Source organism: Setaria viridis, chromosome 8, assembly GCF_005286985.2.
Source record: "Setaria viridis chromosome 8, Setaria_viridis_v4.0, whole genome shotgun sequence".
NCBI lineage: Eukaryota > Viridiplantae > Streptophyta > Magnoliopsida > Poales > Poaceae > Setaria > Setaria viridis.
In genome coordinates this window covers 31331572-31401247 of record NC_048270.2, presented here as the reverse complement: position 1 = coordinate 31401247, position 69676 = coordinate 31331572, and the positions used below count along the sequence as shown (strand labels likewise).

At 51.0% G+C, this 69676-nt stretch overlaps 5 protein-coding genes across 6 annotated transcripts in view; 2 read left to right on the top strand and 3 right to left on the bottom strand.

Annotated features, from left to right (window-relative positions):
* Positions 1-4390, bottom strand: part of LOC117866913 (putative disease resistance protein RGA3) — a 6652-nt gene extending 2262 nt beyond the window's left edge. Inside the window, exons 1-3 of one of the 2 annotated variants that reach the window (XM_034751208.2) lie at positions 4282-4390; positions 3070-4174; positions 1-377 (exon numbers count right to left, since the gene is read on the bottom strand). The exon at positions 1-377 is cut by the window's left edge and continues 1730 nt beyond it. In XM_034751208.2, the coding sequence (XP_034607099.1) occupies positions 1-377; positions 3070-4155 (1463 nt within the window). In that variant the 5' untranslated portion in view covers positions 4156-4174; positions 4282-4390. The remainder of the gene's footprint in view (positions 378-3069; positions 4175-4281) is intronic. The other variant, XM_034751209.2, reaches the window with a different exon arrangement.
* A 28575-nt stretch (positions 4391-32965) lies between these two features.
* LOC117866440 (protein LIFEGUARD 2) lies at positions 32966-35873 on the top strand. The gene is made up of 4 exons (XM_034750648.2): positions 32966-33377; positions 33507-33620; positions 35074-35231; positions 35353-35873. The coding sequence occupies exons 1-4, from the start codon at positions 33050-33052 to the stop codon at positions 35548-35550; spliced, it is 798 nt and encodes a 265-aa protein (XP_034606539.1). The 5' UTR covers positions 32966-33049; the 3' UTR covers positions 35551-35873.
* Positions 35874-35982: 109 nt separating this feature from the next.
* LOC117866441 (uncharacterized) lies at positions 35983-38208 on the bottom strand. Its single transcript, XM_034750649.2, has 4 exons — positions 37508-38208; positions 36707-36808; positions 36497-36625; positions 35983-36342 (listed from the first exon to the last, which is right to left on the bottom strand). Exons 1-4 carry the CDS (start codon positions 37737-37739, stop codon positions 36155-36157), a joined length of 651 nt encoding a protein of 216 aa, XP_034606540.1. The 5' UTR covers positions 37740-38208; the 3' UTR covers positions 35983-36154.
* A 10047-nt stretch (positions 38209-48255) lies between these two features.
* Positions 48256-53567, top strand: LOC117866173 (serpin-Z2A). Its single transcript, XM_072290301.1, has 2 exons — positions 48256-48688; positions 52648-53567. The coding sequence occupies exons 1-2, from the start codon at positions 48256-48258 to the stop codon at positions 53490-53492; spliced, it is 1278 nt and encodes a 425-aa protein (XP_072146402.1). The 3' UTR covers positions 53493-53567.
* A 2313-nt stretch (positions 53568-55880) lies between these two features.
* LOC117834500 (F-box/LRR-repeat protein 25) lies at positions 55881-57264 on the bottom strand. The gene is made up of 2 exons (XM_072290300.1): positions 56543-57264; positions 55881-55920 (listed from the first exon to the last, which is right to left on the bottom strand). The coding sequence occupies exons 1-2, from the start codon at positions 57262-57264 to the stop codon at positions 55881-55883; spliced, it is 762 nt and encodes a 253-aa protein (XP_072146401.1).
* Positions 57265-69676: the final 12412 nt, after the last annotated feature.

The following is a 69676-nucleotide window of genomic DNA, read 5'->3' as shown; positions in this document are numbered from 1 at the left end:
TGGTAGTACTCGGCTGCTATTTCTTCTAGTTGGTCATCATGTGAACTACTTCTGTCCGCATGAGGTTGGATGAATCCCTCACTAATCCACATGGGAATAACATGACGCATCTCAATATATGTACCTTTTGGGAAAAGTGAACAGTAAAGGAAGCACTGCTTCTGTTGGGAAGACAAATCCTCATAACTCAAATAGATTCGGCTGTCCAGCTCCTTGGGCAATCCAGCAACTGACCATGCATGATGGTTCAAAACAGCCTCCCACGCACGCTCACTTCTGGACCTCGTGCTTAGCAATCCTCCCATCACTTTGACAGCCAGCGGTAAGCCATCACACTTTCTGACAATTTTCATCCCGACATCTCTTAGGTAATCACTCTGTCAACAGTCCAGAAAAATGAATTCCGTGCTTGTGTGAGTGCATTTTTATTTAAATTAACATGAAGTTTAATTGCAAGATCCCATAGGTACGATTTTTAATTAACGACTAATATGAATTCTTTTCACTCTCTACTCAGGAAGAATAATTGGATGGCCAATATGCTAAGGTTCTTTTTGGCATTGGATGTCTTTCAAAAGCGGGTCCATTGCATGATTCGTTTGTTTTTAGTAGTAGCTTCGCTCTACTTGTGCCGGCCTATCTCACAAGGGTGATGGGCGAGTGGACGTGGTATTCTGCTTTTGTCAAAACCAGTAGCTTTCAATTCCATTAGCCAATTTTAGAAACCAATAGCATTCTGCTTTCCTTAATAATTACATGCAATTTAAGGAAATAAAAATTGTTTGTGCTATAATCTCTAGGATGCCTTTGTACTTCAGGATGGTGGGAGTATGTTATAAATAATGTAATTCAACCCCTAAATTTTGGTCTATATTGACCGCCTCTTTAATTATTAAAAAAATCTAAAGTAAACCCCTATGTCTACATCTAAACCACCTGCATCTGCCATTATGAAGAAAATAACCAAAGTACTCCCCATATACGTTTATTTTTAATAAATTACTCATGTTCAAAGTAATTTTTAATAAATTACTCATGTCTTCCATTATTGATAGTATTCAAAGCAACGCAATGTATATGTGCATAGAGCATGCCATTATGCAGACCATGTAAACACATGCATGTCGGAAGCAGCGAGCATAATAATATATAGAAAAAACATGTAGAATAATCAGAACAAATAATGCAATGGTTTTAGAGTATTTAGATGGGTATTATGTTATATATATAATATATATATGTTATATATAGAGAATCAATCACTAAGCTAGAAACGATGTGTTCTCACACATGGAAATTAATGTGCTGGTGGGTAGGATTCGCACCCGCTAGAACAAAGATGCCAAAGGCCAGCCCGCAAGCACCCGCCAGATCAAATGGGGGTGCATCTGTGTTGACGGACGGTTAGGTGGCCCACCAACACACATGCTGCTCAAATATGCTCGCGGATAGCTTTTTTCCTAGCCAACCTTCCATTTGGAGCCAGCTCAAGAGGAGCTCGGGAAAAGCTCCAAAAACACCAAATACAAGGGTGTTTATTATATTTTGCAAGGTGATTTGTAAGTTTTCATGGTTTCATGTAATTTTAAACATGGTTATTAAGGTAATTAGCATAAGACTTAGGTTGGGATTAGTGCAAGCTTAGGCCTATTAGCGCATTGCTTTAGTGATTAGCCTTGTGCACATCAAGAATTGTAAACCCGGGGCTTGTAAGTCTTGTGAGACCCTCCAACCATATTTTGTGGAGTGGCTGCCGGTGCATGTGAAAGGAAGGAGAGGTCCTTTGCCAAAGCTCTACCAAGTGATAAAGGCCGACGAGGAGAATCCAAGAGAGGCTAAGTGGAGATCCACTTGCACGTGGGGAAGGCCCACATCGGGTTTCCCATGGAGTTACTTGACGGAGGAGCTTATACACCGTGTGGGCAATCCCTTGAGAGGGGCTCCAACAACAAGGACTAGTGGAAACCTTTACTTTTCGATACCTTGGTAAAAATTATTGTGTCACCATGCAGGAAGTTTGCATTCTCTACCCCTTTACCTTCCACATTTTTTATTGCACTTTACTTTCTATGTTTAACTTTGCTAGAACTGCCATGTCTAGTTTATAGGATTGGAATCTATAGTACAAAACTCTTTTGTGGTTGAGATAGCAACACATATAAAAACCTAGTGCACATCTAGATAGAAATTGAAATATATTTTTACATGTGCTTGGAGCCTTAGTTTTTAGAACACCCAATTCACACCCCTTCCCCCTCCTTAGCATTAGGGTGTCATGGCCCCTTCAATAAGCACCAGCCAGTACAAAAAGCATTGTGCTGGCAACTACTGTAACCATACTACCATCAGAACATCTGTGGTGGTTGACTAAAGACACCCCCGCCAGCACAGAACCATCTATGCTGGTGGGCAAGCACCTGCCAGCGGCAAATAGGCATTTGGGTTGGTAGAAGGTTGCTGCATGTGCGAAATCCGCCAGCACAAACCTCTTTTTGCTGCCAACATAAAACTTTTCTAGCTGTAGTGAATTTTGTTTAGTTATGGCCCCCCAAATCCATCAAATTTTTAATACTTATGACTCTTTAGAATGAACGTACAACTATTAAAATTACTAACCTATGCAGGAGAATGGATTGCTAAATAGTTTTCTAAATCTTAATAATGATTTCTTCAAAATTATTAATAGATTTAGAGAGACGGATGTTTCATGACCACATCGAATTTAGCACACAGACAATGTTTAGGAATTTGGTATTTCATTTTATTTGAACCAGTCACATTCTAATAGTCCATGAACGGAAGACTCCTCTGGTTCCAAATAAAAGATTCTCAAGAGCAGTTGTGTATTCCTCACTTAATCAAATTCTAGTTTGAGAAAAAAGCATAGTGTAATGTGAGTGTGGTGCGTGCGTCCTTTTATAAGAAGGATTTAAGTGTATTTAATAGTACAGACAAAAGTACGTGGGGTACTACTGAATTAGTAAAACAGTATGCTTAACTGACTGTTCACTTGATTGCAAAGAATAAAACAGTATGTTTAACAGTAGTAAAACAGTATGTTTAACTAACCTGATTAGGAGATGGCGGCAGCTGTTTGGTGAGCAGGGACCAAGCGTCCTCTTCATTCAGTGGGCTGACATGGTGTTGGTAGAAGGAGGCTCCCATCCGTTGGGCCAGGTCTTCTAATCTTGTAGTGATTAGGACCCAGTTCCCCTGTTGTTTCTTGCTTGCATTTCTGATTGGGACACTAAGAACATGACTCCATGCTTGGTCACTCCACACATCGTCCATGACGAGGAGAAACCTGCCCGTGGACAAGGTGTCGGTGAGCGTCTGCGTGAGGAGCGTCTTGTCTTGAGTCCTTCCATAGACTCCACCAGCATGCTCGATTGCTGTCTTGAGCAGCTCAATCTCGTCGAAGTGCTGGGTGATGCTGAGCCATACCTTCACTTTGAAGTGCTCTTGGAAGGTTACCTCGTTGAAGATCTTCTGGGCAAGGGTGGTCTTTCCCATGCCACCTATGCCCACGATGGACACCACCTTGATATCGTGGAGGCCACTGGTGATAAGTAACTGTGCAAGCTCTCTTGTATCTTGCTCGATCTTCTCCCCAACAATGGCTGACTCATTGAACTCAGATGTCGTCTTCTGCATAGACCTTTCAGCATCAGTTAGCATCCTCGGCTCCTGGTTGGAACCGAGGTTGATAATGAAGTTTAAACTGGGTGCCTCCTTGTGGATGCCATCCAGTCGCTGATTCAGCTCCTTGATGCGGCTGCCTATCTCGTGGGCGGACACGGGATTGCGCAGGCAGAAGAGCAACGGCTGGAAGCAACCCGTTGACACCTTCTTCTTCACAATGCTGCCGTCTTCAGTAGACCCCCTCTGCTTGTCTGCCGCCTCGAGTTGGCACAGGTCTATGATGTCGGTGGCGTCGTACATGGCGTCCTTGAGCTTCCTCACCCATCTCTGCACACTCTTGTCAGTGATGCGCCTCCTCTCAGCGTCCGCGACAAAGACTTGGATGCCTTCCATGTTGCCTTCCAGCCGGGTGATCTCGCTGGAGACTCCTAGGAGCATGGACACCTCCTCTTCAGCCATGTCCGTGATGAGCTTCAGAACGTAGGGTACCATGGCATCCAAGACGGCCGCCATGGCTGGAGCTTAGTGCCTGCTAGTAGTAGCAAACCATGCATCCATAAGCACAGATTAGGTACGTTATTAGCTACTATTCGTACTCTTACTCCTACATCAATCGAAATGTGGAAGGAGTGTGCTCACCTCAACGTAGCGTAGGCGTCGGTAGAAGAATGCAGTGACGAGAAATGCGCCTGCGATGGAGGGCGAGTGCAGTGGGAAGCTAGGAAGCCACTCCCTCCCTATATAGGAGTAGATCCAGGAGTAGCAAGTTGCCGTTGTGTGTTAGTATGTAGAAGATTAATAATCAAATGATAGTAGTGCTACAATTTTAATTAGCTCGCGTTGTTTAGGTCTAGAGAGGAGCTAGCTGCAAACTCCATAGCTTAATATAATTTTATTCTCTCATTATTGTTAATTGCGGCCGGTCTTTTGACAGTCGTCCTAGATCTCGAGTGGCGTACGAATCAGAATTATACATAGATCTCGAGTGGCGTACGAGTCAGAATCATACATATGTTTTACTTGTCCAATGATTATTGTCTTTTGTAGTGTATTTATTTGCACGTGTGTCTTATCCCAGCACGCAGAAAAAGTCACATGCACGCATAATGTACTAGGCCCTATTTAGTTACTCTTGCTAAAGTTTAGCAGCTAAAATTTGCTAAACTTTAGTTGCTAAATTTTAGCAAAAGCTGTTTGGATACTCTTGCTAAAAGGCATTTAATGAGCTGTAAAAAGACCTATCTACCCTTATTAAAGGTACGCAGGAGAGGGGAGACAAGCAATAAATGAGGGGTATAGGTTGTCCAGCCCACCTTTTACCAAGTTTTAGCAACCAAAAACTTGCTAAAGTGCTAAACTTTAGCAACTCAACTTTAGCAAGTTTTAGCAAGGGTGTTTGGCAGTTTAGCAGCTAAAAGTTGCTAAATTTTAGCAACTTTAGCAAGTTTTAGCAAGGGTGTTTGGCAGTTTAGCAGCTAAAAGTGCTAAATTTTAGCAACTTTAGCAAGTTTTAGCAAGAGTGTTTGGCAATTTAGCAGCTAAAAATTGCTAAATTTTAGCAACTAAAGTTTAGCAAGGTGGAAACAAACATCCCCTAATTGCTAAAGTAGCTAGAATTAATAATCGAGAATAATCGAGAGGGAGCGTACAAGACAACGCCGTAGACAGTCTCTGCACAACGCCGTAGATCTCGAGCGGCGTCACGTGCAATTCGTACCACCATGTTCTTAGTATACAGGTCGGAGCATGCTCGGACATCCAGCTGGCGGAGGCTGACGAGTTTGAGGACAAGCTAGCTAAGCTAAGAAAATATGAGCTCCCGCCCATGATCTAGCAATCACAGCACTACTTCACAGCCAACAGCTAGTTGTTCTACTCTTGTAGATTAACAAACGAATTATCTTCCACAAGTATAGGAAACGAGAAGAGCTGAAAACAAGGAAAACAAATATTTGAAATCAGTGGCTGAAAACAAGCAAAAAATCTCTCTAAATCAGTGATTGGAGTAGTGTCTGTCTGCTTGTCAGACGAGCTGGCCGGGTGAATCACACTGCTGAGCGCACACAAAAGCTTTCCTCCCTGCTGAGCGCACAAATATTTAATGTCATCAGTGATTGATGCATCAATATTACTGCAGCTGTATAACTAATCGTAGTACAAGCAAAAGTTGTTAATTTGAAATCAACTTTGGGAACAGAGAAAGAATGCAAATTGTTTCTATCCAGCCGTCCAGTACTCCCAACTCCATGCAATTTGTTTCTAGAGAAACTATTCAATAAATCACCGGGCATAAGTTTTATGTTGGACATTAAGCTCCAAAACCAAGCAAGCGTAAGATGAGAGATTCTCGAACTAGTGGCCGGGTGTATACGGATGACCAATAAACACAGCGAGACTCTCAAGAAACAATCCGAGTGAAATTTTCAAAAAAACACCTCACGGACAATAAACAGCTCAGCATAGCTTATAATTTTAATTTCTCATTGTTTACTGCGGCCGGTCTTTTGACAGTCTCGAGACAGTCGTCGTAGATCTCGGGACTGGCCTCTTGATACTGTGGCGAGCCCTGATGGAAAAACAGCGCAGCTTGCAGTTCTTAATGTAGAGTCTCTCGAGACAAGGCATGGCGGTTATACTCGCACTCCTACCACTCACAAGGCATGGCTACTAGTTTAGTTAATAATGTCCTAAGTGACTTTTGCCTTTGCAGAATAGCCCATTCAATTCTACTGCTGATACGGTCTGTCCTACGGAGAGGCGACGAATGAACAAGTAGCTGCCTGTTTGTCGTCGACCACAGATTCTCTCTTGCCATGTACTCAGCATATGCAAAGGAGCGGACCCATCGTGCATCTCCGGTTATCCAGTTGCTCAGGCAGTCCAGCTACTGACTATGCAGGACTTGTCAAAAACAGCATTCCACTCACTTCTGCTATACATTTCAAGTGTATATAACATACAAGGGCAACGGTAAACTATAACAGACAAGGGCGAGGGGGCCTGCCCAGCGAGGGGGAGGCCCGGCTGGTGGCTTCTCACAGTGGTTCACTCGTCAGCACAGTATTATCTGTGCTGGCGGGCGAGCACCCAGTAGCATAGACCTTCATTTGTGCTAGCTCAAAATAGACCTCCCACTAGCAATGGTGTTCTACAAATCATTTCAGGTCACTACGCTAAAATCGATTTGTACTAGCATGGGAAAATTACTGTGCTAGCAGATATGATTGGCACCCGTCAGCAGTGCCGACATGAAAGCACCTGCCAGCACAGGTAAGCACCCGGCAGCATAGTGAAGTGAAGTCAGGTTGAATTAATTAAAGCCATATGGTATGCAGAATGACTTGACCAATGAGCAACGTACTTTAATGGTTGAATTAATTGAAATGAGCTGGTATGTAGTACTTTGTTCTCCATTGTTCTCCATTAACTAGTAGATACGCAAGTCGAGAAGAGAAAAAACTGAGCAACGTACTTTAATGGTTGAATTAATTGAAACGAGCTAGTATGCAGTAGTTTGTTCTCCATTAACTAGTAGATACGCAAGTCGAGAAGAGAAAGACCTGTCATGCACAACTTAGGTCCTGTTTGGAGAGGGGGTGCTAAACTTTAGCACCCCACTTTTTAAGCACCTTTTAGCACTTGGGCTCCTAAACAGGGATGCTAAAAGGGGTGTGCTAAAGTTTAGCACCCCCATTTTCTTTAGCATACCCAAAGGGTGCTAAAAGATGCTAATGGGTGCTAAAAGTGGTCCCAAGTCCATTTTTTCCCCTGCTGCCCCCCTCTTTCTCCTCTCCACTTTCCCCAAGCCAATCATAAATGAGGGCAATGTAGTCATTTCTCACCTAATGTGCTAAACTTTAGCACTGTATCCAAACAACCCCAAGTGCTAAACTCTAGCACTCCATTTGAGTGTGCTAAACTTTAGCACTGTGCTAAAGTTTAGCATTGTGTATCCAAACGGGGTCTTAATTGTTACGATGCCATGCATATATGTACTGTTGGATTTAGGCGCACGTGTGATCCAATTTAAAAATTTCAAAGCATGCACAACTTTTTAGTACCATATTAATAAGTCAAAGGAGAGGTTGCTTTAATTAAATATAGGAGTTTCCTCTCTAAACAAAATAGGTGCAAATGAGAGAGAAGGAGATCATTGCTACACGCACGGACAGCCCGCGCGTATTTTCGTGTGCAAAATCACGTGACTTGTGACGAGCGTGACGCGTACGTGTACAACAGGCTATTATTAGTACGAATCTATTTTTTTATGTTTTTATGCCAAGCTTAATTGAGTTTCAAAGATGTATTTTTTGAGTACAAACTTTCTCAGACGATCTCGAATGAATACGAACTTTATACCAAAGTTGTAGATTTAGATTAGATAATCTTATAGTCGACAACTTTTCCATATAAAATCGTTTAGCCGCCCAAAAATTCGTCATAAGGTTATCAAAGAAAAACATTCCACCACGTCAGCAATCCGTATCTCAAAACTCAAGCTCTCCCATTAACCCGAACCTCCTCTCCCTGCATCCATCCACTCCTATCCCTTCCCTCTCCCTCTCTACTTTTCCATTCGTCTCACTTCATCTTCCAAGGGCCAAGGGGCAGGGCGGTGCAGGCGGCCGTGGGGAGCTCGTCGCGGGCGACAACATCGGTCGGGCCAAGCGCGGAGCAACAGGGTGACGCAGCAGCATGTTCAAGTGCAGCAGCAGCCGGGCCAAGCGCGGAGCAGCGAGGCGACGCAGCAGCGGCCGGGCCAAAGCGCGGAACAACGAAGCTGCGGGGTGACGTAGTAGCAGCAGCTAGCGCTCGGGCCAAGCGTGGAGCAAGTGGGGCGATGACGACGACGATGCGACACCAGCTAGCGCTCGAGCGCAACAGCGGCCATGCCAAATACGAAGCAGCAAGGAGACGCAGCAGCAGCTAGCGCTCGACGTGAAGCGGCGCCGGCGTACGAGCGACGCGAATACGGCGGCGTACAGGCGTACGACGACTTACTAACCTTTTTTTCATTATTAAAAATCACTGTGCTGACGGGCTACCTAACCACCTGCCAGCACAATAAGCTCACTGTGGTGGTGGGTGCTTTGGCGGTTGCTCCGCCCGCCAACATAGAGCCCATATACCTGCCACCAGAAATCATTTCTGACGTAGTGGGTGTTGTGTTCTGCGTGAGTGTAGTTTGGTATGCCCAATGAATGATTTGTCCTTTGTTGTGTATTTATTTGGACGCGCATCTTGTCCTATGCCCAATAAATGATTTGTCCTTTGTTACGTATTGCTAAGGTAGAATTAATAATCCATGGAGCATACAAGACAACGGGGAATCGGTACACTATAACAAACTGACGCGTCAGTGCTTTGTATACAGTCTCACACCGTCGTAGATCTCTAGCGCCGTTAATAGCTCGCGTTGTTTTAATTTTTACTCCATAGCTTATAATTTTAATTTCTCATTGTCTATTTCGGCCGGTCTTTTGACAGTCTCGGGACTGGCCTCTTGGTGCTGGCGAGCCCCGGTGGAAAACAGCGCAGCTTGCAGTTCTTTATATGCAGAGTCTCTCTGGAGCCGGTGGAAATCAGCTGCCCTTTCACGTTCTAATAGATCTCAAACGGAAATTGCAGTAGCATATCATTCGTTTCCTTGGCCAGCACTAGCAGAAGCTTGGTCCGAGTCCGACGGTATTGTGAATTTGTGATGGAACGAGAGGCCACCGCGTGTCACTACTCGCCAGCGACTGGTTGACCTCACCGCGTGCAGGAGGTCTTGTGATAAACAAACACTCCTCGGCTTCGAAGTCGCCGACCTGCTCCAGATGGATGTCGCGGACAAGCCGAGCCAGAGTCACCATGAAGTTGTGACCGCGCGTCGTAGACCGCCCTGACGCAGGGAGGGACTCGCCCAAGTCGCCCGTGCGTGGGCTTCGTTGGGCACGCGGCCTTGACGTGCACGAGCTAGCAGCGCGCGCAGCCCAGCGCCCGGCAACGGCACGGCACGTTTTCCTCGCGCGTTCTAGTCCTACACCGTACCATACCGCGGCCAGAGTTCGTCGGCGGCGGCGCCATGGGCTTGTGGCAGCCGACAAGAACGACGGCGAGGGGGAAAACTGCTAGCTTAGCTCGCGGTGATGAGCTAGGATGAGGGCCTGCTCGTGCGCCACGCCGCGGCGCGCGGCGGGACGGGACACGCGGTACGGTGCACAGCGGCGGATTATCCATCAGTGATTCAGTTCCCAGATCGCGGCTCACGTCAGGAACTCACGATGACGCGCCCACGCATTAATTCCCCGGCACGTCCGTCGTGCAGGGTCCTAATGATGGACGTACGCCACGCTCGGCGACGTTGGTTGATGCTACTCGATCCGCGTGTCTCGGTCGCCGACACCATCAGCATCGCAGGCGGCGCCCATGCCCACTGCCTGCAGCAACGCGCGCTCGCGGCGGCCTAGAGAGCGCCACGCAGGAACACGCCCGGGTCTACCAGCGCCTTGGCGCCGCGCGCTCGTCGTCGTCGCGGATCAGGTCGATCGTCCATCGGTGGAACGAAACGACGACGACGACGCCGGCCGGTCTCTTCCCTGGCGATTGCGGAATACGGCGAGTTCGCTCGAATCGATGTTGCGGGCAGGCGACCCAACCCAAAACCCCACACGCCGCTACTGGCCAATCGCCCATCGCCGTTCCTCCGCTAGCTGCCGGCAAGCACACGAGCTAAATCGACAAATCCTCTCTGCTGAGTCTTGCAGATGGTTTTTCGTACTTAGCCCCTGCTAGAAACTCTGGTATCTCATCAGTGACGAATGCAGGCAGAGTGGCACACCATGTTCCAATTCCTGGTGCTCCAATCTTTGGAAACATGCTAAACAATTGTGAGAAATCTGGTACCACGTTGATGGCAGACAACCGGTATGTTAACTGAATTCTCAGAACTTGATCTGTACAACCAACGCATTGAATGAATCTGCAGAGTTATTCGGGAATATCAAGTGCATGAGTCAAACAGATCTGTTACTGATAGCAATAGCTGATCTAGCACTGCAATTTCTAGCTTAAAATCTCTATGATGAAAGCTCTTTCTTTTATCTGGGTTTTCCTGCTGGTTACTTGAACCTTTTTCCTAGATCATTGTCCCGTTGCTCTGCCACCATTTCAAGTTTATTTGACAGTCTAGCGCTACTGTAGCCACCTTGAGGTTGTGATTGGTGCTTCAGCACAGGAAGCATAGGTATATAATGGAGTTAGGCCAAATATATCTCTATCAGGAAAGAAAGAAAGACAGCTTTGACCTGTTGGTTAAAGACTGTCTATAATTCTGCTTGTCATAGGGAAAGGAAAACTCCGTCTTTAGCTCCAACATCTTCTCCTGAGCGTCTTCAGCATCTGCTGAGACAAGACCTAAGCTAGGTGCATTGGAATGACTTTTTGAGCTTGATTCAAGTTCATCTAGATATTACTGTTGTTTCAATTATTTCTCTTATGTTCATTGTTGCATTTTGAAGAGCGTTGAAACTCGTAACGGTCGTTAATATTTTTGTGGCAGCAGAAGCACTTGACCGTTTTTATGTTTGTAATAAATGTCATACTGTGCCTGTGCGTGCTCTTGTTTCCTGTGTAACAACGTCGAGCACGGAGTACCGCTTCAGGACCATGCTGCGTTCACTGTTCAGCATGCATTGCACAAAAAAAACACCAAGTGAGACCTTAGGTGCTGTTTGCTTTGCTCAAATGTAAAGGAAACCATTCCTAAAAAAATAAAGAAAACCCGTACAGCACGTTGTAATCAGCGTAATCTGCTCCTACTCCAAGCATTCTTCTCACTATGGCTCTGAAGAAAAAAATGGTACCGTTGCATGCTCAAACAAAAAAAAAAGCTTCCACTCGTCGTTCCTTCCATTCCTACTGTATTCTGAATCTGATAGAGTTGTCATTTGGTTTTACATTGTTTCAACCAACCATGCGGGGACAACACAAATCCATGAGCCCCCAATTCCCTCCGAACCAAAGATATCAATTTAATTATATTTTCATTATATTTTTTAAATCATAGATATCAATTTCCTCATAAAAAGTAAATATATTTTAAGAGTAAATAGCACCCACCATACAACAACTTATCACTGCACGTGGGTGCAGATTGGTCCAACAACTTATAAAATGTTCAATCTAGTGTAATAACTTGATAGGTGGGTGCAAAATGGTCCAATAATTGCGATTCAATGAGACGAGCGCGAGCAGGGAGCGGAGCAGCAGAGATGACGCCGGACCGGAGTTCACAGCAGAGTGGGGGGGGGGGGGGGGGGGGGGGGGGGGGGAGCGCGAGTCCGCACCATTGAAGACCCGCTCCGGCCTCTATGCTGCTGGAAAAAAAACGCCCGAGTCCTGGGACTTTGCTTGCAAACTCTCGGAGCCGCTGGATCGGATATGGACGCTGGATATGGAGTGGAAAGGCACGTCGTGACTTTACAGAGCAAAGTCACTGAATCTCACTCCCGGGGGGGGGGGGGGGGGGGGGGGGCGCAACGAGGGTGCTGACTCGGGAGGAAGCTTGGGCTTGGGGAGGGGGGACAAGGGAGAGACATCGCCTCCCGCCGCTCAATAATATCTCGAGATGTCATCCATCCATCGCTGGATGCCTCCCCAGATCGGAACCCCTGATCACCCGAATCGAGTTGATTTCCTCGTACCAGCGGCCGGCGGATCGGAGCGATGCCAGCCGTCGTGGACTGCGGCGACGACGAGCTCGCCGGCTTGGCGGTCGTCGCCTTCTCCTTGGTGCACCTGCGGGACCTGGTCACCGAGGGCCTGTGGCGCGACGCCATCGGCTACCTCTCGGGCTTCCTGCCGCTGGACGACGACGACGACGAGCGCCGCCTGAGCGTCCAGGCCAAGGTCCTGCACCGCTTCCTCGTCGTCCACATGGACCTGGCCTACATCCTCGCCGGCACCAAGCAAGGGGACGAGCTCGCCGCCTACTTCCGCAGGTACCACAACCATGACAGGAACGTCTGCCGTGGCTCCGATCCCTCAGGATCCGCTGCCTCGTACTCACCGCGCTGCACGCGACGCAGCGTTTCAGGTGTGTAGATGTGATTCCTGTGCAGAGTCTTTCGTTTGATCTCAGGTCTGCAATTTGAATATGCGTTTGATATTCTTGTTCCAATGTTCCTCAGATCAAATTGTGCAATCCCATTGCCCTGAATGTAATAAACAATCACTTGTAATAGGGCCTCCCTAGACTGGGAACTTGTTAGGGAAGAGGCCGCCGAGATTGTCAACGACTTGGTTCACAGGATCCCGGAGCGGAAAGGCATGGTGCGACTACCACCCGGCCCATTGAAGCCGCACAACGTACTTCCGATCCGCTCATGGTACGATAAACTGAACTGGGAAAAAAAAATCCCCAATCTCCTCGTACGTGGTATAAACATGTTCGCCTTTATCTGTTCTGCAGGTCTAAGGAATCTCTTCAAGCCGCTCTAAGGAATCTCCTCGTGGTATGATATCGGATATTCTTCGCTTTACAACATCTTGTCATAACGGTCGCATATGAGCCACAGTTACTGATGTGTGCTTTTCAATGGCAGAAAACGCGAAGAAAATGACCTGGGTAGCAGATATTGTTGGTAAATGCTAACCTTTGCTCTCTAACATTTCAAACTTGCATATGCATTGACCTTTCACCACCTCTGTGTGTGCTCAACTCCCTGTTGACTAGTGTTTGGTAGCTTGAACACACCTGCTTGTTATCATTGTATTCCAGCTTACATAATATAATGACATTGCTAAAACAGATCTGATATGCTTCTGCAATTAATTTCTTTGTGTACGATTTGACTGCTGTGGCTAAAACAGATCTGATGTCTCTATTGTCACTTTACCAGCAAGTATCCTGTGTCATTTACTGACTAATGCACACATTTGACCTTCAGATGACAGTTTGAAAGCTGGTCAGCCTGCAAAGCTCCATCAGGAGCGTCCACTTCAGACAATGCAAGTGTAAAGCAAGGTAAATTCATATTTCTTGCATCCACCAAACCTAGTTTAGAAAGTTGTCATCCTCTGAAACTCAATATTATCTACAGTTTGCTTGGGATAAAGCTATCATCCTCCGAAACTCAGTTTGCTTGGGATTTTGTTATCTGTTGATTCCTGTTAGGTAGTGTTTACATAATAAAGTTATGCAAGCAATTATAAAAATCATTTCCTTTGTTTTAACAAGGGAATTTTTTTTCGGTGATGGTGGTTCCTAATGCCAATGCATTGCAAAATTAGATCAACTAATTAAAGCTTTTTTCCCTTTGTTCACCGTGCATCACTCCATCTTTGTTACACCCAGTTCTTTGCTATGCTGGACCAATTTTAATATTGTTCCTATTGCTTTTTAATTATTATTGTTTTTAACTTTAATAACTTAGCAAAGTTTATGTTTAAGGATTTTCCATGCATTATCTGGTTCCTGCACACATTGTTTACCTAGTCTGTGGAATTATATCTGATCTAAGTTGGAGATGTTATTCTGTATGTTTTTCCTCAGTGCACTACTTAGCATGTGTTTTGTTTTGGGACCAAGTGGAATAGGTTGGGTCCATCCCACTTTTCTAGGTTAGGTTCAACCCATCTCTTGTTTGGTTTGGAGGGATGGGTCCATTCCAGTTTTTTATTTGATTGGAGGGGTTGAGAGGGTTAGGATGGATGTCATTTTAACACCGTTAGCTACAGTAATTGTGAAGCCCACTTGTCAATAGTGGGGCCCACTTGTCATTCTTTCGTATTATTTTTTCTTCTCCTACCTTATCTTCTTCCTCATTCTCCACCCGAGCCTCCACTCGCCTCTGCTCCATCCTTCCCCGCTGGCCCCGCCTCATCCTTCCCTGCCGGCCCCTCCTCTGCTCCATGCCAGCGGCGCCATCCGCCCCCGCCAGAATCCCCGCACCGCCACCCCCGCGCCGCCACCCCCGCCGTCCCAGCAGTGGAGCTCACCTGGGCGGAGCCCGCGCTGCCCTGGCTGGTCGCGGCGCTCCCCTAGGTGGCCGGCGCCGCACCATCCTCCTCCTCTCCCCTACACCCCTAACGGAGGAAACGACGAGCCAACAGAGAAGAACTGGGTTGGCGTGGTCCGACCAATTTGGAGGAAATTAACCAACATACATATAGGAGGAATATTCCCTCCTGGGTTCGACCCAACCTAGATGTATTTTTAACCAAACGCAGGTTGATGTAGGTCGAACCCGTCCAACCCAGTTCGACCCCCAAACCAAACACACCTTTAGCTACTTACGTCCTATATCTAACTGCTCAAGTCTTTGCATGTGTTTGTAGTAATCCAATCTCACAGGACACGTTTGGTAAGTTGACTCATCATTCAGTTTTTATGGCCTCCCAGTGAGAAGAGAGCAGTTAATTTAGTTGAACACACTGAGATAATTTCCAAAACACTATCGGCCTCTATAAATTTGATTATCTCCTGAATTTACTTGTTGTTAGAGGACACTAAATGTTCAGTCGAAAATCTTTTTCAAACCTAGGACAAGCCTCTATCTGCATATATATAACTGTTAAATCGACCCTTACTTAGGGGCTCCATGCCATTATAAAGTTCAAGACATGCAGTGCACAAAGCACCATCGATAATAATATTTGATCTACTTTTCATATTTTTGCTACGGAGCAGTCTAAGGCAACTGCTCCCAAAAATGCAATATTTCCATTTGTTGATTCAAGGAGCAGTGCACCTTGATATAATGTACTCATTCCGTTCCAAAATGTAGGTCGTTTTGGGTTTTCTAGATGCATAGAATTTGTTATGAACCTAAATATAGGGTTATGTCTAGATACAAAACAAAATCTATGTCTAAAAAAGTCAGAACGACCTATATTTTGAGACGGAGGGAGTAGTGCTCAACTTGGTGGTCCTTAATTAGTTTTAATTCTTGCGGTTGATGCTTATTAAGATTAGTGTTAATTGCCATATAATACTATGGTAATTTGTGTTAGAGATAGTTAGGCTAGCTACGCTGTTCTGTTTTTGTGTGCTTGTGGAGTGGAAATGCCAAGCTGTTTCCTGCCATGAATATCCAACTACGATATGGTTTTCTGTTGGAGGACAAACTAATAAATTGGATGACTGCCATTTGTTTTTACTGAACATTGTGCTCCTTCCTGATGGTGTAGCAGTATTTTTAATTGCTTGTCGGTATCTGTTTTGATCCAGTAGCAATTATTAGTCCCAAGTTTATCCTGGTACTTAATTTTGGGGGTTTTGCTCAATTCATTTTGGAACATGTAACCGCAAACAGAGGGCATTTACTTCTGAATTATGCCATGTTTGTTAATCATATACATACCCGGCCGTTCAGAAACCTTGTTTTTTTCCCCCCCTTGGACAACACTAACGGTTGAAACGCATACTGCAGGTGCCGGCGATCGAAACCTAGGCTGAGAGGAGATCCGTGTAGCGCGAAATCTGAGCGCCGATCGAGCTGAGAAAAATCGATTGCCCACGCCTACCAGTGCTGTTGGATGATGGCCTGCATGCTGTGTTCATGTTAAGCTCATCTGGTCTGGTCCTACTTGTACAAGCGCTACATACATGTTATATGTATGAGGCCTGGCTATAGAATTAACTTGCAGTGTTATGTTACCGTGCAATCTGTTTTGTCGATCGGGAGTACCAGCTGCATATTCTGTGCTACCTTACGAGATTATTAATCTGTTTAAAAGTACCTAGAAAAGCTAAACCATTTTACTAAAAAAAAGTTAAAACCACGAAGGGGGTACTAGCTGTGGGTCGGTGGAGGTCCCGAGGAGGCCGTCTGACCGTGCAAATGTGGACAAGAGGTGCCGTGTGTGGCTTCCACTCCTCAGGCCGAGAATGGAAAGTTGGTGTTGGACGAATAAGGACCGGTGCCCATCATCCGCGCTTCGAATGGAAGGTTAACGTGACGTGTGTCCACGGACTATATGCGAGAGTAAGCCTGGAATGATTGGAGCCATGCATACCACAAACCATAGAACAAGACACGAAGCGCACCCATCATATCTTAATTCCTCGATCGATACGTCCATAGCCAGCATTCTACCCTCGCACATTATTGCAAGATCACAAGCGACGAAACGCGCTAGTACTAGTACTTGTAGATGGCAGTAGCTGGTTCGGCCTTCGCAAAAACTGAAAAAAAAAAAATTCTCCCCAGCCAAGGCTACGCGGTTGTCTGAACATCAGGATTCGAGATCAGCTTTCATAAAAAGACGTTGTGAGGAGTCTTAAGTTAAAAAAAAATTTAAACGAAGTAGTAGGAGAGCTGCTGATTGTATTAAAAAGAAGATAGAGTCCTAACTAGGCAGTACAACAACGACAACAACCAACCAAACAGAGCAACTAAAAAAAATTAGTAGGCAAATGCTATAAATTGTGTTTGGATTGGATGGACATGTTTGGTCATATGCTCCGATAGCAGTGGCACAAAATCCCAGCTGCCGAGAGAAACAATCGTAGCATATGCATGCTTATTTTGACAAATTAAAAACCCCTAGAGGTACTGTTGGGGGGAAATATTAACGCTCCCCTAAAACACCACTTAAGGAAGAAGACACGGAGGCCCGGGCCCACCTAGGTGTAATCAAAGTCCCGCCTCGCCCGACCAAGGCGTCAGGATCGAGAACGTCCGACCCCCCTCCTCAAAGTTTCCGCCTCGTCCGACCCCAAGTGAAGGGGTCGGGCGCGCTGGGGCCCCCAGGGGAGGCGCCCCCCTCGGATACGGTCCCGATGGGCAAGACAGACAAAATCCTGTGGGTCCCCCCGTCGGCCTCGCCATAAATGCGCCGCAGGTCTGGCGGAGGGCAGGGCGACCGCGCCCCCCACGCAACCCAACACAAGTACCCGTGCACGACCGCTCTGTGCAGGCTACAGTGCCGGCGGCCGGCTCCCATTCGCCGCAGGGTACTCATGGCCTGCGCCGGCCGGAGCACAGGGGAGAGCGGCCTGTCCTCGGGCCCCGCGCACCCCCGGGTCCCGCGTGCCCAGCAGCACGGATGTGACGCTCTCCCTCTCAGCAGCCATTGCCTGAGTATCCGCATCCACCGTCCTCCCTAACGGACGCTGGGATAACGACGGAACGCCCTCATCATGATCTGACGCCTACGAGCATCGAAGAAGCTATCTGCAGGGAGCAACAACACTTGGCACACGGCGATCTCCCCCTCCGGCATGCGCGCCGGCGCGTGTCCAGGGCCGGCAGAGGCGTCGGACGCCTAGGATCTTGCTCCTCCTTCCTGCCGTGCTTTTTACCATACTACGCTTTACTCTTTACAGTCCTCTTTACTCGATTCCAACTGTAACTCCGGCCACCCCCTTGCGATATAAAAGGAGGAACCCGAGGCTGGAGAGGGGATCGGCTTCCTCTCCCACAAGCGATAGCACACAACAACTCTCCCTGAGAACGCAAGCACCAAAGAGACTTGGGACCAGTCCCTCTCTCGTCAACCTGTAACCCCTACTACAGAACCCCCGCGTGGGCAACACGAACATCCTCGATACTAGACGTAGGGCTTCCTTTGCCCGAACCAGTCTAAACCCGTGTCTCCCATGCAACCACCTGAGGCTTACGCGCATAAAAGAAATTTACTAGTCTAAGTCTTGATCCGTTGATCTTGACAACGACAGTTGGCGCGCCAGGTAGGGGACCTTTGCGCGTACATCTCCAGCCTCAGATGGCCAATTGCGATAGCAGCTTTGCTCCGGGCTCACTGATCCGTTTTGGGAGCCTGGACTTCCTGGCCACCGGGGAAGGGATCGAGCTGATCCCTGTCCTCATCTTGCCCGCTCGTCCTACTGCCCTCGGCCCCACCGCCAGGACGGCGGTGAGCGGTCGGTCGCCTACCAGAAGGACCTCACCAGAGGGACAGCCCTGTGGGCTACGCAACGCCACGGGGGCTTACGGTCGCCTCCTAGCGCGGTCCTTGACCACGCCGCCCGCGAGCAACGAGCTCGTGGACGTGGCGAGGACAATCACCGATGCTGGCTCCAGTAACGGGAGTCCCCGCCCCTCGCGCGAGTGCCTTATGGTGGACACGCACTCCGAGGGGTCCAACGGCGATGGTGCCGAGGGGAGACAACGGGTTCCCCCCTCGCGCGCCGCAGCTACAACTGCAGCCTTACCTAGGGCCCCAGAGTGCTCTCAGCAACCAGAAGCGCACGCGGGCGCTCGCCAAGAGATAGAGCACCCCCACCACGAGGGGGGAGCGCGGCAACGGGCGCGCACGTCTAGGAACGCATCTGTGCGGACAGAGAACGTCCGCCGCTCTTTGCCCGCGCTAGCCAAAACGTCGCCGCCGCGGCGGTATTGCTCCGACAGCTCCCCGAGCCAGCGACGCCCGAGGAGCAACGGGCATGCCAAGAGATGCGCAACCTGCTCGAGTGTGCTGCCGTCCAGCAGGCGGAAAGTTCAGCGTCTCGGCGACGCGGGCAGAACGCCAGCCGGGCGACGCAGGGCACGCCCCCGGAACGGCGGGGGGAATCTGTCCATCAACCCCCTCCGGGGGCGAATCAGGCCGCGTCCGCCCGACGAACCCCGCCGCCCGCGGTAGGAGAGGCTCGGTCCGTCCACCAGCGCGTCGGTCTCATCCGCGACGCCCGCGACACCCTGAACGCGCGGAGGCGCTCCCGCGCGGACAGGGGGGACGGGGCCGATCGAGGCTACCACGTTCACCGTGGCGGGCGCTACGATAGCGGGGAAGACCGCAGCCCGAGCCCCGGAGCAGCAGGGCCTCGGGCCTTCTCCGCGCGCATCCTAAATGCGCCCTTTCCGCCGCGCTTCAGGCAACCCACGAGTGTAGCCAAATACTCGGGGGAGACAAATCCTGGAGTATAGCTCAGCGATTACCGGCTTGTATGTCAAGCTGGCGGGACGGACGATGACCTGTTTATCATCCGCAACCTACCCCTTTTTCTGGCAGACTCCACGCGAGCCTGGCTAGAACATATCCCTTCAGAACGCATTCGCAACTGGAACGACCTGAAAGAGGTTTTCGTAGGAAACTTCCAAGGGACGTACACGCGCCCCGGCAACTCCTAGGATCTCCGGAGCTGCCGCCAGGGGGCGGACGAGTCCCTCCGGGATTACATCTGGCGCTTCTCCAGAAAGCGCACCGAGCTCTCCAACGTCGCCGACGCCGACGTCATAGGAGCCTTCCTAGCAGGGACCTCTTGCCGGCCCCTCGTCCACGAGCTAGGGCACCGAGGCCCGCGAACCACGGAAGAGCTCCTCAACATCGCCACTAGCTACGCCTCTGGCGAAGAGGCTGTCGGAGCGATCTTCGATCGTTCCAAAGGCAAGGCGAAACGGGAGGAGGACGCCGACGAAGGCACCTCCAACCGCCAGCAGAAGAAGAAGGGCAAGCAGCGGCGCGAGGCCCCCCTCGTGGCCACGGTCGAGCGCAAGCGGGGGCAGCCGCCCCCCGAAGGCGCTCCCGGCTTCTTCGACAAGCTGCTCGAGGGACCGTGCCGGAACCACGAGTTCCCCGTCAAGCACGCCTACAAAGACTGTAACCTCATAAAGAGGTACTTTGTGGGCAATCCGGTGAAAGGTGACCGGAAGCGGAAGCCCGACGAGGAAAAGAAGGGCGACGAAGAGAAGGAAAACGGCTTTCCTAAGGTCGACGGCTGCTTCATGATCTTCGGGGGCTCCGCAGCGTACGACACCAAGCGCCAGCAAAAGCTAGAGCGCCGGGAGGTCTACGCGGCCGAGCCTGCGACTCCGGCTTTCCTCGATTGGTCCGGACCGGCCATCACCTTCGATAGGTCCAACCACCCGGGACGCGTCCGACATCCAGGGCGTTACCCACTCGTCGTCGACCCCATCGTCGGTACGACGCGCCTCACCAAGGTACTCATGGATGGGGGCAGCGGCCTCAACCTCCTCTACGCCGAGACTCTCGACGCTATGGGGATCGATCGCTCCCGCCTCCGTCCCAGCATGGCACCCTTCCATGGCGTCGTGCCAGGGAAGCAGGCGACGCCTCTTGGGCAGATCGACCTGCCCGTCACGTTCGGGACCCCTTCCAACTATAGGAAGGAGGTCCTCACCTTCGAGGAGGTAGGGTTTCGCGGAACCTACCATGCCATCTTGGGACGGCCGTGCTACGCGAAGTTCATGGAAATCCCCAACTACACCTACCTCAAGCTCAAGCTGCCGGGGCCCAATGGGGTCATCACCGTTGGCACAACCTTCCAGAAGGCATATGAGTGCGACGTGGAGTGTTGCGAGTATGCCGCGGCCATCACCGTCACCAGCGACATGGCGGTCCAGCTTGCCGAGGTGATCGAAGATCAGCCTGACGCCAAGCAGTCGAGCACCTCCTTTGAGCCCACCGAAGGTATCAAAGAAGTTCCCCTCGATCCCGGTTGTTCCAACGATGGGGTTGTGCGGATCAGCGCAGCCCTATCCCCCAAATAGGAAAGCGCGCTCGTCGACTTCCTCCGCGCGAACAGCGACGTCTTCGTGTGGAAGCCCTCGGATATGCCGGGCATCCCGAGAGAAGTCGCCGAGCATTCCTTGAACATCAGGGCTGGCTCCAAACCAGTGAAGCAAGGCTTGCGCCGTTTCGACGAAGAAAGGCGCAGGGCCATTGGTGAAGAGCTCCAGAAGCTCCTGGCGGCCGGGTTCATCAAGGAAGTGCGCCACCCCGAGTGGCTAGCCAATCCTGTCCTTGTACCGAAAAAGAATGGGAAATGGAGGATGTGTGTCGATTATACCGGTCTCAACAAAGCGTGTCCAAAGGATCCGTTTTCTTTGCCACGAATAGATCAAATAGTCGACTCAACCGCCGGGTGCGAAACCCTCAGCTTCCTCGACGCATATTCCGGCTACCACCAGATCGCGATGAAAGAGGCCGACCAGCTCGCTACCTCCTTCATCACCCCCTTTGGTCCCTACTGCTACGTTAAGATGCCGTTCGGCCTCAAAAACGCGGGGGCTACCTTCCAGCGATGCATGCTGAAGTGCTTCGGGGATCTCATTGGGCGGACCGTTGAGGCCTACGTCGACGACATCGTGGTTAAATCCAGAAAGGGCGACCAGCTCGTTCCCGATCTGGAGCTAGCCTTCGAAAGGCTGAGGGATAAGCGTATTAAGCTTAATCCCGAGAAATGTGTGTTCGGTGTCCCAAGAGGCATGCTGTTAGGCTTCATCGTCTCTGTGCGCGGCATCGAGGCAAACCCAGAGAAGATAGCGGCCATCAGCGACATAGGGCCGATCCGAAACATAAAGGGAGTACAGCGCGTCATGGGATGCTTAGCATCCCTAAGCCGCTTCATCTCGCGCCTCGGCGAGCGAGGTCTTCCCCTCTATCGGCTCCTGAAGAAATCCGACCGCTTCGAATGGACCAGCGAGGCCCAGGAGGCACTTGACCGACTCAAGGATCTCCTAACGAAGGCCCCAATACTAGTCCCGCCCGCCGACGGCGAGACCCTTCTGCTCTACGTCGCGGCGACCACCCAAGTGGTCAGCGCGGCCCTAGTAGTGGAGCGGGAGGAGGAGGGGCACGCTCTTAAGGTACAACGCCCGGTGTACTTCATCAGCGAAGTCTTGTCCGAGTCCAAGACACGATATCCACAGATCCAGAAGCTCGTCTACGCCGTCCTTATCACGAAGAGGAAGCTGCGTCACTACTTCACCTCCCACTCGGTAACGGTCGTTTCATCATTCCCGCTTGGTGAAGTAATCCGGAACCCAAATGCAACAAGGAGGATCGCGAAGTGGGTGCTTGAGCTTATGGACCAGGGTATCACCTACGTCCCCCGCACCGCTATTAAGTCGCAGGTACTTGCCGACTTCGTGGCCGAGTGGACGGAGGTACAAGCACCGTCGGCACCAGAGGAGCAGGAGTACTGGACGTTGTACTTCGACGGGTCACTGATGAGGGCCTGCGCCGGAGCAGGCCTCGTCTTCGTCTCTCCGTTGGGCGTGCGCATCAGGTACATGATCCGCCTCCATTTTCCTGCATCCAACAATGTCGCTGAGTATGAGGCCCTACTCAACGGGCTCCGCATTGCCATTGAGCTGGGAATCCGTCGGCTAGACGTCCGGGGCGATTCTCAGTTGGTCGTCGAGCAAGTCATGAAGGAGTGGAGCTGCCATGACCCTAAAATGGCCGCCTACTGCAACGAGGTCCGTAAGCTCGAGGACAAGTTCGATGGGTTGGAGCTCAACCACGTCGCAAGGCGCTTCAACGAAGCCGCTGACGAGCTAGCGAAGGCGGCGTCTGGCCGGATGCCCGTCCCCGACAGCGTTTTCGTTAGCGACCAGCTGAAGCCTTCAATCCGTTATCTGGAGCCAGCAGGGGTCGGCGAGGCATGCCCAGCCCTGGGGTCGGGACCCGAGCCGGGGGAGGTCGGCAGCGCGCCACCTGTCCCGGACCCGAGCACCGATCCCGAGGGAATCAACGCTGCCTTACCCGACCCGGCCCTGGAAGCCAAGCCATCCGACCCCGTGGTTATGGAAATCGCGGCGGGCCCCGCGGCGGGGGCCGACCCCCCGACCGACTGGAGAGCCCCGTACCTCGACTACCTTGTCCGCGACACGCTCCCAGCAGACAAAACAGAAGCCCGCAGGATCGCGCGCCGTGCGAAATCTTTCACCATCATCGACCAGGAGCTCTACAAGAGAAGTCACACTGGGATCCTCCAGCGCTGCATCCCGATCGAGCAGGGAAAGGCGCTGATCCAGGATATCCACGTCGGGGCTTGTGGTCACCACGCTGCGCCAAGGACGCTTGTTGGCAACGCCTTCCGACAAGGTTTTTACTGGCCAACCGCGGTCGCGGATGCTACCCAGGTAGTCCGCACCTGTGAAGGATGCCAGTTCTTTGCCCACCAAACTCACCTGCCCGCGCAGGCGTTGCAAACCATCCCCATCACGTGGCCGTTCGCGGTCTGGGGGCTGGATCTCGTCGGACCCTTCAAAAGGGCGCCCGGGGGCTTCCCCCATCTGCTCGTCGCTGTCGACAAGTTCTCCAAATGGATCGAAGCAAGGCCAGTGGCGCAAATCAGGTCCGAGCAAGCGGTACAGTTCTTCACCGACATCATCCACCGGTTCGGGATACCAAATTCCATCATCACCGACAACGGCACGCAGTTCCCCGGGAAGAGATTTCTCCAGTTCCGCGACGACCACCACATTCGAGTGGATTGGGCGGCAGTGGCGCACCCCCGCACGAACGGGCAAGTCGAGCGAGCCAACGGCATGATACTCCAGGGTCTCAAGCCACGGATCTTCGACCGCCTTAAAAAGTTCAGCGGACGGTGGGTTGCGGAGCTCCCAGCAGTCCTCTGGAGCTTGAGGACGACCCCCAGCCGGGCGACAGAGTTCACCCCGTTCTTCATGGTCTACGGGTCAGAGGCCATCTTGCCCACCGACCTAGAGTACGGGTCGCCGAGGGTCAAAGCATACGACGAACAGGGAAACCAGGCGTCGCTCGAGGACGCACAAGATCAACTCGACGAGGCACGAGATGTAGCCCTACTCCACTCGGCTAAATACCAGCAGGCCCTACGGCGTTACCACAGCCGCAGGATACAAGGCTGCGCCTTCAACGTCGGTGATTTAGTGCTCCGCCTCGTCCAAGATAACAGGGGTCGGCACAAGTTGACTCCCCCATGGGAAGGCCCGTTCATCGTCGCACAAGTGCTACGGCCAGGCACCTACAAGCTGGCAACTCCCGACGGGCAAATCTTCAGCAACGCCTGGAACATAGAACAGCTAAGGCGCTTTTACCCATAGCTTTTATTTCCAAGTTATGCATAATCTTGCCGTCTTTTCCGTTCTTTCGTCCAAGCTCAGGGGCATCCGACCCTGGCCTCGTCCCAGGGTCGCATACCCCTCGGGGGCTACCAGTTTTGTTCTTCTGCGAAAAAATAAACCCTGAACCACCTTGGCTCAGGTCTTTTCGTTTAAGCTCAGGGGCATCCGACCCTGGCCTCGTCCCAGGGTCGCATATCCCTCGGGGGCTACCAGTTTTGTTCTTCTGCGAAAAAAGAAGGCCTTCTCCTTTAAGCTCAGGGGTATCCGACCCTGGCCTTGCTCCAGGACCGCATACCCCTCGGGGGCTATCAGGGGTCCCGACCCCAGCCGCTGGGCGCCACCTAAAAAGAAAACGGTTTTTTCTTTTCTCAGTCTGAACACTCCCTTTCGAAAACCTTTGGATGCAAAAAAGATAAGGATGCGTGAACGGTGCTCAGGCAAGTTGCAATCGGACCGCGAAAAAACATACGCCCCAGCGGCTACGGCACCTTCGCTCATTAAAACTTACTGACGCACCCGGCAACGCATCCTAAAGCTTTCGAGCCCAAAAGAATAACAAAGGGAATCGGGTTCTTTTGTGCAAACAAAGAGTCATAAGAACAGGCCCGTATGGCCAATGCAAAACGAGTTCAAAGGACTGACATAAGTACAAACTTTTTGGGCGCGAGCTCGGTACAGCTAATTCGCAGAGGGGTCGGCAGGAGCGGCGGCTTCAGGGTCGGCAGGAGCGGCGGCTTCAGGGTCGGCAGGAGGGACGGCTTCATCCTCCAGGAGCTTCGCGAGGGCCTCCGCCGGCACGGTCACCCCGGCATTGATCTCGTCCAGCTCGGCTTCGGTGTAGCCGGCGTAGTACCCTTCACTCATCCCGGCAAAGTTAATACCGGAATAGTGAGAGCCGAAGACCCCGAAGGCTCGCCGGACGCCAAGGCGAAGCGCGTCCACAGCGATCTCGCGACAGCGACGGCGCACCTTGAGGACACGAGCCGGCAGAGAGCTCGACCCCTCCTCCGGAGCTACACCAAAGTCGTCGCAGATGACGCGGACCGCATCTCGCAGGGCGCCGTGCTCGCCGCGCTCCTCGTCGAGCAGAGCCCGCAACTTGGTGATCTCACCTGCAGGAGCCACCCAGAAAACCCCACCAAGTCAAAGAACAGAACACAAACGACACAGGAACACGGGAACGGAAAAAACCTCACCGTCGGCCTGGGTCTTCAATTCACGCTCCCGGTTGGCGCTTTGGGACACGGCGGACTGAAGCCCCTGCACCTGCAAGCGGAGTTGATCGTTCTCCGTGCGAAGGGCTCCACGCTCCCCCCTCAGCTGCGCCAGCTCCTCGGCGTCCCGGCGGGCCCTCTCAGCAGCAACTTTAAGCCCCTCGGCGTCGTGGCAGGCCCTTTCCGCGAAAGCCTGGAACTCCTCAAGGTCGAGGCGGGCCTTCTCGGCGACGGCTTGGAGCCTGGCCTCCGCACGCCGCGACCCCTCCAGCGCTGCCCGCTCACGCTCTTGCAGGTCGCGGATGATCCCCTAGGCGGTGTTGACCTGCAAAGACAGGTCCCTGGTCCGCTCCCTTTCGGCGCCAAGCTGCAGGGACAGGTCCCTGGTGCGCTCCCTTTCGATGTTGAAACGCTCCCAGAGACCCTGCTGCCGCCGGAGGAAATCAGATTTCCCCCGGCTGCCCTCTTGGAGAGCCTGCAAAGCAATACGCCGTTTAAGGCAAAAAAGGCAAAAAGGAGGCACTCATCACCAAGCAGTAGAAATAACATACCTGGCTGCCAGGGACCACGGTGTTGGCCAGAACTCCCAGCGCCGAAGTCAGAGCCGCCTAAACCTGGGCGACGCTGCCCTGCATCGCCTGCCACCTATGCCACTCGGCGGCGGCGGCCAGCGCGAAGAGGTGCCTCGGCGGGTCATCACGGGATGACCAGCGGAGGACGGACCCTCTCCACGCCCTCGGGACGGAGGAAGCCGAGGTTGAGACAGGGGCTGACCCAAACGTCGCTGTCGATGACGGCACCACGACGCTAGAGGCCGCCGGATCCGCCGACGGTCCTGGCGCCTGCACGCTCGTCGCCGCCAAGGCCGCCAACGGTACCCCTGTGGGCACCTCCACCTCAGCCGCCAGAGTCACTCCCGCGGGGGTGACCGGGGCGGAGGCCCCTGCCTCCGTCACCGCTGCCTCTGCTGCCGCCGCGCCTCCGGGAGCAGGCGCCCCCTCCGCCTCTGATCCCGCCACGGCAGCGGGGGTATCCGCCCTGCGTCCCGTCGCCGCCGCCTTCTCCGCCTCGTCGGCGTCGAGGTCGATCACCTCCCCGGCCTGAGGGCCCTGGGGGATCACGCCCTGAGCTGAAGGGGCGATCGGAGGGGCCGAAGGCGGAGTGGAGTCCGCTCCCCCTCCCGCGGCTGACGCCGCCGCCGCTCTGCAAGCCACCTCCGCGAGGGGATCCGCGACAGCACCAGGAACCCCGCCGCTCGCCGCGGGCGGAGCCGCGGCCCGCCCCCCGGAGGAGGTCGACATCCGCAGCGCCTTCTTGGGCGCCAGCTGCAGGGTGAGGCCACGGGGAGAAGTGCTGCACATCGATGGCCAGGCGTTAGCCGAAACAAATGAAAAAAGAGGAGAAGAATGACACATAGGGAAAACCAACTTACGCCCTCAAAGCGCAGGGGCGGCGCGCGCGCTTCGACTCGGAGCCGGACGCCGACCCCGGGGCATCTGGCAGCGGCCGCTTGTCGCCACCTCGCTGCTCTCCGCCAGCGGGCACGGCGGTGGAGGCAGGCTCCACGGACCCCCGAGGAGCGCCCCGAGCGGACTCCTGGGGAGCGCCCCACGCCGGACCCAAGGCGGCGGCGGGGGCAGGCTCTGAAGACCCCCGAGGGGCGCTCCGTGTCGACATCGGGGGGGCATCCCTTGCCGACCCCGGGGGAGCGTCCCGCGCCCGCTCCTGGGGGACGCCCTGTGCCGACCCCGGGGGAGCGGCCCGCGCCCGCTCCTGGGAGACGCCCTGAGCCGACCCCGGGGGGGCGTCCCGCGCCCGTTCCTGGGGGACGCCCTGCGCCGACCCCTGGGTGGCGTCCCGCACCTGCTCCCGGGGGACGCCCTGCGCCGACCCCTGAGGGGCGGTCCGCGCCAGCTCCTGGGGCGCGCGCTGTGTTGGCCCCTGAGGCACAGCCCCAGGGCCCGGGGGAGCCGAAGCCCGGGCGGACGCTTCCGCCGCTTCACCCCCCGCGGCCGTCTGCGGGGGCGCATCACGAATCACCAAAGCCCCCGATCGGGGGGGAACCAGCTCTTCCTCCTCTTCTTCTTCCTCATCTTCATCCTGTTCATCTTCATCGTCGTCGTCGTTGTCGTCGTCAGACACGACCACCCCCCTCCGCCGCCGCTGGAACTCCTTGGCGGCCTTCTTCCGCCTCCTCGCCGTCTCCTTGTCCTTGCGGCGCTTCTGCGCCTCGGCCTGGAGACGGTTGCGAGCCCTCCGCTCGGCATCTTCCGGCACCGGCGGAAGGGAGTCCGCGACCCGGGTCAGTGAGCCCTGCAAACATAAAGCAGATCCGCGTCAGAACAACAAACAGCAGGACACAAGGAAAGGAAGATGACGCACCAACTCCTTACCAGGTCTATGAAGCCCGGCTCCGGGCGCATCGGCGGGTGGCCGGGAATTGGGTACTCGACGTCCCTGTCCTCCAGCGCCTCCCGGAGCCGTTGCCGGATCTCGGAGGCGGCAAGCGCGCCCGTCGCCAAGGCGGTACCCTCGGTCAGCGCGTCGGGGGTCATGGCGCCAAGCGGCCGGGCCCGGAGCATCAGCGGCGCCACCCGCCGGGCGTGGTACGCGCCGATGACCCCGGCGCCGGTGAGCCCACTCCTCTTGAGCTGCTCGATGGCCTGCAGCAAGTCAGAGAACCGCTTCTTCTCCTTCTCCACCGGCCCGTACGCCCATACCTCGGGCGCCGCGTCGATGGTGCGGCCGGTGAAAGCCGGCAGGGGGGAGTCCGGGTAGTTCTTCACGTAGAACCACTGATTGTGCCACCCCTTTGTGGGACACCGAGGTCTTCACCGTCATGTACTCCTTGGAGCGAGTGTGACGGAGATGGATCCCGGCGCACCCGATCGGCACCGGAGGCGACCGCTGCTGGCTCCCGGCCTTCCCCGTCTTCTGGTACAGGCTCACTGTGAAAAAGTACTTCCACAGCGCGAAGTGGGGCTCGATGCCCAGGAATCCCTCGCACAGCGCGACGAACGCCGCGATGTGCTGGATCCCGTTGGGGTTGAGGTGCTGGAGCTCAAGCCCGTAGTGGTGGAGGAGTCCGCGGAAGAAGCGGCTCGGAGGAGAAGCGAATCCCCGCTCATGGAAGTGAGCGAAGGAGACGACGTAACCGGCGGGAGGCGACAGAACCTGCTCCGGCCCTGGCAGCTCCCACTCGCCCGCCTCCGTCCTCTCGCAGAGGAGCCCCTTCCGTACCAGGCCCTCGGCGTGAGAGGAGGTGAAGTGAGAAACTCCCCAGGAAGCCATCGCCGGGGGAAGGAGGAGATCGACGGAGATGGAAGAAGAGCGCGCGGCTTGGAGCGAAGGAAACGAGGAGAGCGTGGATGAACTGAGTAGGAGGCAAGAAGGCTCGAATGCGAGAGGAGAGAGGAACCGGCGCGGTGGGCTCCTACTTTTATAAGAAGGGTACCGGGGAAGCCAAATCGACGCCCCGGCCGCCATAAATGCGGCGCCAGGTACGCCCCTGTCACACCCGTTTCCTTTTCGAAAACCGTGCGCACGATCGGCCGCGAAAACATCCTATCTTCCTCGATTCGTGGGACGGTGCTTCCATAACTCCACTTCCCGGGTAACGCGCCCACGACGCCCCCCACGTTCGGCCCAGGCGCAACAACCGCTCCGCTCCGGCCTAAGGCCCACAGGGAGGTAAGAAAGGGATACGGGGCTGAAAATGCCCCTACGGCCCATTACGGTCCAGAGGTTCGAAAGCTGGCCCAACACGGGTTCGACAGCTGCCTCAGGACATCCCCCGAGCAAGGGGTGAGAAGGGACGGGTCCGCTAGCGGCCAATACCCAGGCGAGCGAAAGCCAAGGGCGCCCCAACCTCACGTTCGAGTCCCGCCCGATATAAAGTTCATGGTTTTTCCACGGGGAAAGGCAACGAGACCCCAGATCCGGTCGAACGGGTCTGGGAACTATATGAACTGGCCGGCGGGAAATTGGAGTACGCCACCAGCTTGGCCCGAGCCGGACCCCCCCGAACGGGGACCGGGACTCCACTCGAACTTACCCGTTTGCAGCTCAAAAGAGCACCACGGTTCGTCCAACGCGGATAACGTGGCCCGGCTCAAACCCTCCGTCCTAGCGAACGGACGCTTGAGGGGCAGCGATCAAAAAGTCGACCTAGCCTCCCGATCGGTTTCCTGCAACGAGCAGAAGCTCGGGGGCTAGTCTCGCAACCAACTACCACACGTGTGGTCACAAATCAAAGGTTTCCCCCAGCCAGGCTGAAATAAAGCAAGCGCACCACAACACAGAACCTGCGGCAAAACAGCAAAAGAAGCCTCCGGAGGAGCACTCCTGCTCCACCACAGGCTCGGGGGCTACTGTTGGGGGGAAATATTAACGCTCCCCTAAAACACCACTTAAGGAAGAAGACACGGAGGCCCGGGCCCACCTAGGCGTCTGGCCCAACCAAGGTGCCAGGATCGAGAACGTCCGACCCCCCTCCGCAAAGTTTCCACCTTGCCCGACTGCGACCCCGGGGTCGGGGGCGCCCGACCCCTCGCCACGGAGTTCTGCCTCGTCCGACCCCAAGTGAAGGGGTCGGGCGCGCTGGGGCCCCCAGGGGAGGCGCCCCCCTCGGATACGGTCCCGATGGGCAAGACAGACAAAATCCTGTGGGTCCCCCCGTCGGCCTCGCCATAAATGCGCCGCAGGTCTGGCGGAGGGCAGGGCGACCGCGCCCCCCACGCAACCCAACACAAGTACCCGTGCACGACCGCTCTGTGCAGGCTACAGTGCCGGCGGCCGGCTCCCATTCGCCGCAGGGTACTCATGGCCTGCGCCGGCCGGAGCACAGGGGAGAGCGGCTTGTCCTCGGGCCCCGCGCACCCCCGGGTCCCGCGTGCCCAGCAGCACGGATGTGACGCTCTCCCTCTCAGCAGCCATTGCCTGAGTATCCGCATCCACCGTCCTCCCTAACGGACGCTGGGATAACGACGGAACGCCCTCATCATGATCTGACGCCTACGAGCATCGAAGAAGCTATCTGCAGGGAGCAACAACACTTGGCACACGGCGATCTCCCCCTCCGGCATGCGCGCCGGCGCGTGTCCAGGGCCGGCAGAGGCGTCGGACACCTAGGATCTTGCTCCTCCTTCCTGCCGTGCTTTTTACCATACTACGCTTTACTCTTTACAGTCCTCTTTACTCGATTCCAACTGTAACTCCGGCCACCCCCTTGCGATATAAAAGGAGGAACCCGAGGCTGGAGAGGGGATCGGCTTCCTCTCCCACAAGCGATAGCACACAACAACTCTCCCTGAGAACGCGAGCACCAAAGAGACTTGGGACCAGTCCCTCTCTCGTCAACCTGTAACCCCTACTACAGAACCCCCGCGTGGGCAACACGAACATCCTCGATACTAGACGTAGGGCTTCCTTTGCCCGAACCAGTCTAAACCCGTGTCTCCCACGCAACCACCTGAGGCTTACGCGCATAAAAGAAATTTACTAGTCTAAGTCTTGATCCGCTGATCTTGACAACGACAGGTACATTCTGCTAACCCATGGATTTGTGGATTTATTGGAGAGTGTATGCCATGCTCAAGCGCTCATGGTGCGTGGTGCTGCACTCGGATGTCAATTGGGATAACTTTGCACCCATTGAGGTCAAGGTATTCTTCTAGATCCTTCAGCATGGGAACACGTGCACCCGAGACTTCCTGTTCCACCACGGCGACCTTAGCATGTAGGTCTGCCCCTTCTGCCCCGACACCTTGTAGAACGCAACACACCTCTTCTTTACTTGCCTCCGGATGCAACCTTTCTGGGGCAAGGCTCGCTTTGGAACTGCCGTCATCGACATCACCTCTTTGATCCAGGGTATCCTACTACCGCCCGTCCCTACCCGCCACACCATCACTCTGCTGCTCCTCTCGGTGGTCTGGAAGACCTGGAACAAGATGGTCTTCGACTCCATCGCGCAACCCATCGCCGGTATTGCCACGGCGGCCTAGGAGCATGCCTTTCTCTGGGCTCACCGTGCTCCTCGGCGCATCGACACCTCCCCTCTGGAGGAGAGGTGCCAAGCTCTGTGTGTTTCATAGACGCCCTGTGAACGTTTCCTCCTCCTCCTCCTCCCACCCCTCCCCCTACCCTCTTGTATCACTCCGGCACTTTGGTAGCCTGTAAAAACTCACCAAATTGGAGACAGGTTTTTCCTAGCTTAAAGTTAGTTAAGTGTGAGAAACAAGGTTTTGTTAAAAAAACTAAGCTACAACAGGTTCCAAATCCATTTTTCATGCATTATATTTTCCTAGTACATCACAGATATAAACTGCATGTATTTTTTATGTCATATCCGATCCATAAACACCGACACGAAGAAGAAAAGATGTGCAAAACGGGGATGGAAGTGGAATGTACCCTTAGTTGAATTATCTTGAGTGCAGAAGAATCAAATGATCCATAACAACCCACCCACCACCACAACCTATGAGTTTACACCGACTGCCGCAAGTCACGTCATGTCACACCTTCTCTGGTCCTCCACTCTTCTCCATTGCACTTTTCCAAACATTTGATCTAAGCGCTTAGCAAAGTTATTCCCCGTACCCTACCAATTCCCGTGGAGACTAAACTATTTTTCTCATAAAATTCATGCGTTCCAAATAAAACTTATCACGTGAAATGTGCTGTAAGTTTTATAACTAGCTCCAATTAAACACTAATAAGAAAAAGAAAAGAAAATCACGTGAAATGTGCTGTGAGATTTCTTATACCCCTCGTCGAATGAAAAAGGACGAGAGGAAGCGTCAGAAGCGATGCAAGGCAAAGCAACCGGTGAATCGGCAGCCACTACCCACCATTCCACCGGCCACCACGCGTCTCCTCCTCCCTCTCCCAATGACCCGCGCATGTGCCGGGCGGGCCCCCACTTCCCTCCCCTTCCCACTGGCACGAGGTCCCGGCAGACCCCCGGTGGGCCCACCTGCTCGACCGAATCGAATCCAATCAGCCGCAGCAGGCCCGCAGCCCACCCAGTGACCCAAACCACTCCCCCACCCGCCCAAGGTTTCGAGCGACGTCTCGCTGACCGTGGGTCCCAGGTCAACAACGTCTGGCCTCACCAGTCGCCGCGACCGTATCTGCCCTCCACCGGTGGGCGCTCGACACGCGTCCGCTCCCGGGGGCCCCGCAGCCGGGAAGGCTTCTCGGCGCCGCTCGCTGCCATGTGGACCGGGAGCCTCGGGCCCGCGCGTCGGCGAGACGCGCCCGGTATATAGCGCCGCCTTTCCCCACCGGCTTCGTCTTCCCCGCGAATCCGCGATCCCCTCCCTCTCCAGTCCACTCCCCCCGGAAAACCCCACTGCGCAGCGCGAACCCTAGGCCGATCGCCCCGCAATGTCAAAGCCCCAGGACGCCGACCTCGAGGCGGGCGTGCCCGCCGGCGCCGCCGCTACGGCGGCGGCGGCGGCGGAGGCGGAGAAGGCCAAGGCCCCGGCCCCGGCGGCGGCGGTGGAGGCGAAGAAGGTGGCGGAGGAGGAGGACCCGCGGCTGCGGTGGGCGTTCGTGCGCAAGGTCTACGCCATCCTCTCCCTGCAGTTCGCGGTCACGGCGGCGGTCTCCGTCGCGGCCTGCCTCGTCCGCGCCGTCCCGCGCTTCTTCACCTCCGGGCCCCCCGCCGCCGTCTGGCCCGTCTTCATCGTGATCCTCGTCTCGCCGCTCGTCGGTACGGTGCACTACCCGCTTTCCCCTTCCCCTTCCTAGGGTATCGATCGCCCCTGTTTTGGTTTACTTGCGATGGGAAATTCTACTGACACTGGGTGCGGTTGATCTGTGATTATTCTGTGCTGTGCAGTGATGTTCCCCATGATGAAGTACCGGGAGAAGCATCCCAGGAACCTGGTGCTGCTCGGCGTCTTCACGCTCTGCTGCAGCCTCAGCATCGCCGTCACCACCTCCAGCAGCGTCGGTACGGGAACCCTGATCCCCCCGTCTCCCCTTCCTCGTTTTCTGCTGTGATGTTGTTAGATCAAGTGAAGGGGTTGTGAAATTCTGGTGGTTTCTAGGCCCAATTAGTGATCATCTGCTTCCGATCTGGTGTCTGTTGGTTTACACCACGTTTTTTTTCGGTGGGATGGATTGTCGGGGATGTCTGATCCTGCACTTTTTTTGGGGAAATGCAGCAGCTGTCATTTAGATTGTTGTGTTGAACAGAGCACATTTGGGGCTCTTGGGTGATTGAGGACCTGAGGTAGAGAACAAGAGGGGCGCCTCTTTTTTCCTTTTGCACGGAGTGACCGATATATGACTGTATCCTCTGGATCGTGTCTGTATCACCTGTCAAATTATGATATTCCTTTGGTTTCATCCAATAAATGTTTAAGTTACTCTGTTCCCTGCAAAAAAAAATCAGGGTAGAATTTTGATGTTGTAGCTTTCAGTAGAATTTCACCTTATATTTACTTATTTAGTTGTTGGCAGTGGTAAGATGGGTATCGGCTTGGGGTCAATGTTTTTTAACCAAATCCTGTGACTGTGCCATATAGATGTATGTACTATTTGTGCATGGCAAGGTCTTGTTTGCCTACGTAAACGGTTTTCTGTATGGACAGCTCCTGCAACGTTTGCAATTTGCATGGTTAATTTCTTACATTTCTTATTGTTGTCCCTATGCAGAGTAATTGTTTGCAATGATCAGTGTCCTGTGCTGAGTGTCCGAGTCCATTAACATGTCCTGTTTCATTCTTGTGGCATCATTTGGGTGACTTGCGCAACAGTTATCTTTAGCGTAATCAAAACTCAGTTTTTACGTATTGGCGTGTGCTATCTACTGTTAAAGATCTGTCTGCGCAATCACTCCTTTGCATGAGTTGGTCTTTGTTACATGATCTCTATAGGTTTTTCTTAACTACTTTGTGATCGAATAACTGGGTCCAGATCATCCTGCGGAACCCTCACTTTATCTTTCGTCTTCGAGTCTTGGGCTATATTATATTTGTTTCATTGAGTTGAAGTGCTGAATGCTTATGTTTTTGTTGCGACAAAATCCAAGTATCCCACATTTCTTATGTTAAAGGATTGTCGTTCTGAATTTAATACAGCTTTATTCTGATTGGTTCTAGATACAGATTGGACCTTACTCATGCAATTTTGATGCAGTCCTTCTATTGTGGTGAAATCCATGGCACTATGTTTTTATATTGGACAACTATAGATCTGAAATAAATCCAGCTCCCTTCTCTCAGTTTCTAGATGCTAATAAATCTTTTATCTGTCCAACTTTCAGGCATTTAAAACGTTTTTAATTACTTTAAAAAATTACTTCCTTCTGCCGTACTCCAATTGATGCTTTAAGAAACTGTGTATTTTTTTTTTGTCATTGTTATGGCTGACGGAGTGCAAATATTGTGTCATGTCTACAGGCAGAGTGGTTCTGCAGTCTGCCATCCTCACTGCAGCTGCTGTTCTGGGGCTCACCCTCTTCACCTTCTGGGCTGTGAAGAAGGGCTACGACTTCACCTTCATGTTCCCCTTCCTGTTCACCTGCCTCAACGTGCTGCTGGTGTACCTCATCATCCAGGTTCGCCTGCATGCCGGACAACAACACGCCATCTCCCTCTTTGTCAACAAATCAAGCGCCCCCCCCCCCCCCCCCCACTATCTCACAGTGTAATAATATTGCAAACCACTGGACCTCGCAGGTCTTCTTCCCGCTTGGAAGGGTCGGCATCACCATCTACGGGTTCCTGGGTACCATCGTGTTCTCGGGCTTCATCATCTTCGACACCCACATGCTGCTCAAGCGCCACACCTACAACGAGTACGTGGTCGCCGCCATCTCCCTCTACCTGGACGTCATCAACCTCTTCATGGCCCAGATGTCGCTCTCCTTCCAGTGAGCCATCACCGGTCTCACCTCAACCACCCCTGACTTCGCCTCGCTCGCCCGGTACATGGTGAATCACGTGACATAGCTTCACAAGTCTAGCTGCCTCAAGTTACCTCTTACCTAGTAAGCACTACAGCCTATGGAGCTGGAGACTGCTATGTAATTAGCCACTCTCTGGCTGCGACGTGGTATATATGACAGCCGTGCTAATATCCGATAGATAACCATAGACATTGAGATATCATGCTCGATCGTTCTTCTTCGGCACCGGGTAGTTCTGATTGTTAGGCTGCTGTTGGTTCTGAAACCTTAATGGAGATCGAAATTACACTCCTCGCTTGTGTGTTTGCTGTGTGTGATTGCTGTGTCTGGTCATCGCTGTTCCTGACTTCCCTGTGGTTTATAGTGTTTCTGATCGATCTCATCTCCTAGACTGTAGGAATTCAGAGTAATGGAGCGTCCGCTGCTCATTTATTTCTCAAAGAGTATTTTTACGTAACGCTGGTGCTAATCTAATGGGAAAACTGGGCTGTAGTGTATGATATGGATCCCTAATCCGAACACAACTTCGTACGATATATTCCTAATTAACTAAAAGAGCTGTAAGCTGAGCTTCAGATGGCCTGGAGCCAGAGAAAGGAGATCAGCAAGAGGAGATCGAGCAGCCCGCCAGCGGGCACGGCGGCAGCTCCGGCGCCGGACCTCTTGACGGTGAAGGAGAAGGGCGCCGGCGGCGACATGCTCGGCGTAGACCCGTTGATCACGTCGATCCCAAGACCCTTGCAGTCCGACCCCAGCGAACCTGCGTCGGAGATCAGAAGAACACAAGACCGCCGGCGAGCCGGCGTCAGTCAAACTTGCATTCACATGCGGCCATGAGGTTTCATCAGACCACAGGCTGCAGAGCTTCAGTTAGGTCGCATCAGCGGAATAATAGAGGTGTGCTGGTTGCTTACACTGGCGGTAGCAGGGGTAGGAGGTGTCGTTGAGGAGGTTGGTGTAGCCGTCGCGGCATCGGCAGCGGTGGGCGAAGTCCGACGCCTTCTCGCAGGCGCCGCCGTCGCCGCAGTACTGCATCAGGCACGCTGCAAGCAGATGGATGGATCACGCTTAGGTTCATTCAGCTGGCTCGGTAATGGCCAGTCGAGACGGTGGGGTATTATTACGGTCGAAAATGGAGAAGTTGGTCAGCGGCGGCAGCCCAGCCGGCGGTGAGGGAGCCGGCGGCGGGGATGGCCCGTCGTCCTGGCACTTGTAGTTGATGGTGCCTGCAAGATGGAGGGAAGGAGAGTCAAAGCTGTCGTCTTCGTGGTGCAGTGGTTGACTTCGTTTGTGACTGCGTGACACGTGCCAAAGGCTACGTATTTTCCAATTTTCCAAGTTTGACATGTGCCTTGCACGGGTGATGAAATCCCGGGCCAGGACAGTTGGACTACGGGAAACGTGGAACGTGACGAGCCGCTGCTGCGGAGTCAGCAGAAGTTTCTGAAGGGAAAGAAAATAAAAAAAAAAGTCTCGTTCCGCGATGGGCTCCTGGCACGCGTGTTACACCGCGAGGACTTTCGCAGCATGCCAGGACCGACCTGGAACGCCAACAACGTTCCCGGGCTAATCGATCGACCGATAATCACGCGGTTTGGACATGGGCAGATGATGGAGTTTGCAGGACGAGAGGTTGATTGTTTGAGCTGCAGTTTTTAAATTTTTTTGAAAAGTTGCTGCTATCTTTTTACTTCTGAAAAACTAACACTATCTCTTAGAAGATGTGGTTAGTTTTCTAAATTCAAAAAGCTACAAAAACTTTATAAAACTAAGCTTTCTATATAAATTTAACTTTTTCGAACTTCCAGCTTTTTAAAAGTTACACAAAAAATCGTTGTTTATTTGAGTTTCGTTGTTTATTTGAGTTTCTGCCTTTTTCACATTGAGAGCTACCAGAAAGCTCAGATAGTGTCTCAGTATCTTACAGTTTGGAATGACGCAGGGGAGGAAGGGGAACTGCACGCTGCCGAGGTGGTAGCGGCTCCACCCGGGCTTGCACTGGCACGCGAAGCCGAAGGCGTAGTCGCCGGACTCGGCGCACGCCCCCATGCCGCACCTCACCTTGCCACACTCGCCCTCCGCCGCCACCCCGTTGAGCAGCACCAGGGCGGCGACCCAGAGAGACGCCAGCACGACGAACTCGGCACGCCGCCCCATTATTCCTCGCCGTGGCCAGGCGGCGCTCTCGATCGAGCTCTGCTCCCTGCCCGGCGGCCTGCCGAGACGAGAGGGTCGTCGATGGAGCTGGACAGCTGGTGTTTGGAGGCTGTCGTTGTTGCAAGGATGACGACGGAGCCCGGGCGGAAACTTATAGTACTATAGCCATGCCCGTAGTGTTGTGAACTTGTGACTGATCGGCCGGGCCGACTAATTCAGCACGCTCTCGTACGTGGAGGTGAAACCTGGAGAAAAAGAAAAGGAAATAAAACAGGCCGGCGCCGCCGCGTCGTGTGCAAGGGCGACCGTCAAATTTGACGAAGGATCAGAACTGAATGAACCTGACGGGTTCTCCGGTTGTGGCTGCTGCCGTGTCGTTTGGTGTTCTTGACCAAAGCAAAGACGACGAAGATTCTCGCGTCAGGTCCAAACATGTTGGTAGCTTAGTTTCATCTAGAAGGGCATGCAGGCTGACTTGATGAACTACTCTGATTATTTTTTGCATACAATGTGGTCAGTTTCGAGAGATCACCTTCATTTGTGTCCGTGCGAGAACGCCCCTGCGTTTCCCCTCTCGGGCGACACGGGCAGAACCCTAGCCGCCGCCACCGCCACTAAGCTCCTACTACCCTCTCCCTAGCCACGCCGCTGCTAGAACCAGCCGCTGGAAGCCCATGCGGTGGTGAGGATGGCGGTGGCGAGGCAGTCTCGGCTGATGGATTAGGCTCGGTTTGGCTCAAGGATGGTAGCGGCGCATCGATCCGGCCGTGTCCAGCTCAAGCATGATGGTGGCGCGTCGATTCGGCCATGTCCCTAGCGGTGGCACTCACTGCACCGACCAGAGAGCCTGAGGCAACATGTGCCGCGACTGCGAAGGTTCACGCCCACCAGGATCCGGCGCATCGCAGCATCAACACCAACCTCCGCTGCATCGTCGTCACCTCGTAGCTCGCCGTTACCGCTCAGGGCCGGCAGGATCTTTCCCCGGCTGGATTAGGCTCTTCCTCGGCCGAACCCTGGCCGGATCTAGGGAACGGGTTCCCGTGGCTGCGTGCCACAGCGGCGGCGGCGCCAGCCACGGGCCATTGGGCTCTTGTTGTGGGGGCAAGGCTGCGACATTGCGGCTGCAGAGTGGAGAAGACCCCTCCAGTCCACATCGGCGCCCTGGTCGGCGTTGGTTCTTGTGCGGGCACAGGCGCTCGGCGGCTTATGGTGTTGCGATAGCATTTGGTGGTTGTCAGGGTGTCTAGATCCTCAGGCGAAAGCCATGACCGGTCTTGACTGGTGCCTGCCAGCAACGGCGGTGCCTTATTGCATCGTTCTCCTTGTTGAAAGGGTTGCGGTGAGGACCTCGACCTTCAGGGATATTTTCCATGTGAAAACCGTAGAACCGACTTGCAAGTCCAGACGTCCAGTGGCGGCAGCGGCTCGACGTTGCTTTCCTCTTGAGGTGTAATTTTATAGTCCTTGGGATAGCGGTACCAGATGTGCTTGGAGGGATGGCCGTGCACAGATTGTTTCAGTGCAATTGATTGGGTTGCTAGAGTGTATGGTACAGATTGACTAAGTGTAGTTTCTACACGACTAGAGGGCACCAGGAACTAGAAAGAAGGTGGCCGTCAAGCAAGATGATCCTAACGTCTAAAGTTTCTAAGAAAATAGCAGATGTGAGGGATTAGTTGCTGCACAAGGCCCAATGCAAGGTTGAAGTAAGAGCATAGAAGAAGTTTGAAGCTTTTCTTTCTTAGTCTCTTTCTTTCTTATTTTCTTTGTTCCTCGTTTTTGAGGATTGGAGTCTAAGTACTCATGTATCTTCTGGCTACGTGGCCGGATTTGTTTTGTTCAAGATCGGACAATTTCCTTAATTAAAAAATGTGGTCAGTTTTGCGGATTATTTTTCTTGTTATTATTGTCTAGTGTTTAGTTTTTTCTTCGCTGTTGAAAGGTTAATTTGTCGGCTTCATGAAGCCTTTGCATGAATGAGTGAATGGACGGCGGCTTATCTGTCGCTCTCCATGGTTGGTGCGGTGCTACGAGAAGGTTTGGGTTTGGCCCTTTGATTGTTCGCTTTTGGCGATGCCATGGCATGGTCTCACAAATGAACGAAGGGAATGGATGTTCATAGGCATCGTGGAGATAATTAAGCCACGCTTGAGCAGGATAATATACTAGTATTTTGGGAACAAAAGATGATATTGCTGCGTTGTAAAGTGAATCCTTTGTGCTTTTGAATATTTTTTCGTTGCAAAAAACTTCTATGTTTTTTTGGAAAAAAAGATCTTGCAAAAACTTCCATGATGAGCTTATGGACCTAGACCCTGTAATACATACCTGACACTTTAATTAAATGATCCGGTAAATTTTTTTACTTTGACGGTCAACAGCTTTCAAAATCTAGTTTAGAAATGTAAAAAATCACAGTTTTAGTATCAAACACTTATTAGATAGAAAACGGTAAAAATTTTAAAACCTCAAGACAGTTGAGAATTAGTGGCGTCAAAGTTATTATAATCCTCAGTTCCAACTGTGTTGGGCCAGGCCAAACCGTTTGGGTAGTCCACTAGTTTAAGACTTTATCGGGCTCAAACCACTAGTTTAAGACTTGAGGATAAAATATCTACTGGGCCAAATTCATATCGGGCTCAGCTAATTGGTAGGTTGTGTACCCAAGCCCACAACTTGTATTAAACTGGATTTGGGCTCGGCCGGGTCATAGATTTTCTTTTTCTCGAAAGGTTCATAGATTATTTGCTGACTTTGACTGACAAATTCTACAACAAGTGCCGTTAAATTTTTTCAAAAAAAGTAGCATTCAACATGCAGGCTGGTTAACAACTTATAACGGAAGGATTTATTTTGAAGCAAGATTTCAACATGAGTTATGAGGTAATCAGCTAGTTGCATCCTTTTCTTTTTGCTTGAACTAAGCTGCTGATGAAAATTGTAAGGAAATAAAGGAGCAGAATGGCACTTTTTGTTTCTGAAAAGTTGAACAACAGTTCTGTATTAGAAGAACCAAGTACACACAAGAAAGTCATACCATCACTTTTTATGCGAGCGGTATTCAGGGGAGCTTATTAGCTATGGTTTTGGTCCCTGTTGCAACGTGAAGATATAAGGGAATCACTTCGGGTGGCGAGTAAAGTGTTGGAAGTCGTTACTTTGGATATCTTCATCAAGAACGGATGGAGAAGAATAGACTTTGATTATGATTTTTTCATCTTAAGTGAACTTTTATTTTTATTTCAGTGATTAGATGTTAAGCTGAATTTGCTGTACCATCACTTTCCTCGGGCGGCGACGATTGGCACGGCGGCCCTGCAGCAGGGGCAGGCGCGGTGCACGGCGAGCCATGGCAGCAAGCAGCCGGGGTGGTACGCGTGGTAGCACGGCAGCGCCGTCGCCTCCGCAGCCGCGCCACGCACGTCCTCGAGGCAGACCGCGCAGAGCTCGGCCGACGACCTCACGCTCTCCGGCGCGTCCTCGGCGCGCGCGATGCTCGCGGCGGCGGGCGGCGCCTCCTCCTCCTTCTCCTCCTGGTCCACGGCCGCCAAGCCGCCCGTCCCTCGCACGCGGCCGGCCACCCGTGTCGTCGTCGACGACGCGCCTGGACCTGCAGCAACCTGCTCGGTGGCGCTCGCTGCTGCCGCCGCGGCTCGCCGCCACCCGGAGCCCGCCGCCGCCCTCGGTCCTCCTCCGTCCCGCTGATGATGACCCTGCAGCTTCTCCTCTGCGCGCGCGCCGGAGGCCTCGACGACGGCCTCGGCTCTCCGGCGCCGGTGCTGTTGCTGGCAGCCACGCCGCCTCCGCTCGCGCTCCACCACCAGCGCCGCGCGCCGTGCCGCTGCCGCTGCCGCGGCAGTGCATGCGGCGGCGCCGCGACACGAAGGCGCTGGCCAGCATCCTCCGCCGCCGGCTGGTTGTTTGTGCTGCTGCGACGACTGATCGATCTGGGTGCAATGATTTAGAAGCTGATGCACAGAGCACGGTTATAAGCTGGAAGGACGATTGATAATAATGCACTTTATGCACTTTATTCTATATAAAAAAGATGTAAATACCTACCACATCCAATAAATTCCATAATATCCATCATGGCATATATCTTGGTACCAATGTATTTATGTGGTATTATAGATGTTAATTAATATGCTTAAACTTCACCCGAACAAAATTGAAACGTCTTGCACTTTATAACAGAGATAGTGAGTGACTTGTCATGGTTTCGGCCAAGTTTTCAGTGTGCTAATAAACAAGCTGAACATGCCGATCTAGTAATAACATGTTAGAGTTTTCCTGTGTTCCAACTTCTAAGGGGTTGTTTTTTGGAGCATCTGCAAAATGCCTACTGGGCCTCTATATTTTGCAAGAATGCCACTTAAGATACAATTTTTATGTATGGCCTGTTTTATTTGTACTGATATTTGTTTTAGAGCAAACTTATAATGATGGTTCAAAGCGGTGGCAAGGGTTGCAGTTGCCCATTGTCAATTCTGAGCTGCATCTTCATGCATCAACTGTATATATACAGGTACAAGAAGGGAAAAATATACAGAAAACCCCTAATAGAAAAGGTAAATCACCAACTGTACATATACATCTAACAGTTCCTAGGTAAACCTACGGATTAAGCCGGGGGTCTTAGCAGTTGCACTCAACATCTGTATGTTTGCATATATGTATCCTCATCCAAGTCAAATTACCAATGTATGAGATTTTTTTCTTCCAACCCAAAAATACTAATGCATGGAAAAAATGATTATTTGTATTTTCCCATAGAACCATGTGTTCAAATAAAAATATTGCTTTTGACAAGGCCGCAATAACACCTGATGTATAATAGGAAAAACATTTGTAGTCGAGCACGTTGATTTCCAGAGCAAATTGAAGTTACCCATTGCTGTTAATTGACTCTCAACCTTGCTTCCACAGGCTTAATGGGAAAAAAAAATTGTGTAAGCATCTTGCTGCTTTTCCTCTCTTTTTTCCCATAGTAAGTAGTATGTTAAAAATCTAAAACATTAAAACAATAGACAATAATCTAAAAAGTAAAATAATGGCAACAAAGTCTTTTAGTCCCAAACAAGCTGAAAAATCATGGACAATGATCCTCTCCTCCAAACTGGTGCAAGAGTGTAAAATCTAAAACATTGAAACAATAGACACTAGTCTAAAAAGTAAAAAAACAATGCCAACAAAGTCTTTTAGACCCAAACAAGCTGAAAAATCATGGACAATGATCCTCTCCTCCAAACTGGTGCAAGAGTGGAAAATCAACCATTATACCATATTTTCTTGAACGTTGAGTAATCAATAGAAACGAACGCACTCCCCATATGAAAATTCATAGAATTCAAATTCGGTGTTTGGATGACACAGCCTACGGATCTTCTCACATGCCACCTTGGTTCGTGAAGGAGCAAAGAACGTTGTATAATTGATGACCAACTTTTTCAGGACTGCTGCATTGCATCTGGATAAAAGCTGCTCCACAAATTCCAATAATTGTTCTTGAGAACTTTTATGTGAAGTGATTTCTACCTCTTCAAGTGAACTGAGGGCAATGCCATCGGCGCTGCGACTTTCCTGCAGACAAGGGCATTGTGACCAGCAACGATTTTCCTGGAAACAAGAAATTAACATAATATGACTATACTAGTGGAGAATTATAAAAAATAGCCTAAGTTTGCTTTGTTCTGATGCGGTGTTCAGTTGGGTCTCTCTAGATCCACGAAATGAATGTAAAGCAGATACTGAAGATAAAGAGACACTAGTTAAAATACACCAAAAATGGTTTCTAACTGAACAAATATATTCATAACCTCAGCCGAACCTCAAGAAAAAGCAGGTTCGGAAACTCTCCGTTCTCAGACAATAAGTAAAAGGTCAAACCACTGCATTGAGTGACTACAACTAGGAATATTACTATAAAACCTAAAAAGCATAGAAATTACCGATGAGTAGCCTGAACAATCAATCAATTGTACGGAAAGCTTCTTTGTACTACTGCAACTCCTTAGGATATGCATCATGACTGGTGCCAAAACATGCCGATTCCACGGTAATGATATCCTTAAGATTTTACACTTGGGCAGCTTGTTTGTTTCATTCAAGAAGCTTTTATACGCCATCATTCCCTGTCACGTGCAGAGACAAAGTAATCACTGTATTTTCACTTTGTTAGAGGAAAAAACAACTTGCTTTTTAGAAATTCAGATGATATCAACACACCTGTGGAATAGACAGTTTCAGTTCATGGACTTCATCGAATCTCTGCATCAGCGACGCCATTGTTATAAAACAATCACCAATGTCTAGCAGCTGGAGGCGACGGCCGACATCATCAAACCGGTGGTGGTGAGGGTCGTAGGGGGTGGCACGCCAGAATATCCCTTCAAGCTTTGGTGCAGAGATACGAGCCTCGTCAATGTAGTCACCTACAAAGAGGTTCTCCAGTCTTGGGGTGACGACCTCTAGCCGCCGTGTTTTCCTGACGCAGAAGCTCAGCGACTGCAGCAAGTCGGAGCGTATGGAGACGTTGGAGGCATCGACCAACGTGAGGCTGAGTCTCAGGTTCCTCAGGCACGGGCAACGCGTGCACACGAGGGCTGTGACCTCGCTGCCTTCCATGCTGGCAAAGAGTATCGTCAGGCTGGTGAGCGCCGTGAACATGCCGGCCGGCGGAAGCCGGAGCCGCCAATGTTGTTTGAGGCGGAGCGCCATTGTTTTCGCTCGTTCACAAGCAGGAAGCTCGAGCACAGCCTCTTCACAAGCAGGAAGCTCGAGCAGATCGTCTTCCCAATCGACTACCGGCCAGGTTTGATGCCGATGCATCGGAGGAGGAGGCACGAAGATGACGAGCTCGACGGCCACGCGCTCCGCGGCGAAGCGCAGCCACGGCGCGACGCGTCCGGCCGGGACGCCGAGGCCGGCGGCGGCGGTGGACAGGACGATGACGAGTCCCTGGATGGTCGGGGCGGCGTAGGCGGCGAGGGCGGAATCGACGGCGTCCAGGAACGAGGCCGGTGTCGGCGGCGGCGCGTCGTGGCTGCCGTTGCCGAAGACGAGCTCGGGCAGGTGGCGCCAGACGGGGCGCCAGCGGCGGGAGAGCACGCTGGTGCGTGCCGCGGCGCGGGTGGAGCCGAGGCGGAGGAGGATGCTGTGCAGCAGCTCGTCAGGGAGGCCGCTGATGTAGTCCTCGCCGGAGCGGTTACGGTGCCGTCGGCGGCGGCGGCGGCGGCGAGGACGGTCTTGATCCATGAAGGGCAGCCGGCAGTCCTGGCCTCCTGGGAGCGTTGGATTTGGGAAGGGTTTCGCGCGGATCGGTACAGAGACACCACAACAGAAGGAAGGGTTCTCGAGTTGGGCTGAAAACTTCACTGTTGGGCTTTGACAGATGGTCTTTCAGCCCTTCTCCTTAGGAATCGGCCTGTGCGCTTCGTGAAAAACTGCACGCACCAAAATTGGCATATGCTTTTGTTGGGCGTGAGGAGGAATCCGAGGAATGAGAAGAGAATTTCGATACCCCACTTTTATTTAGCAACGAACAATTCTACCAATTCATATATCTAGAAATCCTACCGTTGAACAACTCGCTCCTGCCTTCTGCTGTTTCCAGCGTACGGTTGTCGGTGCACAAAAGTCCTGATCTTTTTCTTAGGGGGTGTTTGGCAGGCCCGTACCTACGTTTTTGGTCTTGGTGCAAAATATAAAATATAAAGTGGGGCCTATATTTATAAAATGCAAATAGCTAAAATGCACGTAACTTCCTCATGTAATACCATAAGTATTCATACAAAACGATTAAATGACGAATCTTACTTACTGATAAGTTCTTAGCTTCCATTAGAAAGCATCATTCTTCTAGTATTCTTCGAAATAAGTGCAGTATTATATTACCTGCACCTTCTCAGTGAATCACGTGATCACGCCTTCACGCGGTAGCTTCTGTTGTGAAGAAGTCAGACCTGCCGTTAGAGCCCTAGAGGTGGAGTCGCTGCCTGCATGCAGGGTTGATTGCGGCGGTAGCTTCGCAGAATCGCAGTTCACACGCAGCTCGGCGAGACGGCGACTCGGCAAGATTGCGGCGGCTAGCGGCGCTCACGCGATCTGGCGATTAGATTTAGAATACTAATCGGCAGACGACAGCCTGCAGGCCAGGCCTGCTAATCGGAGTATCGGTCTATTGGACGGTTATGGACTCCTGGTCCGGCAACACGCAATGAGCCAATGACGCAACAGATTCTCCAGGCCAGGCCTGCTAATCGGAGTATCGGTCTATCGGACGGTTATGGACTCCTGGTCCAGCAACACGCAATGAGCCAATGACGCAACAGATTCTCCAGGCCAAAAAATCAAAAAGTTGCATGCAGGCCTGATACGCTGGTCGCATGCAGAATTGCAGATGCAGGCAGGAATAGAGTTACAGAGGCCACCAAGCATCAGACTACTGGAGGGAGGTCGACACATGGGGTCCCCAAAATTGGAGGCCTGGTGCAGTCGGCCCACTTGCCATGGGTGATGTACGGGCTTGGTGTTTGGATACACCCCGCTAAAGTTTAGCACCTGTCACATCGGATGTTTGGATACTAATTAGGAGTATTAAATATAGGCTAATTACAAAACTAATTGCACAGATGGAGTCTAATTCATGAGACGAATCTATTAAGCCTAATTAGTCCATGATTTGATAATGTGGTGCTACAGTAACCATTTGCTAATGATGGATTAATTAGGCTTAATAGATTCGTCTCACGAATTAGCACAGGGTTCTGCAATTAGTTTTATAATTAGCTCATGTTTAGTCCTCCTAATTAGCATCCGAACATCCGATGTGACACTGCTAAAGTTTAGCACCTAGTATCCAAACACCCCTTTAATGAACCCACGATCTAGCGGTCCGTCACTCTTTCTTCCTCATCAGCGCTGCTACCATTCCTCCTTCACTGTGCCACCATCAATGTCTGCCAGCTTCTGTCTCCTTGTACACCACCACCTGCGCCTGCCTCCCTGTTACTCGTCTACGGCTGTCCCCACGCAAGAACTCATAGCTCTAGCCGCACTCGTCTCAGCCCTCAGTGTCCTCCCCATTGTGGTGAAGCACGCGCACCGCGCGTTAGCAAGCGACTGTGCCTGCGTCGACGACTGCGTACACGCACAACATCAGCTGCGCCAACACAACAACGCTCGCTGGCTGCACCGCCAGCTCAGTCGTCCTCCCACCATAGGCCGCAAACCTCTCAAACGGTGGCGACCCGTCAAGGTCCAGCTTGATGGCCTTGTGCATGGCAGTGGCCAGTGGCCTCAATTGACCAGCTCTCAGTTGGTGAACGCCTGTGCATGGAGAGGAGGAACGCATGTGGTGCCGTCGTGGCGATGCCAACAGTGTCTGCACCGCGGCGATGCCAACAATGTCCCTAACTTGAAGCCCGTCAAGAATGTAGAGTGCTGGTACGACAAAACCTACCGTGAGGTGGAGCCGCCCGTCGAGGCTGGGGAGACGGACGCAATCAGGTTGGTATTACGCGGGGCGAGGAGGTATGGGAGGAGTACCATGAAGGTGATCTCCAATAGCGGGACTGTGCTAGAGAAGGCTAACACGGCGGCTGCGCCAAGCATATTGGGCTGCCTAATGAAGAAGATATAGTAGTGGTTGTGCTATTGGGGAGGTGGGCGGTAGGGTCGCACCGGCGCGCCCATGCATGGACGTTATCGATGCCAGTCCTGCCGTTAGGACGATGCCATGGCTTGTGAGCAAGGCGGCCAGAGAGTGCAGCGCGTGTTGGGGTGTTGATTTGGTTGGATGCCGGAAGCAATAGCGAGTGACCGAGGTGTTTGGGCCTCGTGAGAGCGGCAAGATTAAGATGAGGCAGCTCAGCGTGGAAGCGGAGGACATTGCAAGCTATGGTGTCCTGGCAAGCGTTGCATGGGCTGGCTGGGATGAGATTTGAGTTGAATCATTTTACTGTAGGAGAGAATAGCGCAGCGGAGGAGTCAGCGAGCTGCAGCAGCAGACGTGGGCGCGTCCGAGTCCTTTGGATTTGATTACACTTGTTGTGTTGCGAGCTGCTTAGACTTAGGCTTAGGTGCTCAGCTCCTCAACATCGTACTTGACATGAATAATGTGTGGGGGCTACGTGTTAGAGAGTAAGTGCAAGCCATCAACTCCGAAGCTTCTAAGGAGGTGCACACTTGATTTTACGAAGGACATTCCGTTATGTATGATTTTTTTTTCATGTGTGTAGTGTCTAGTGGATTGGCTTAATAATAAGTTGGATCGTAGCAACAGCACGAGCATTTGTACAAACCAAATCTTTTTCTTTTAGGCTGACAAATATAAAAATGGTTCCATATTCTATTCTATGTACACCTCATACATATTTAATATGCACCTATTTTGGGAGGACTCTCTCCAGTTGAGCTCTATATATATAGGTTAACTGTGCAGCGTACGGCACCCTTGCTTGCTTCTCGTTAACGTCAACGAACCAAGAGACGGCACGCCATTAGTTTCGCGATGGAAGACGAGGCGAGGCCACGCAAGAAGGTGCGCCGGACCGCAAGGTCCGGCCTGACGCCGTTCGCGCTCCGCCTGGCGAAGCAGCTCTCCGATGGCGTCGGCAGCGGCAACAACCTCGTCTTCTCGCCACTGTCCATCTACAGGGCTCTCGCCCTCGTGGCGGCTGGGGCAGGGGGCGAGACCCTAGATGAGTTCCTCGCCCTGCTCGGCGCGGCGTCGCGCGACGAGCTCGCCGAGTTCGCCCGCGGCATGCCAGCAGCAAGCGCCCTTGCGGACGACGACAGATCCGGTTCGTCGGGCGGGCCGATCGTCGCCTTCACCTGCGGAGTCTGGTACCAGAACACGGTGGCGTTGAAGCCGGCCTACCGCGCTGCCGCCGTGGAGTCCTATAAGGCCAAGATGCGCGCCGCCAATTTCCTTGAAAAGGTCAGTTAATTATCTCAGATCAATTTCTCAGTTTTTGCAAGATTTAAACTGCGATCTGTAGGAAACTATATTGCTCAGCTTAATCTAAAACAGAATCTTTAGCATCTAAAACATGAACACCAGAACACCACTCACAAAAAGGATTAGAATCACAACCAGCAGCCACCGCTTGTAATGATCCGGCCATTAGAGTCGTGGACGACGCCGGGGTGATGGGTGCCGTAGTTGTTCTAGGTCGGAGTAGATCCCGCCTTCCTTCAGGCCTCCACCTAGTCTGTCCCGTGACGGTGATGGTGGTGCGGCGGCGGCCTTCGGCTGACTCCAGCACTGTCGTGATCAGGAGGCGTGTAGAGGGGTGTGCGTAGGGTTTAGCACGTTGACGTTAGTCCAAACCCGCCGGCCTCCCTTTCTTATAGCGCTGGGTCGCTTAGGGTCGCAACCAACTATATGTTGCGCCTCCGATCGAGGCGCGAGGTGGGCGTGCGAGGGGAGTCCAAGTTGGGCACTACTTATCCCTCATGTTTTTCTCTCTACACGTTTCTTTTCCTTTTGACCACCTCCAAATATTTCCAACATTCTCCCCTTTGGTCTAAAGACCTATAACTTATGTCATTCTTAAAACAGAATTATACAGGGAGACAATGTGACAATGGTGATTAAAATCCCATTGTGACACAGTTGTCCACAATGTATAAAACTACTTATCATGATGGGAGATGGTTGTCTTATGACCCTCGAAGATCGCAGGCTATCCAATAATCCCATACGGCAACATGTTCACCGAATATAATGGGAGGTAAGCCTTTTGTTAATGGATCCGCAAGCATTTTTATAGTACTTATATGCTCTAACTCAATGGTGTGATCTTGGATTCTATCTTTCATAAAGCTCAATGTGCTTTGCAACATCACTTGACTTGTTGTTATTTGAATAGAAAACTGGTGTAATTTTAGTGGCCTACTTATGCTGTCTACCACTCTTAATCCTGGGATGAAATTCTTAAGCCATACAACTTGGCCCACAGCTTCATAACATGCCAAAAACTCAACTTGCATTGTCAATGCAGCTGTTAGTGTTTGTTTAGAGCTTTTCCACAATATAGCCCCATTTGCTAGTGTGAAGACATAACTTGATGTGGATCTTCTTGTATCAACACAACCCGCAAAATCAGCATCTGAATAGCTGATTATCTCTAACTTATCAGTTCTCTTATATGTTAGCATGTAATTCTTAGTGCCTTGCAAGTAACGCAAGGCTTTCTTAACTCCTTTCCAATGGCCTATTCCTGGACTAGACTGATATCTTCCAAGCATCCCGCTTATAAAGGCCAAGTTAGGACGTGTACACACTTGTGCATACATTATGCTTCCGACAACTGAAGCATAAGGAATCGTTCTCATTTGATCAATTTCTAATTGATTCCTGGGACTTTGAAATAGTCCAAACTTATCGCCCTTGACAACCGGAACAACTGTGCCTGAACATTGGCTCATATTGTATCTTTCAAGTACCTTCTCAATGTAAGCTCTTTGAGAGAGTCCTAATACACCTTTGGACCTGTCTCGGTGAATCTCAATGCCTAAGACATAGGTGGCATCACCGAGGTCCTTCATGTCAAATTTCGATGAGAGAAAACCCTTTGTCTCATGCAGCAAGTTTTATCGTTGCTTGCTAATAGGATGTCATCCACATAAAGCACTAGGATGATTATAAAGCTCCCCTTAGTCTTAACATATATGCAGTTGTCCTTCTTATTTTCAAGGAAGCCAATTTTCTTAATTACTTCATCAAACTTAAGGTACCATTGCCTGGACGCTTATTTCAATCCATAAATATATTTTCTTAGTTTGCATCCCAAATGTTCCTTACCTTCCACGACGAAACACTCAGGTTGCTTCATTTATACATTCTCATGCAAGTCATCGTTAAGAAATGCAGTCTTAATGTCCATCTGATGTAGCTCAAGATCATAATGAGCTAGTAAGGCCATGACGATTCTAAATGAATCTTTCTTTGAGACAGGCGAGAAGTTTCCATTATAATCGACTCCTTTTACTTGAGTGAAGCCCTTAGCCACGAGTCTAGCCTTGAACCTTTCAATCTTTCCTTTAGAGTAATATTTTATTTTGTAGATCCATTTGCAGCCTACTATTTTGGCTCCTTCAGGAATTTCTACTAAGTCCCATACTTTGTTTGTTTCCATGGATTTTAACTCTTCTTCCATGGCCTCACACCACTTATGCGAGTGCTCACTTTCTATGGCTTCCTTAAATGAGTTTGGGTCATCCACCTTTCCCATGTCATGTACTTCTTCACTTATGTACACATACTCATCGAAAGGGTTGGACTTCCTCTCACGTGTTGACCTTCTCAGAGGTTGTGGTGCTACTGCCTATGGTGCTTCTACTTGAGCAGGTTCCTGCTGAACCACCTCAGGCTCATCAGTTGCCTCCCCTTGCAATCCACCAGCAGGTTCTACCACATCTTCACTTTGATGCTCACTTATCACAGGTGCATCTACATTTTCGCTTAAGGTAGGTGTTACCTCCCCTTCTCTTATTGGAGGTTCCATAGCCTGAGATGTAACTATGGTATGTGGCATAGGAGCATAATAATCTTGTCTTATGAACAACGACTCATAAGTCCGAATCTCCTCAAGGTCAATTTTCCTAGCCTCAATGCATCCAGTTTCCTCTAAGAAGATAGTATGCCTTGTCTCCACAAACATAGTGGTATGCTTAGGACAATAAAAGCGATACCCCTTTGACTTTTCCGGATATCCAATAAAATAGCAACTTTGGGTCTTAGAGTCTAATTTTCCAAATTGTGGATTGAATATCTTAGCTTTAGCTGCATAGCCCCAGACATGTAAATAATTCATGCTGGGCTTCCTACCAGTCCAAAGCTCATAAGGAGTCTTAGGGACTGACTTACTAGGAACACGATTATTAATGTGTGCAGCAGTCTTTAAAGCTTCTATCCACAAACTCACTGGTAGCATAGATTTACTGAGCATACTACACACCATGTTCATAAGGGTGCGATTTCTTCTTTCAGCAACACTATTTCGTTAAGGCTCACCAGGAGTGGAATACTGAGCTGCTATACCATTATCTTGGAGAAATCTGGCAAAGGGTCCCAGAACTTGTCCACATGTGGAGTGTTTCCCGTAATACTCCCCTCCCCTGTTTGATCTAATTCGGTCTAATCTTAACTTAACAGATCAAGTTAACGAACTAAAACTTGTACATTAACATGTAACCGAAGAAGATTAGGCCTAATAGCATAGCAGTTCGTACTAGAATGCTACTATGTAGATCAAAAAACATAGAAAACCAGTACAATGCAACTCAATTGCACACTAAGATTCAATCTACACAGCCTTAGGGTCCATGTTTAGATGCAATTGGCTTAACTGATACCAAATGTAGGAAACTACATTACTCAGCTTAATCTAAAATAGAATCTTTAGCATCTAAAACATTAACACCACTCATAAAAAGGATTAGAATCACAACCAGCAGCGACAGCTTGTGACGATCTGGCCATTAGAGTCGTGGACGATGCCGGGATGATGGGTGCCTTAGGTGTTCTGGGTCAGAGTAGATCCCGCCTTCCTTCAGGTCTCCACCTTGTCTGTCCAGTGACGGCGATGGTGGTGTGGTGGCGGCCTTCGGGCGACTCCAGCACTGTCGTGATCGGGAGCCGTGTAGGGGGGGTGTGCGTAGGGTTTAGCGCGTTGGCGTTAGTCCAAACCCGCCCCCCCTTCTTATAGCGCTGGACGCTCGGGTCCGCAACCAACTATCGGTTGCACCTCCGGTCGAGGCGTGAGGTGGGCCCGCGAGAGGAGTCCGAGTTGAGCGCTACTTATCCCTCCTGTTTTTCTCTCTACATGTTTCTTTTCCTTTTGACCACCTCCAAATATTTCCAACACGATCTGCTTTTGTTATTGCCTGCAGGCAGAGAAAGTAAGAAAGGAAATAAACAAGTGGGTATCGAAGGCCACGAATGAGCTCATCACCTCAATCCTTCCTAAAGGTTCTGTGCACTCTGAAACCGCGCTCGTGCTTGCAAACGCCATCTACTTCAAGGGTACCTGGTCCACACCCTTTGTGAAGGAGCGTACGGTAGACAAGGAATTCCACAGGCTTGACGGCAGCTGCGTGCGCGCTCCGTTCATGCACAGCACGGAGGATCAGTTCATCAAGGAGCACGATGGGTTCAAGGTGCTCAAGCTACCATACCGCAACTCATCAGCTTCAGCTTGGTACGACGTTGATGATGATTGGGGTTATGAACAACAGTCCGATGAGCGCCCGAGGTTCTCGATGTGCATCTTCCTTCCGGACGCCCGCGACGGCCTGCCCGGTCTCGTCGACAAGATGGCGTCCAGCTCCTGTAGCTTCCAGCTGCGAGGGCGCCACTTGCCCACGAGGCGTGTCAAGGTTGGCAAGTTCTGGCTACCCAAGTTCAAGCTTTCCTACTCCAGCCAAATGAATGAAGTGCTCAAGGCTATGGGTCTTGAAGCTGTTTTCTCACCACACGAGGCTGATCTGTCCAACATGGTGGAGGATGACGATGAGTTGTATATGGATCATGTTTTTCACAAGGCGGTCGTCAAGGTGGACGAGGAAGGAACCGAGGCGGAAGCCTCCACCGCTTGCACCATTCGAAAAGTTGCATTACATTGGTCGCCTGTCACCATGGATTTCATCGCTGACCATCCTTTTGTGTTCCTCGTGGTGGAGGAGGCGTCTGGAGCAGTCGTCTTCATGGGACAGGTCCTGGACCCTACAAGATCAGAGTAGAAGATGGATAACATGCTTTGCGGAGGAAATTAAGACCCCAATTGTCACAACCCAAAGTTGCAAAATAAGTTTATCATGTCATCATGAACCTCATTTGTGCATAACTTGAGAATCAATGCATAAGAATTTATTTATCTTCAAGAATTGTTATTTATTGGTTAAATTCATCTTTGTGAAGCAACTCAATTTTTTGCAATTCAACTGTGAATCCTGTTATTTTACTCAAATACTAGATGCAACCTGATGAATTTGCAATATTTTTTCTTAATTTTTGGGTGATGTTTTCTGGTGTTAAAAATTCAGTTAAGTTCCAGGTTTAGCTGTTTTTCTTTTTCATTTGTGTGCAGACCTTAGAAGTTCTGGAGGTGATTCAAGTTCCATTGTCTTCTTTGTGAGTTTATCTTAATGAGTATTTTTAGGATTTTTTTGACACATGTAGCCTGCTCGTTTGAAGGGGGAAGTTCAATTTTGAAAAACCATCACCGGGCCCACCTATCATTCCCGTCCTCCCCTTCTCCCGCTCCTCCTTGCGTCGCCGCCGTACACCGCGGCTGGCAAGGCCATGGCCACGCGAAAATCCCCTCTAACTTTGCCCTCCTCTTCCTATTTAACCCTGACGCATGCCGGCCCCAAACTAGCCCTCCATTCCTCATTGTTGCTGCCGCCGTTCGCCGGTCCGATTCAATGGCGTGCGTAGGTCTCCAGCCGATTCTTCACGGCCCGCACCCATTCCACCCCCTAACGGCCGCCTTCGTCCCCTGTGCAAGGCGCTCGCCGGCGAGCCCCGTCCGCCTCCACTGGAGCTGGAGCCCCCGCTGTTTGAGGCGCAGCGTGATTGTTTTAGCTAGTTCACATGCCGGAAGCTGGAGAACTCCTCTTCCCCATCGACTTCCAGTTCGTGGAGCAACAACCTCATCGGAGGAGCAGGTGGCATGAATAGGACAAGCTCGCCGGCCACGCGCTCCGATGTGAAGCGCGGCAATGGCACGACGCGTCCGGCTGGGATGTTGACGCCGTTATTGTTGGTGGTGGAGAGGACGATGACGAGGCCCTCGAGGGGTCGGGGCGGCATAGGTGGAGAGGGCGCTGTCGTGGCTGCAGTTGCCGACGACGAGCTCGGGCAGGGGGGGGGTGATGGGAGCGCATCATCGTGGCTGCCGTTGCCGAAGATGAGCTTGGGCAGGTGGTGCCAGAGGGGCGCCTGCGGCGGGAGAGCACGCTAGTGCGCGCCGCGGCGCGGGCGGAGCCGAGGTGCAGGAGGATGCTGTGGAGAGCTCATCAGGGAGGCCGCTGGTGTGGTCCTCGCCGGAGCGGTGACGGTGCCGTTGGCGGTGGCGGCGGGGACGGTCTTGATCGATGCAGCCAGCAGTCCTGCGATCGTTTGGATTTGGGAAGGGGTTTCTCACGGATCGCTCCAGCGACACTGCAGTCTGCAGCAGAAGGTTCCCGAGTTGGGCTGAAAAATTCACTGTTGGGCTTTGGCAGATGGTCTTTCGGCCATACAGCGCTTCTTAGCCTGTGGTGGTCCCGAAAAATTGGCAGATGCTTTATTTGTCCTCGTTCAGTAGGAATGATGAGGAGGAAATAGTGATACGCCACTTTATTTGATTTTATTTGATCTTACCATCCATGCTATGTTAATTGTACTTGCAGTTTAAGATATTAATTAGATACACAAGATCAAAAGAAAAGCATAAAAAATAAAGCCTTTACCATCCATGCTATATATGTTAATTATACTTGCAATTTAAGATATCATCGATGAAGAATAAATTCTTATAGTCCCAGAAACATCAACAATAGTCCCAAACAAGTCGAGGTAAGCTAATAAATTAAAGTCTAAATTTGAACAGCGGATGAAAAAGCCTGCAATAATCCTCCTCTAAACAGGTGCAAGGATGAAGAAATAGCAGATAGTTTCATTCAAATTTTTCACAGGAATTGGGTCGTACTCAGTCGAAACGAACTAGCCTTCCATCTAGAAACACATAGAATTCTACACTAACATTTGGACGCCACATGCTACGGACCTTCTCACATATCGCCATGGTTAGTGGAGTAGCAGGGCCATAAGCATAATTTATGACCAATTTCTTTAGGACTGCTGCGTTGCATCTGGATAGTGCCTCCACAAATTCCAATTCATCACTGGAACTTGCAAAGTTATGAAGTTTTACTTCCTCAAGGAAACTGAGAGCAATGCCATCAATCCTACCACTCTCTGCCAAGCGACAAGGACAAGACAATGGGCAAGAATGCGCCTGGAAATAAGAAAATACAATATCATTGCATTATTGGAGAATATATACAAAAAATTAAACTATTGATGTTCTGTTGGCACTACATCATGCATAATAACTAGGTCAAAGATAAAAGAATAAAATAAATCTAAACCAATGCTTTAAGCTTGCTGACATTTCGAATAGACCTATAAAACACATTCATAACCGCAACCACCCCTCAATGAAAAACCGATTAGGAAACCCAACATTATTCTCCAATATCTTAAGAGGACTACGATTTTTCTAATAAGAGTAAAATGCTTAGACATTACCAGTAATCGGTCACAATGATCAATCAAATGCACGGATACCTTCCTTGTACTATTGCAACTCCTCAGGAGATGCATCATGGCTGGTGCGATGCCATGGTTTCTCCACGATAAGGATATGACCAATGTCCTGCACTTGGGCAGCTGGTTCGTTTCATTCAATAAGCTTCCGTACCCTGCTGTTTCCTGTCACAAGAAGGCACAAAATATCAAATATCAACGGATTATCAGGAAAACAATTCCTTTCAAAAAGAATCACTGATGCCAACACACCCATGGAATGGAGATTTGCAGTTTCAACTTGTCAACTTCATCAAACTGCCGCATCAACGATGCCGCTCCTGAAATTTGACCAATTTCTAGCAGCCGGAGGTGACGCCCGACATCGTCAAATTTGTGGAGGCGAGGGTCATAGTCCTCGCCATTCCAAACCAGTTCTGCAAGCTTAGGGGAAGTGATATGAGCCTCACTGGCGTGATACACCAAAAGCTCTTCTAACCTTGGCGCGACGACCTCTAGCCGCCGTATGTTTAGGACGAAGAACAGCAGCGACTGCAGTGAGTCAGAGAGCACAGAAACGTCGGAGACATCAACCAGATCGACGGAAAGGTTCAGATCCCTGAGCTGCGGGCAACGCTTGCACACTAGGTCTGTGAGCTCGCTGGCTTCCATGCGGCCATAATCTATCCTCAGGGAGGTCAGCGCGGCGAACAAACCGGCCGGCTGTGGCCGGAGCCGCCATGAATCATGGATGGTAAGCCTGACACTTTTCGCTCGGGGGCACGCGGGGAGCTCGAGAACCTCCTCCTCTTCCCCATCGACTCCCGGCGCCGGCACAAAGAGACGGAGTTCGCCCACCACGTGCCGCGAGGCGAAGCGCAGCCACGATGCGGCGCGGCTGGCCTGGACGGGGTGCCCGCCGTCGCCGCGTCGCAGCGTGATGTGGAGGCGCTCTAACAGCGCCGCCGTGGCGGAGTAGGCGGCTAGCGCGGCGTCGACGGCGTCCGGGAGCGACGCCAGCGGCGGCGGCGCGTCGCGGCTGCCGCCGAGGAAGAGCTCGGGGAGGTGGGCCCATACGTGGCGCCAGCGGCGGGAGAGCACGCTGCTGCGCGCGGCGGCGCGGGTGGAGTAGAGGCGGACGAGGATGGCGTGCAGCAGCTCGTCGGGGAGGCCGCTGATGCGGTCCTCGCTGCCGGAGCAGCGGCGGCGGTCTTCACCCATAAGCGGCAGAGGTAGGGTATCGGCTCATAGGCGCGGAGTCGGTTCGATTGGAAGGCCTTTGGATTAGGGTTGGGCTTTAGTAGATGGGCTTTCAGCCCGAGTCTCACACTGCATCGTGTCTTTATCTCAAAAAAAAAAAAAGTCGCTGCATCGTGTCTGTAAAATGGGATCGAATTGTTGTAACCAAGACACCCACACATTGATAGGTATAGGACCAAGCATGCTACTATTGAGTATTGATCCCTCTGATAATGGGTGTCCCTGAGCTAATTGCATGGAGAACCAAGTCTTTAAAGTCTGAAAAAGGTAGACCATTTCATTCTTTGCACATTACATTTTTCTTTTAGTCCCAAGCAATGCAAGTTGGGCTAATAAATCAAAGTGTAAATTTGGACCGCTGAAAAAGCCTGTAACAATCCTCCTCCAAATAGGTTCAAGCGTGAACAAGTAGCAGATCATTCATCGCACAGCCCCCCACGCCGGCTCAAAGCAGCGCCGCCGGCCAGCGGCAGCGGCGTTCCCCTGGTCCTCTCCCCTCCCTTCATCCCTCCCCTTTCTCTCCACCTTCCTCTCCTTCTCATCCTTCTTCTTCTCTTCCTATTTTTCCTTCTAGATCTCGATCTGCGGCTTCATCAGCACGAGAGCATGGGAGCGCAGCAGCGTGCGGCCTAGGGTAGCCATTGCCTTCGGTGTGTGGCCCTAGCCTGCCCTGATGGTACGCAGCGACAGGACGATGGCATGCGGCCTTGGGTGACCGGTGCCGTCAGTGTGCGGCCCTGTCTTGCCCCGACATGGCTACCTTGCACGGATGGCAATGGTGGGCTCGGCGTGGTGCCGGCCGGGCAGATCCAAGCTACCTTCGGCAGTGTTTTTGACGTTGATGGACTGCTGGTGCCACCCCCGGGGTAGCAGTTCTGTGGTGACCGCCTTGCACAGTGGTTGTGGTGGGCCGATGCGGTGGCTGCTAAATATATGTTGGCTGCTATATATATGCATGGGGAATGGAGGTCTTGGCGAAACCCTTGGCTGCTCTAGGGCCGTTGACGACGATGAATTTTGGAGCCATTTCTTTCCTAGGCAGCGTCAGTCGAATTGCCTTCTTTCCCCTCGCGGCCTTGCGTGCTTCCTGGGTGTAAAACTCAGACCTTCTGGTTGGCGACGGTAGCGCTTGTGGCGTCACATCCCTTCTTGGAGGTGTTGTTTTGGAAGCTCACTACCCCATTCCATGCCTAGCTGTAGTGGTGCAGAGGCTCCTAAAGCACACGTGGTTGTGCCATCGTTCCCACTCCAAGCCGCACCCTCACGTCGGATCTGTATCCTGCAAGAGCAGCGGGTGGCGGCGGCGGCGGGCGGGGAGGGGTGGCGGAGGTAGGCAAAGAGGGAGAAGGGGAGGGGAGGTTGCGGCGGAGGGTAGAGAGAGAGGGCGGTGGAAGGGAGGAGAGAGGGAGAGAGAGGCCAGTGGGGAGGAGAGTGCGAGAGTTAGGGTTCGAGCTGCGGGGGTTTTGAAAAATTTGCCTGGCAAGGGAATTTTTTATAAAAAAGATAGCATTATCTAATTTTTCCTTCTTCACGTCGAAATAAATTTTAATACAAGAGCTTATTTGAAAAATATACAAACGGTATGATCTGGACTGAGTTGTGATTATTAAAAAATTGACATGCGTCCACCTTTTACCATGGAGCCCGGGGAGCAAGAGGGGAGGGGACCTTTTATTCACTTTGATTATTTGTGGTCGCCCAGCATTCATCCCTGCAGACCAATTCCTGAAATGTCCTTTTATTACCTTCCACGTTCATTTTCACATGAATATTAAAGTTATCTGTTGTTCTTTACAGTCCTCTCGATATATGCAGGTGGTGCTTAAAAATAGTTATAACAAATAAAATTGCTTCCAAGGCTACAAAATTCTGGAAAATTTTGCAGATGAATCTGACTTGTCCTTTTTTTTTCTAGTAAGTAGCATTATAAAACACTGAAGGAACTTCAAAAGAATTTTGGAGGAGGAACAGGGTCAACTGGAACACAGGAAATATAAAAGGGGAGCCTACCCCATTGTAAAGAGAGATTAGTCTTTCCAATTACGAGTATTGTTCCCATTGTAACTTTAGATCTGTTCGGTGTCAAGTTCCTTTGAGACCAACAAGGCGCTCATCGTGTTCTCAGCCACAAAACAACCCACGATGCTACAAATGAAGAAGAAGAAGACCGCACCACAGGAAGCCGCCAAGGGCGAAAGAGAGAACCCTGTGGCTCAAGAGAAAAGACTAGTCCCTGTTGATCAAGATGACATAGATACCATAGAAAAGTTAAAGAGAGTCGAGGCTAACTTACAAACAAGAAGCGAGAAAAAAGAGCCGAGGTGAAAGCAACAAACCAAGCACAGCCGGAGACAAGTACAAGAAACGATTTACTCGGAGCAGCAGAAAAGGAATTGACCTTGGCGCTAAGGCAACTCGAGACTCTAAAACAAGAAAAAGAAAGATTTGCTAAAGAACTGGAAGCCTAACATCTAGCGGCCTAAAAAGTAGCAAAACTAAATCAAGCAAAACAACAATCGGCAGAATTTCAAGAGGAATTGGATGAACTGCAATAATTACAAAACACGCCACCACAACCGTAAACACAACCACCACCCTTGAGATAGCAATATGTCGTGAACAATGCAAACATCCTGCAAGCAAATTGTAACCTCACTGGGCACAATGTACCAGTGATGACAGGCGCCTATGTAGCAACTGACCAAAGCTCTCCATTGTCCATAGGCTTGCAAACAAACAGCTCTATGGCCTCCAACCTACAAGATAGTTTCATTGCCAAAGTTCAATGGGCAAAATGACCCTTGCCAGTTCCTCTTGAGCTACGAAGCTGCAGTAGCATCAGCTGGAGGAGACAATGTTATCTTAGCCAAGTCCCTAATCATAGCCTGCGAGGATGCAGCACTGAACTGGTACTCACTACTCCCACCGCAGTCAATATACAGTTGGATAGATCTCAAAACAAAGCTAATACAAAACTTCCAAGGCTTCCATCGTGCAACAACAGACTCGGGTGACTTGTTTCACTGCATCCAAAGAGACAAAGAACCCCTAGCCAATTATGTCAAAGATTTGCACAATTGAAGTCACAAACTCCAGATATGGATGAAAGTGTAGCCATAGCAGCTTGCATCAAAGGGCTAACACCAGGCCCGACAGCTTCGCACCTAACAAGAGAAAAACCCAAAACCATGGAAGCCTTGTTCGCCGAGTTGGAAAAATATTGCAGGTTAGATGAGGACCACAAAAAAAGAGTAATTGAGAGAAACTACCAAAGGCAAGCTCAAAAAGATCAGAATTGGCAAACACCAAAATACAATTTCGCACAACATCAACAGCCATATCCAGCTCAACATGTGCTACCGATTGAGGGTGCTCAACCCTCATAGCAACAAAGTCAAAATTGCAATAGACAACCCTAGCAGCAGCAACAAACAAGTTATGGCAATGGGAAAAGAGGAGTCACTCTTGCAGGGGGAAGGGACGAGGTAGAGGGCCTACAAGGCCATACACAAAATAACCAACCTCGAATGTTTATTGCACATTTCATGGCAAGCAACTAGAAAACAAAAGGAACTTTCGAAAGGATAGCTGAAGAAAAAAGAGCAGCCGCAGCACCAAAAACCAACCACCACATCTCTTTTTGGCCACAACATCCATACTACCAAGTTTATCCACAAATGAACCTCATTATCGCCCATACACCTAATCTCGCAAATTCATTTACCAATCCTTCCTTGGGGACAATTCGTGAGTTTGCAAGTTACAAGTCCGACTTCGACAACAACCACGACAGATGGTACGACTGAGGGCCGAGGCACTACGCTCAAGTTCGCTTGTGGAGATGATTGAGATGATGGAGATGCTTCTAGAAGCTAGTTATTGCCGCGTTGGCTTTATTCATGTCATTTAGCCCAAGGGGTTTGTACCAGATTGTACTCTCAAATTCTGAGAGGTAATAAATATTAATGTACTGTTATCGTGGTATGGATGATATATTATGCTGAAATGAGCTGTATGTGATATCTACTGATCCAGGACTATCACGAGGATACAGGAAGTCAGATTCTCCTTACGGAAATCCAGTTCGTTTCACCCAGTTTGAATTCATCAACTTTGTCAAATTGTTGCATCAGGACACATTCATTGGTAGAAAACTGAGCATTAGTCTCGGTTGGAGAGACGCATAGGTCGAAAATCCAACTGGGACTAATTATTCGGGACTAAAGGTCCCCCTCTTTAGTCTCAAATCTTTCACTCGGAACTAAAAATAAACCTTTAAAATACCAACCAGGACTAAAGGGTTTTGCACTAAAAAAATATTCTAAATTCCCGGGAAACACGATTTTACATGCGAAAATATGCGCATGTGCAGTGCGTTGGATTCAAACCCGCAACCTCTTGCCTCGTGCGTAGCTTTCTTATCATCTCACCTACACATCACATCTGACTAAGTAGAAGATGCTATCCTTTTGTATTTACCCGTGGAGGACCCTTTAGTCCCGATTGGTAACAACAACCGGGACAAAAGACTTTTAGTCCCGGTTGCTAACACCAACCGAGACTAAAGCTAACACCAACCGGGACTAAAGCTTGGTGGGGCTTTAGTCTTGGTTGGTGTTACCAACCGGGACTAAAGGGTCAAGGCTTTACCAACCAGGACTAAAGGGTCACCTTTAGGCCCAGTTGGTAACACCAACTAGGATTAAAGGGTCTCCACGGACCACAAAATTTAAACACGGGACAAAAACCTTTTTAGTCCGAGGTCCAAAATTAATAGATACTTTTGTTGAGGATGGAAAATCATTTCTCTACTAGTGATTCTGATCGAGCTCTAGCAGCCGGAGGCAACCCCAAAGATCATCAAACTGGTGGTGGCGAGGATAGTAGGTGCTGTTGGACCGGACTACCTCTGCAAGCTTTGGGGCAGAAATTGGCGCCTCATCAATGGAGATGGATGCAGATAGCTTTTCCAGCCTTGGTGCCACAATCTCCAGCCACCATGTTTTCAAGAGGAGAAGAACAGCAAACGCAACGAATTGAATCGGAGCATACGGAGATGTCAGAAAGCATTATCCAACCTGATGCATAGCCTCAGGTCCATCAGGCACAGGCACTGCGTGCACACGAGGGTTGTGAGCTCACTACCATCCATGCAGTCACAGATCATTGTCAGGTCGGTCAGTGCTCGGAGCAAGCCGCCGCCAAGCTTCGTGGAGTCTAAGGCAGATCTTTGTCACCCCTTCGCACGCCAGAAGCTCGAGCACCGCCTCTTCCCCATCATCTTCTGGCATAGGCAAGCGAAGGAAGAGTGGGCCCACCACACGCTCCGAAGCGAAGCTCAGCCACGGCGCGACGCGTCGTGCTGGGAAGTCGCGGCCGTAGGCGGCGGACGGTTCGATGCTGAGTCCTTTAAGGGTCGGGGTGTCCCAGGCGGCATCGACGGTGTCCAGGAACGAGGCCAGCGGCTGTGGCAGTGGCGCGTTGACGCCTTCCGCAAGGCGTAGTTCCCGCAGCGGGGTCCATACGTGGCGCCAGCGATGGGAGAGCACGCCGGTGCGCACCGCGGCGCGGGGGGAGCTGAGAGAGATGAGGATGGCATGCAGCACCTCGTTGGGTAGGCTGCTGATGCGGTCCTCGCCGTTGCCGGCATCCATGAGTGGATGAGGAAAGGTATTGGCTTCACGGGCTCTCGAGGGGCTGTCGGATCTGGGGGCTAGGGTTTGCGAGATAGGAATCGCGGCGGCGGTGACGTCGACGACGGCGCCGCGGCGAGGCTTCTATATAGGTTCCATGTGCTGGATAACCAATATAGCTTTAAAGCTCAATTAGAAAATTCAACAACATTTTATATCAGATTCAATATTTTAGCATATTAGAATCAACATTTGTTTAGAATCAGATCAACATTTGCAAAATACTTGATTCAACATTTTATAAAAGATACATTCAACATTTCGGAACACATATTCCAACATCTTAAAAAAACATATTCAACATTTTTCTAAATCTACATCAATATTTTTTTTAGAAAATCTCCATTTTTTCTTCTTCTCCGGTGCCGGCAGGGGTAGCAGCTAGGGAGGTTCGACGGGCGTGGCGGTGGGGTCGGCAGGCGCGACGGAGGCAGCCACGGCGGCAACCGCGGGCGTGACAACCACGGAGGGGGCGGGTGCGGCAGCCGCGGCGCCGGGGCCGGCAGGCACGGCACCGGCCTGGTGGAGATGGCGGCGGCATGGCCAGGAGGAAGCTAGGGTTGAGAAAGATGGATGCATCTACTTTGCACGAATCTCAAACAACGAAAGCCATACAGCTAATGGGATAACGGAAGCCAGATAGGATTGGCGCGCCACGGCAGGCAGAACAGCCTTAGAATTGCACTGTTGGGCTTTGGCAGCTGGGCTTTTAGCCCGCCAACATTTCTGTAGAAATTTCTGGCTTCTTTCACCTTTTCTTTTTTCGGAAAATAGTTCTTTCTTAGAATACAAAATAGTTCATTTCCGCATTTCGCAATTCCAAACAAGCAAGACCTTAACTGAAATTAGTTCATAACCTCAGACAAGCGCAACCAAAGGAAGTCCATTCTGCTGGGTTGTTCTAGGTGTCTAGCTAGGACTTTGTGATTGACTTCAGCAGCTTCAAAGTGGTCTAGACCTGAACATTTTGTGGATCCGGTAAAAAAAATTCGATTCAATTGAGGTTGAAAATTTGTGCCCACGACTGTCCCATGGATAGTGTCGGGCTGGGTTAGGGCTCGAGCTTCCCATCCTTTTTTAAATAGGAAAATAATTAAAATTAATTGTGTGGGCAGGCTCAATTTTAATTTTCGCTGACCACACCTAATCCTATAGCTAGCTCCTATAGCTAGCGTAGGTGGGGCAAAACCCAACATACTCTGCCCCGACCCCATGGATCGGGGCAGCCGGGCTCAAAATGCTCAGGTCTATCTTAATTGCTTAGGTTGAAATGGTTAAATGAGCGCTACATGTTTTTATTTTTTTCCATTCACAAAATACCTATGTGTAGAGCAGTCTGATCATGAAGTTAAACATCATTCTAGCTTTTCCCATGGAGGTAAGGACTAATATTCCTGTGAAAAATAAAAGAAGAGAAAAAAATTCGAAAGGAAAATCAGTTCAAGGCGTGATTTCTTTGCGGGTAAACATAGGTACCTGTACTGCTAATTTACATACGTGCAAGAAGAAATTTAAAAGCTACTTTCTACTCCATAGTCCATATCGATCTCACAAGTTAATATATAATTCTCCGGCGACGGCACAGTGGCCCTGCAGCACGGGCAGGCGCCGTGCGCGGCGAGCCACGGCAGCACGCAGCCGGCGTGGTACGAGTGGGAGCACGGCAGCGTCGTCGCCTCCGCCTCCGTCGGCACCTCCTCGAGGCAGACCGCGCAGAGCACGGACGACGACGCCGCCGCCTCCGAAGCCGGCGCGCGCGCGTCGCCAGCGACCGGCGCCTTCTTCAACACCACGGTAGCACACGAGCCTGGTCCAGGCTGGCTGCGGACCTCCTCCGGAGCCGGCACCTGCTCGGCGCCCGCCGCCACCGCCTGACGCTGCCGCCGCCGGGAGCCCAGTGCCGGCCCTCCGTCCCGCGGGAGCCACCGGCGTCCCTGCCTGCTTGTCTGCTCGCGGCCGCCGGGCATGCCGACGGGCGCCGGCTCGTCCCGCCAGCGGTGGCGGTGGTCGCCCGGGGCATGCTGCCCCAGCTCAAGCTCCAGCGCCGCCGCCGCCGCCGCGGTGTCGCAGCCGCGGCAGTGCATGCGGCGGCGGCGCGCGAGGCAGGTGACGGCAGCGAGCATCGGCATCGATTTGGCGTGGGGGGAGTAGGGAAGGGAGGATTTGATTTGATGCTATACATGCCTCCGTCTCTCTCAACGATTTGTGGGCGTTAAACTCTTGCTTGAGCAGGGAGTGAACCTCATCACATCACATAGAGCAAGAGGGATTGGATCCTTCGGTTTTATACACACCCGTGTGCGCCAAAATATGATGGCTTTAGCAACCGGTCCCCGTCTACGCCGTCCTCGTAAATGTGGCTCTGCTCCCGCCCTCCATCGATCCAGCCACACACCAAACTTAACGATCGTACAGGTCATTGCTTATTGCTACTAACCTGTTGTTTTTGTTGGTTACTTTAACTTTAAAGCAGTATGCATGATTGAGACTAGCAGAAACGCAGGACCGATACATCACAAGTACACACAGGACGTTGGAAGTGAATGCGTGCGTGTAAATTCGTGCAGGCCGGTGGTGGAAGGAAGCTGATGTGGCTCCAAGGCAAGAGTCAATGCCGAGCATGGAATGAAAGAGAGCGAGCAAGGGCGCCGAATAAGACAAGCCCAGCCCACCTGCATCCAATCCGTCCAGATAAGACAGCGACGGCATGCACGCGCCCAGCCAATGATCTTAGCAGCTATCTTGGCTAGCTTTGGTCTTTCAACAAGCCCCGAAAGTGGCTTTGGAATATTGGTTCCCCCCCCCTCCCCCCCTCTGATCAAGTGGCTTTGTCATCGACCAGTCATCACCAGGCTTTCCCGTTGACATTTGTTGAGGTCTTGTTACTTGGAGAATTCGCACGGGACCAGCCAGCTTAATTAGCTTATTAGCTCCGTTAGTTGCAAATTGCCGGCCGGTCGGGAGACGCGCCGCCGCTGATGTTGGACGTACAGGATTTCCGCCTCGTCGATCGGCCAGCCGGGTCGCACATGCCCTGCCATGGGATCTTTCACTTCTTCACCGGCACGTGTCTTTAAGCTTGAAGGGAAATGCTTTATCAGCTAGGGACAAAGCTGAAAGGAGGTGCGGAAAACACACACATCAGTGGACCAGCAACAAATGGGGAAGGTTCATACCTCCACAAATCGTGCAGTGCATGTGTATCAGACAATTCATAAACTTTCTGTAAATAAATTTCTGTTGAATGCAACCACTGAGCAGTCTTTCTCCTATATATAAAACATGAACCTGTCTAAATTTCTACTGTTCTTGTACAACATACTCCTATATAGTATAAGTAATCCGGGAACGAGAACTTTTTCGTCCAAGATAGAAGGGTCGGTGAAGCAAAGCTACGCTTGTCGTCACAGTTAACAATGGTATATCCGTTAGTGGTATTAAGCATCTCTGCTAGGGAAAGCCCCGTCCTTTAGTACCGGTTTCGCAACCGGTATTGCTAGTTCAGTACTAAAGGGAACCTCTAGTACCGGTTGAAAAACAACCGGTACTAAAAGAGGGCCTTTAGTACCGGTTGGGGAGACCAACCGGTGACCAAATTAGTACGGTTGGTCTTCCCAACCGATACTAATTTATTTTTTTCCCTATTTCTTTTCTCATTTTCTTTTTTGTTTCTTTATTCTATATTAGTATTTCGTATTTGTTTCCTTTACGTATACTAGTTCTAATATGTTAATATATATATATATATATGAAGTTGTATTTATCTATAATATTACATTTGAGATACTATTATATATATAGACATATTGTTCATGTGGTTATCAACAAAGGAACAAATTAATGTAATAACGCATTGTAATGATATGTCATGTATCCGTCGTGTTTATTAACAATACTATTTGCAAAAATCTCACCCTATTAAACAAGAACTGAATTTTTCATGGTTAAAATATTAAATATTTCAATTTTTTGTAGCACCATTAAATACTAAATAATAAATTTACGTAAAATTAAACAAGTACATGATTAAGTCATGGTAAACATGTTAATAACACTACAGGCGCTATTCTTCTAAATTTTTGCATGGTCAAAATATCTATTTTTTGAATTTTAAAGTTAACATAAGTATTATGACCATTATAACCTATTAGTAAGTTAAAATTAATAACTTTACCAATTTTGATATTTGACTGCATCTAATATTTTTATATGGTATATCTAATCAACATCAAGTTACCAAATTGTTCTTCCAAATTTTATGAATGTTATTTCATTTACTATGCAATAAATTAATATAATAGCAATTGTAAAACAAAGAAAAATAAAAAGATGTTTAGGCGGAAACTGAAATAGTAGAAAGCAACCCCTTTAGTGCCGGGTGTTAGGTACACCCGGTACTAAAGGGGTGGATTTCATTTCACGGGTGCGCACCCACCCTCCCCCCTCTTAGTACACTCGGTACTAAAGGGGTGGATTTCGTTTCACGCGCGCGCACCCACCCCTAGTACACCCGGTACTAAAGGGAGGCCTTTAGTACTAGGTGTTGCCCCCACCAGGTACTAAAGGGCCTTTAGTACCAGGTGGGCTTCTTGCCCGATACTGGGGAGGTTAAAGTAGGAGGCGCTCCTTCGTGTTCCCCAACACTTAGCCATTTCATCATTCAATCCGAATCCACGCCGCCGCGCCCCCATCGTCGTCGTCGTCTGTCCCGCCTCCTCGCCTCGCCCGTCACCGCCGCCCCGCCAAATCCGCCACTGCCCCGCCTCTTCCGACGATGCCCCGCCTCGTCGCCGCCCCGACTCGTATGCCGTAGCTTGTCATCACCCCTATCGGTCGTCGTCACCACCACCCCATCGACCGACGCCGCCCCCAACCCGTACGCCCCCGTCGCCGCTCCCATCGCCACCCTTGTCACCGCCCTCCATGCCGCCCTCGTCGCCGCCCCCGTCGATTGATGCCGCCGCCGCCGCCGTCCCTGCCCGTACACCCCCGCTGCTGCCCCCTCGTCGCCACCCCCATCGACCGCCATCGCCACCCCCAACCCCACCACCACCGTGCCCCCCGGCCCCTCCACACGGCCGGGCGTGGGCTCGCGTCATGGCTACTTACATACGCCCACAGCCAGCCGCTGACGTCATCATCCTTTTTTTATTTTTACAGCAATAGAAATTAGCTAGAAATTGTAAGAAAAACTATAGAAAATCTTGTTAATTCTTAGAAAAAAAATTCTTGAAGTAGCTAGAAATTATAGAAAATCATATTAATTCTTAGAAATGTATAAAAATAAGTGAAAATTACTTTGATACTTTTAGATGTGAAAATAAGTTGGTGGACCGTCTTCCAACGAAGATGTAAAAATTGAACCAATGGTACATGGAGGCTTCAGCTAATGGTTTATTTGTGCTCGAAGTTCGGAAGAACTATGTGGCGCTTTGGTTGGTCATCTAACTTATTAGCAACCTTCCTTATTGGTTTACTTGACATGTCCTTCATGTAGAAAACTTGAGTCACATCATTGGCTAGGACGAATGGTTCGTCTCTATATCCAATCTTGTTGAGGTCCACTATTGTCATCCCATAGTTGTCTGCCGTTACGCCTCCTCCAGTAAGTTTCACCCATTGGCATCAAAACAGAGGAATTTTCAAAGGTCTATAGTCCAGTTCCCATATCTCCTCAATGACACCATAGTATCTGTCTTTTTTTCCATTGTTGTCTATTGCATATATATGGACACTACTATTTTGATTTGTTCTCTTTTGGTCTTGGGCTCTCGTGTAAAATGTGTACCCATTTATCTCATATCCTTTGAATGTCGATACTGAGATAGATGGACCCCTAGCCAACCATGCTAGTTGCTCTTCAATCGTGTCATCACCCATCAGTCGTCGCCGCAACCAAGATGCGAAAGTGTCAATGTGATGATGTGTAATCCAGGCCTCAATCTTCCCCTAGTTTGAGGACCGTACAATGGTCTTGTGCTCCTCCATATGTGGAGCTACTAGGGATGATTGTTGCGGGATCGTGAAGTGTGCTTTATGTAATGTACTCTCATTGATGTCCATCCGAGCTTTCCTCCCTGGTGTGCCCTTTACCTTGAGTCTCCCCTCAGAGCGTGATACAGGGACTTCAATCGAACTTAGGTCACCAATAAAGTCAACACAAAACTCAATGACCTCCTCTGTTCCATATCCCTTTGCGATGCTTTCTTCCGGATGGGCACGGTTACGAACATACTTCTTTAGAACTGTCATAAGCCTCATGAAAGGTAACATATTGTGTAGAAATACAGGACCAAAAATAAACATCTCTTCAATAAGATGGACTAGAAGGTGGGTCATGATATTAAAGAAGGAAGGTGGAAAGACCATCTCAAAGCTGACAAGGCATTGCACCACGTCATTCTGTAGTTTTAGTAAATTGTTTGGATGGATTGCCTTCCGAGAAATCATGTTGAGGAATGCACATAGCTTCAAGATTGCAATTGTCACATTCTCTAGTAGAATACCCCTAAGTGCAACAGGCAGCAGTTGTGTCATCAGGATGTGGCGGTCATGGACCTTTAGATTTATGAATTTCTTCTCTTTAAAAATTATTATTGCCTGTATATTCGAGAAGTTGCCCGATGGGACCTTGATACTATTCAAACACAAACATGCTTTCCTTCTCTTCCTTACTAAGA

What these genes read in the sequence shown, in the direction of transcription:
- LOC117866440 (XM_034750648.2), top strand. Translation starts at nt 33,050, where the DNA reads ATGTCAAAGCCCCAGGACGCCGACCTCGAGGCGGGCGTGCCCGCCGGC. An exon ending in CACCACCTCCAGCAGCGTCG is followed by an intron (nt 33,621 to 35,073) that starts GTACGGGAACCC and finishes TCATGTCTACAG; the next exon opens with GCAGAGTGGTTCTGCAGTCT. An exon ending in TGGTGTACCTCATCATCCAG is followed by an intron (nt 35,232 to 35,352) that starts GTTCGCCTGCAT and finishes TGGACCTCGCAG; the next exon opens with GTCTTCTTCCCGCTTGGAAG.
- LOC117866441 (XM_034750649.2), bottom strand. Translation starts at nt 37,739, where the DNA reads ATGGGGCGGCGTGCCGAGTTCGTCGTGCTGGCGTCTCTCTGGGTCGCC. An exon ending in CCCCTGCGTCATTCCAAACT is followed by an intron (nt 36,809 to 37,507) that starts GTAAGATACTGA and finishes TCCATCTTGCAG; the next exon opens with GCACCATCAACTACAAGTGC. An exon ending in CTACCCCTGCTACCGCCAGT is followed by an intron (nt 36,343 to 36,496) that starts GTAAGCAACCAG and finishes TCTCCGACGCAG; the next exon opens with GTTCGCTGGGGTCGGACTGC.
- LOC117866173 (XM_072290301.1), top strand. Translation starts at nt 48,256, where the DNA reads ATGGAAGACGAGGCGAGGCCACGCAAGAAGGTGCGCCGGACCGCAAGG. An exon ending in CAATTTCCTTGAAAAGGTCA is followed by an intron (nt 48,689 to 52,647) that starts GTTAATTATCTC and finishes GCCTGCAGGCAG; the next exon opens with AGAAAGTAAGAAAGGAAATA.
- LOC117834500 (XM_072290300.1), bottom strand. Translation starts at nt 57,264, where the DNA reads ATGGGTGAAGACCGCCGCCGCTGCTCCGGCAGCGAGGACCGCATCAGC. An exon ending in CTAGAGGTCGTCGCGCCAAG is followed by an intron (nt 55,921 to 56,542) that starts GTTAGAAGAGCT and finishes TGTGTTTTATAG; the next exon opens with GTCTATTCGAAATGTCAGCA.